The 72,089-nt window shown below is 35.2% G+C and overlaps 2 protein-coding genes and 1 pseudogene across 2 annotated transcripts; 1 reads left to right on the plus strand and 2 right to left on the minus strand.

The window, feature by feature from the left end:
- Positions 1-2,920: 2,920 nt before the first annotated feature.
- On the minus strand, positions 2,921-35,344 carry LOC120092992 (phosphoglucomutase, chloroplastic). The gene is made up of 21 exons (XM_039051278.1): positions 34,894-35,344; positions 34,499-34,564; positions 34,098-34,142; positions 33,910-34,002; positions 33,771-33,823; positions 30,764-30,815; positions 30,597-30,665; positions 30,326-30,394; positions 28,297-28,419; positions 28,127-28,179; positions 15,934-16,012; positions 14,764-14,828; positions 14,607-14,674; positions 7,669-7,787; positions 7,338-7,528; positions 6,572-6,713; positions 6,397-6,478; positions 3,727-3,773; positions 3,536-3,613; positions 3,307-3,412; positions 2,921-3,232 (listed from the first exon to the last, which is right to left on the minus strand). Exons 1-21 carry the CDS (start codon positions 35,305-35,307, stop codon positions 3,165-3,167), a joined length of 2,082 nt encoding a protein of 693 aa, XP_038907206.1. The 5' UTR covers positions 35,308-35,344; the 3' UTR covers positions 2,921-3,164.
- LOC120068694 lies at positions 14,973-15,067 on the minus strand (annotated as a pseudogene).
- Positions 35,345-46,472: 11,128 nt separating the features above from the next.
- On the plus strand, positions 46,473-49,521 carry LOC120092718 (probable fructokinase-7). Its single transcript, XM_039050873.1, has 7 exons — positions 46,473-46,756; positions 47,556-47,773; positions 47,943-48,155; positions 48,244-48,441; positions 48,539-48,679; positions 48,888-49,004; positions 49,101-49,521. Exons 1-7 carry the CDS (start codon positions 46,735-46,737, stop codon positions 49,236-49,238), a joined length of 1,047 nt encoding a protein of 348 aa, XP_038906801.1. The 5' UTR covers positions 46,473-46,734; the 3' UTR covers positions 49,239-49,521.
- Positions 49,522-72,089: the final 22,568 nt, after the last annotated feature.

Raw genomic sequence — 72,089 nt, forward strand, 5'->3', positions numbered from 1 at the left:
AGGGACTTGAACACAAGACATCCTGAGTCAACCTATCTTAATACCATCTTAAATCACTAATTGACTCGAAAGCTTAAGTTCATGAATAAAGATAAATTTAACATAAGTGCTTTGTCGCAAAGTAATTTTGATTATTCCCAAAAAGCACTTGTAAATTAAGTAGAAGATTTCAAGTACAAAATACACTGTAGACCATGCAAGAATGCATTGGGCCATGCCAAAAGCACCCATAAATCATATCCTTCATAGATTATATCATTTCATAACAGGTTAGGCAGAAAATAGTGGAATAACATGTACCCCAACAATGTAGAATAATTCTCAAAGAAAGGCAACAAAAAAATTTCAGGGTAAGTCTTGAAGTTGAAAAGATATTCAAAATGATATATCGTACATACTTTTGCAGACAAAATATATCCATCCAACACCTGTCTTCAAAAAGAAAGGAAAAAACAAAAACAAGGGGCAAATTGCAAAAACCACTCCCAAAGTACGGCGGTTAGTTGCAATTATATCCTCAAACTTTCTATTGTATTTGAATCCCTCAAACTTACACAAGTGTTAAAATTAGACCCTCAAATTTACATCATAGTAGAAATTGAAATTGTAATAATTGCATAAGTTTCAGGGTTTTCTATAACTATTCTAAGTTTAAGAATTCAATTTTAACACTTGTAGAAGTTTGAGGGCCGAACTTTTATAATTAAAAGTTTGTGGGTGTTATTGATACTGCGACCACACTTTAGGAGTGGTTTTTACCCCTAAAATATGTTGATAGTTGCAATTTATCCCAAAAAGAAAAAGGTTGCAAACTTCTAATCAGAAATTCTTGGTCACTAGAAGACAGGGAACATTAGGTGGAAAAGTAAGAGATGGAAGACACATCAAGGTCCATCTGTGAAGGCAACTAACATGATGGAGGAGTTGTCAAACACAATGTCATGCAGATCAAAATCAGTACAAATGAGCTCCCCTCTAAAGAGAAAAAAATCCCATGAAACTGATTGACCCAACAAAGTTGGATGTTAGCTTAGCTTTTCAAATTAGTGACAAATTAGGACAAAAACAGTTGAATTCCTTTTATTATCCACTACAAGATTGCTCTTTAACTTCTTATGCTTTCCTTTCTCATCAAATGCTGGGTGGGGTCTGCCCTAAAGGAAATATACAAATATGCATATTGATTATGTAACAAATGGGGAGCAGAGACAATCCAATTTTGATACTGTTTTTTGCACATAGGGCCAAAGTATTGGTATCAAATCAAAAGTATGTTCCCTTAGCTTAGTTTCAACTTAAACAATGCATTATGTTTGCTGAAAATGGTGTATATCTTACATGAGTATGCTCAAAATGTTGGGACTATTATTCTTCAGTAGTACCCAACCACAATAAGTTCAACAGAAACAGATGGGTCCCCAAACCCTATCATTTTTGGTGCCACTGCTCAGGCTCTCATTTCTAGGGAAGGCTTTCCCTATGAACACACATAGTCAACCTAATAATCAATCTTCTTTCAACAAAATAAAAAAGATAATATTAGTTTAGTTTAAATACTACTTTGGGCCTTTACTTTTGGTTTGAATTCATTTAGCTCAACGGGACCTACACCCTCTTTTTTTCTGATTCGAGGGGGATCCTGTTGAGTTCTTATGCTTAGATCCTATACTTTCCGCTTTTGTTCATTTTGGTCCTTGAATGTTCAAAATATGACCATTTTGATCCCATAAAAATGAGGGATTAAAATGGTCATTTTCTAACAATATAAGGATCCAAATGAACTAAAGTTAAAAGTACAATAATCAAAATAAACATCATGAAAGTATAGGGACCAAAATAAACCAAAGTTGTAAGTAGAAGGATCAAAATGAACCAAAACCAAAAGTACAAGACTAAAATAGTTTTTAACCTAATAGTTTTAGTGAGAAATTATATTCTCATCATGGTATCCTTTTCCAAAATGTGATAGGACAACTATGTAATCATCTCAAATTACTTACTCAAGGCCACTGATGATCCACTTGAGTTAAGACCAATAGGTACTACGACATTCATATTTCCCCCTCAGCAAATAAAACCAAGAATCTACAAGTTTGGAGTCCAGCATTGTGAGAGATCTAGGACTTAATTACACTACAAATCATCCTTTGGTCATAGCTTTCACATTCCAGCTCTAGAATTTACTTTGATTCATAAAGATAGATGAGAGTTCCCTACCTATACGTGTGGGTCCGAAATCATGGCTTCCTTCTATTTGATGATTCTCATAATGCGTTAAAAACAGTCTTAAGCTCAGCCCTAATTGAAGACAGTTAAACTGATGTCTAGTAGTTCATAAGTTGAAACTCTAGTAACCTGAAAGAGAAGGCTAAAACCATGCTTCTAGGTAGGTTTATCATTGCTGCCAAATAGAAAAGTTTGCAATATCAAACAGCTAGAAGAGCCAAGTAAAAGTGCTGGCCCAAATACATCACGGATTAATTTTCAGTTTTTGATGTCTTATGACACAGCATCCCGTCACTGTTAATATAGGCAGAGTACAAGTCATGTTTTAAAATGACAAGAACTTGTTCTTCGTTGTGTTCTCAAGCAATGTTTTTGTTTTAACGTTAAAAGTGAATGTATCAGGAGACGCCTTAGATTATTTCACCTACTTGTATGACATGGAAGTGATGCAAATTGATCTACGTGTTAATAACCTTGTTATTTGTTGGTTTAGGCCAACCAACCACAGGCCTATTCTAATCCCTCTAAATTGTCCGTAATAATGAAGGCAGTCCATGTGAAGACTACAAGCACATCATGTGGTTCAGTTATAAGGTTCGGTAGGTGACAGTTCACTAAAGAAACTACCATGTCAAAAACAGTTCTTTTGTTCTCATAGGAAATGTGGAAAAAGTCCATACAAGACATCTATAACTCAATCAAAGAGATCGTGAAAATTGGAATTGAAATAATGAAAATGGAAAATATTATTTATTTCTAATGTTAATATTATCTATCAAATTTTACAAAAGTAAGCTAATTATTCTGCATAATGAATTAATTAAAATCAACCAAAATTTAAATATAAGCAAGCATGGCCATAGGCAGGGCAAGAGATGGAAGAGCCGACCTCCGTCTAGTGGATCTAGACCAGTCTATAGACTATGAGCTTGTCCCCCTTAGGTGATGACTGTAGGTTTCTCCCTCCCAGTGAACTCCTCCAGCTTGGACAGAGATAATGCCAAATCTACAACATGATGAAAAGTAAGAAAATAAATAAATAATTGAATAAGGTTATTGTTGACGGGGCAATAAACAAACCTATCAATGGTTTTAGAGATGTTTGGGCATCCACATCATGTTTAGAAATGTCCGGTTCAAACTGCTCAATGTATATTCTTACGGTAGCTCCTGCTGAACCAGTTCCCTGTAAAACACGAAGCTTAAAAAGGTTACGCTTAAGATTAAAAAAAATATTTAAGAATTCTTAACAATGGATCACAACGTCCTATGATAAGAAAGAGAGGAAAAGAGGAAAACAAGAACATACAGATAAACGGTATATTATTCTTGATCCATCTGAAAAAACAAAACGAACACCTTGTTTTGACGCCACACTTCCATCAACCTGAACATACTCGACATTGAATTGAATAAATTCAGCAAAGGATAAATTTGAAGCTGTAGAAACAAGAGGGGAGACTGGAAAATACGGTAAATGTTCATATTACAGAGACTTACAGGGTCGGTATATGAAAAATCATCTGCAAATTGGAGGACATAACTTCCTGCAAGGGTTAGCAACACCAATCAGTGCAATGAGAACATGACAAATGATTGTCTATTTTATCCTGGGAGAAAATGAGTGTCAAATTAGGACATTCTTGTAACAGAAAATTTGAAGATTTATTTACACTAATAATCTTTGATTCCTAAAGTGGAGAACTTGTTTAGATTCGTTTGAATTTTTAGCCTTTTTTCACTTGAATTTAATACAAATCATTTTCATAAATCTTAGGTCCAATACTTTAAAAAGTTCCTTTTAGAGTTGTTTCTGTTTAGTTCGTATACTTTCTGAATATTCTAATAAACACTTGAACTTAAACTTTTCTGTCTAACAGATCTATGTCATCAATTCCGTCAGTTAACCACAAAATTCAGGATTCCTGAACTTTCAATCATGTCGAATGGGTTCCTGTCGTTAACTCCATTACTTGAATACTTATCGTCAAATGCCTAAACTTGTCCAAAATCAACCCACCACGTCAATCTTTAAATAATATAGTTAATGTGCCACATAATTGTTAAACTGATGAAGTTAATTGCAAGACCCCATTAGACATAAAATTGAAGTTCAAAAACCTGTTCAAAACATTTTAAAGTATTGTGACTAAATAAAAACTAGGGATTTAGTAAGAACTTCAAGTATACAGACTAAATAGTGTCGATTTATTCCATTCTTTGTCATAATTTTATTTTTATTTAGTTTAGAATTTATTAACTATTTTATCTCATCTTTATTTAGCTTTCCTTTCTGCATCTTTTTTTGTAGTATATGTTCTTGTAATTTGGTGTCGAGGGAATAACATTTTAGCTTTTCCCACAAACCAACCTATTGTCAAAACGCAATCCTAAAACTTGAAAAACCTAACAATCAGAAACCTAACCCCCACACAAAACCCTAAACCTTCATTTTTGACAATGCTTTCTTCCTCCAGTGACAATTCCGACAACATTTGTCCATGTTGTTCACTCGCCTGTCACTCATTCCTTCCATTCACGTCATTCCGATTTGTGAGTTTGTTTGTAGCAGCCAATTGCCACCACTTGTCTGCCACTTGTCTATGTCGTTTGCTCGCCCTCCACCACTCGTTTGCCCGTCGTTGCCCTAGTCCCAAGCCTTTTCCATTTGGTTCTTAGGTCTGTGATTTTGCTCATGTCTCTGTCTCTGGGTTTCTTCATTGGTTTCTGTATTTTTTCAACAATTCGGATTGCTCTGTTTTTGTGGGTTAAGAGTAGTAGAAAATGCCAAATGATGCTGGCGACTAGGTCATTCACTGACCAAACCTTTCAGCCATGGTAACACAATTCATCTCAAAATAACAAAATTCAAGAAAAGAAATCGTCCTAGGTGTGGCCAACTATAAGAAGGTGAGACAACTTCGAGGTACTTGTAGCAAACCAGCAGATTTTAGAGTTGGCTAACCTTCCTATAATATCCTTTGTAATTTTAGATTTTATTTTTCTCACTAATTTCCTAAATAGAGGGCTCTCTTCATGTATTTGACACAACTTTCTTGATTCATTGAGATTTCTCCTTACTCATTCTTAGGCTACACCACAAACTTACTGGTGCCTTAAACTGCATCTCTAATTTTTAATCAAACTTGTGAATTCCAGGAGGTAAATTCAAGAAAGGTGAGTTGCAGTGCTAAGCAGCATAGTGGCCTCTATCTTCTTCAAGAAAGATATTGTTCAAATGCAGTCTTCATTCTAGTCCTGAATCATGTTCTAAATCCATCATTTTACTTCCAAGCCAGAGTCTGTTAATTGAAAGTCATGTTATGTTATAGCATTTTCACTTTGGTAATCACGATTTCTTGTACCTTGAAAAGTTGTTTTCCAATTTATTTATAAACAAAAAACTGTGCTTCTTTCCATGTGAAAATTGCCAATTCTCTTAACACACAAGTATTTATCCTACTGTGCCTTATAAATCCTCAAAACCCTTTCTCTCATTCACAATGATATTTGGGGGCCTTCAGAAGTAAAATAATATATAGATGATCATACCAGGATGACTTGGATCTTGATCTTTCAACCACTAGCTATTGCTCCTATGTTTGGTTAACTTGGTCACTAAGAGAAGAAAAAAAAACAAGTCCTTGTAGAAAGTAGTGCAGAAGCTAAATACAGAGCTCTTCCTCTAATCGGTGAAGGAATGTGGATTCATAAACTTTTGACAAAACTGAAAATTGATATTCTGAATGCAATAAAAATGTTTTGTGACAGTCACTCAGTTGTTATCTTCGCAAAAAAAACACAAAAATTTATTGACATTTCATATTTGAGAAGGTCAACAATAACATTAGACTCTTTTCATTATATCAATAGCATAGTAGAACTACCCTCTATTCCAACTTCTATTCCAACTTCCATCTCAACAATAATTTACTGGCAATCTCACCAAAGCATTGCCAAGGATAATTTTTTAAGAATAAGCTTGACTTGTATTTTATGTATAATCTAGCTTGAGGGAGAGAATAAATCTATACTTTTTTTGTGAAGTAATTTTAGATTCTATAGCAATTAGGTGTTGAGGGAATACCATTTGAATTTTTCTCGCAAAACAACAAATTAATTTACCCTAAAAGTTCAGGACCTAACTTATAATTTTACCAATAAACTTACCGAACTTGTCACCAGGCTTGCTCTTACTGCTGAGATCTCTAAGGTGATTTATCATCTTATTAGCACCTTCAGACTCACATTCCTGAGCAAACATATTTAAAGACATGAAATGAAACAGTGAAAAACTGGCTTATTAAAGTAACACAATCACGACGCCAACTCATGTCAATCTTACTTCATAGTCATATCTTGAAAAGAAGTTCCTTCCATAAATAGCCCAATGTTCCCTCACAACATCTGAAACTGAGATCAACTTCTCCCCAACTTTCTTGTCTTTGTTTCGGAATGCAATAATAGAAAGCCAAGCCAGCACAGCCCTATCATGAGAAGGATCGAATCATTTCATATTGTAATTAGCATGGGTATAAAATGAAACATCTTGCTAGAAAATTTACCATTTTGAAATCCCACCAACAAATGGTATGAACACAAGCAAAACAACAGCACAAAAAGAAAAATAACTAAATGGTGGTTTTTTCCAATTTACTAAGGGTCTATTTGGATTTACTAGAGAAAAAAATGTTTTACAAAAAAGTCATTTTTATTTAAACAATTTTGATAATTAGGGGGTTTACTTTGGAAGTGTTTCAAAGCTATTTTGAATGATTGTCAAACACTTCAATTTTTTCCAAAATGACTTATTTTCAAAATGATACACTTGAAAAGTTAAACCAAACCCACCCAAAAATACACTAGTCGAGGATGTAATATTAGTAATTGAACAAATCTACTACTAAAGCAAGTGATAATTTCATTTAGTAAATAATATATCCTGTCCAGAAAAACATAGAATTAATTGGTTCTGCTGTCCGATATTATTGATATACATTCTTGGTATATCAATGTATCTTTCCTCCTTATTTCAATTCTTTTAACCCCTCCACCAAAAGGAGCATCTGGCACACACTTAACTGTGCCTAAAAGTGAATATAGACTGTTACCATATGCCATCCTTCTCACGGATATGATCGGAACCTGTTCCAAAACTCTCCTCCCCGCATATTGACAATTTCCCAGCATCCATAAGGTTACCAAAGAATTTCCAGCCAGTAGGAACCTCGAAAAATGGCAGATTGAGCTTGTCAGCTACACGATCAAGCGCTCCACTTGTTGGCATCGAACGAGCTAGCCCCTATAAATGAGGAAGGTTATTTCACCTTTTTCTTAAATAAACTCAAAAATCGTCCGAGAATACCATTCATATTGCAAAAACCTTTTAAAAAGTTGTACACAGCTGAAGTTCTTGAAAAATGAAGAACGAGAATTCCATACCTTAGGACCATTCTTGAAATATGGAATCGCTTCCTGCGCATTAGCTGCAATAACTGCAACAGAATCTGAAGGAGTAACAAAGAAACCCTTACCCAATATCATGTTTCTATCACCATCTCCTGCAAAAGGATCAAAAAAATGTTACGATCATCTCTTCTTGCATTTGCAAGCCAAGCATCCACCATAGCATTAACTAGCAAGTGCTAACAGAAAGAATCTGCAAGGCCATTATAACATATTATTCGAGTATTACGAATGGGGGGTACACAATAAATGGACACACAAGATATAGTTTTAGAAAACATTTTCACACACAGATGTTTTGTTTAGGCAGCTGGATTTATGTTCTTGATTTTCAAGCGCGAGAATATTGACAAAGAATTGATTGAAGTATCAGCATGGGACCATAAAATGTACACCTTTGGCTAATTTCACTTGATGGAGAATTAAACAAGTGGCTTAAAACTAGTACAGCACATAAAGGGGGGGAAAAACTAGTCCAACATAAAACGGTATGAGAAACCATTCTATCCCCTGTATCCTATCCCCAGGGAAAATATTTCTTACTGAATGGAAAGCACTTAATTTGGGATGGAAATATTATTATATTCCTTCTCTATATCTGTGAGCAAACACAAGGTCATCTACCAATACAGAAAGAGTCTAACAGAAATAAGTTATAAAGATACACATTATACACATCTAATATCACAAAAACATAAGGGACCGTTTAGCCCACCAACTTCTTTAGTTGGCGTTAAACAACTCAACTTCAATAATAAACACTATTAAGGTTTGCACACCTATCGAGGAACTCCATATTCCCCTCTTTCTCTATTTTGCACATTTATCGATGAACTCCATCTTACAACTCTACAGTCCAAACATAAACTTCCCAACTCCAACATATTAACTCCAAGACTTATTAACTTCACTTAGAGAGCCAAATGCACCCTAAAGGATATCCAGAATTCCAACACTCTCCCTCAAGCTGATTTGTAAATGTCTTCCATAGCCAGCTTATTGAGAAGGTTACCAAATTGTTTTTTCGAAAGGCCTTTAGTTAGCATATTAGTTGTTTGTTCTATGGTTGAGAGATAAGATATACACACCACACATGCATCAATTTTCACCTTTATGAAATACTTGTTGACTTCAATATGCTTTGTCCTATCATGTATGAATTACGAGTTTAGCAATGGCAGCTTTGTTATCCACATTATACCCGTATAAATGCCTTTTGAGACAATTTTAGTACTTCAAGTATCATTTTGATCCATATACCTTCACAACTACATTCTGTTTTTACTACACTATGTAACTAAATTTCCTCCAACAAAAAAACAATAGCCAAAAGTAGATCTTCTATCAATAGTACTTCAACCCAATCTGAATTAGTTTATACTTCAACTTGAAAATGATCATGTTTCTAAAATAATATACCTTTACTTAGAGTTCCCTGAGATATGATTTTGTATGCAGTTTCGAATTGGATGGGCCCAAGTGAGTGTATAAACTGACTGATCATACTCAATACAAATGCTATATCTGGACACTTGTGAGATAAATAGATCGATCTAACTACGAGTCTTTGGTTATGTCTTGACTTTTACTTCTTCTAAACTCGCAGCTTATAACTTCAGATTTGGTTCAATTCAAGTTTTTGCTATCTGACAGTTTAGAGTTTCAAAGGATTCTTTGGACTCGGCAACATGTATACAGCCTCAACCATCATGGGTTGGCCTAGTGGTAAAAAAGAGACAGTCTCAATAAATGGCTAAGAGGTCAAGGGTTCAATCCATGATGGCCACCTACCTAGGAATTAATTTCTTACGAGTTTTCTTGACACCCAAATGTTGTAGGGCTAGGCGGGTTGTCTCGTGCGCGTAAGCTGGTCCGGGCACTCACGGATATCAAAAAAATAAATAAATAAAATAATAATAAAAAATATGTATACAGCCTCTCCACAGAGAAAATCCAAAAGAAAAACTTGACCTTTTTGGGCCACACATNCTTGACCTTTTTGGGCCACACATCTTGCCAAATAATATTCGATCTCCCGTTAACCAAAGTCTTCTGCTTCATAATAAGTATAGGAGAGAAAGATTTGATTCAAAAAGAGTCATCATTTTCCAGCAACCATACTTCCAAGTCTTCCTCATATAAGGTCTAACATTTTGAAGTTTGATTAAGAGAGTAGTCTGTTATAGTATATAAGTAAATATATGGAGCTTATTAGTCTTTTGTCCTTTATTGTAGTTTACTTCTTAGTTTAGGGCTTCCATGTATGTCTATATATATTGAACTCTAATGTATATAATGATGAATGAGTTCTCTCATATTTTGGTCTCACATTATCGTGGTATCAGAGCTTTAGGTATTTCCTAGAGAAATTAGGGTTTTATGAGTGATTCCGGATTTGTGAACCCTTTAGGGTTTGAGGTTTGGAACACCTTGTTGGGGGGTTTGGTCTTACACTTTGGGTTTGGTGTATCACATTTATTGTCAGGATCTATCGCCATCGACATCACCGTCAAGGTCTGTTACTTGCGTGTTTTTTTGTCACCACCTAACTCAAGAGAAAGCCCACTTGCCGATTTGCAGGAACCCAAATTTTGGCTGGAAAATATTCAGCAAGTGAGCCACATGTGCCGTCGGAAACTGTCACCTCTCCATCTCCCACGTCGGTGCATGGATCGTCAAATATTTGACCCATTGCTTTGGTGTCTTGGTTTTTGTTTTTCAACATGTCTGTGTGTTTAGATTCGAAAAAGCACACTCGGATGTAAGGATATTTAGATAAGTAATTGATTTTTCTTCCTCGGTTAAGATCTATTTTTTGCGATTCAGTTTTTGTTTTGAAGCCTTTTCCCTTTAGTAATTTTTTGGTTCTTGCTTCTTTCAACTATTTGTGTGGGTATTACAGTCATAATCCACTCGGGTTCGAAAATTCGTTTGTAAAAGATGACGCAATGATGTCTAACATGGTTCAAACGAGGGTTCCATTCATCCATGGTTCATCTAAGATGCTATTTGTGTAATTTCTTGGTTCTTGCTTCTTTCAACTATTTGTGTGGGTATCGCGGTCATAATCCGCTCGATTCAAAAAAAAAATTTGTAAAAGAGGATGCTATGATGTCTAACATGGTTCAAACGAGGACTCCATTCATCCATAGTTCATCTAAGAAGCTATTTGTTAATTTTATTTTTCCATGGAAAGACATTTGGTTCGATGTATTGTAAGGGACGGTAAGACATTTCGATTGAGCTTCCTACTTTTTCTCATCTAGCTCGATGCATTGTGGGGGATGGTAAGGATACTTATTTCTGGGAAGATCAGTGGGTGGGGGATAGCCCTTTCTCCTCTATTTTAACACATTTCTATTACTTGTCTTCCTTCAAAAATCGTCCGGTCTCGGACTTCTTGGTTTGGTCTAGGATCTCTGTGTCTTTCTTTTGGGTTTTGTCGTCATTTGACCAATAGAGAGACGATGGAGGTTGCCTCTCTTCTTTCGTTATTAGAGTGTAACTTTAGATTTGGGAGGAGGGACATTCGTGTTTGGAGTCCAATTCCTAGTGAAGGATTCTCCTGTAAAACCTATTTCATATTGTTGATGGATCTCTCTCCCATTAGGGAGTCAGTTTTTTATGTGATTCGGAGGATTAAGATACTTAAGAAAATCAGGTTCCTTATTTAGCAAGTTTTGTTTGGCCAAGTGAACACTTTAGGTAGGCATGCTAGGAAGATGACCTCATTAATGGGACCTTTCTGTTGTATTCTTTGCTGGAAGATGGAGGAAGACCTTGATCGTCTCCTTTAGGACTGTCAGTATGCACAAGCTGTGTGGAGTTGCTTTCTGCAAGAGTTTGATGTTCGGATTGCTAGCCATAGGGATGTTCATGCGACGAAATAGGGAGTTCCTCCTCCGTCTGCCTTTCAGAGAGAAAGACCATTTTTTGTGGTTTCCTGGGGTGTGAGCGGTGTTATAGGATAAGGACCCTTCTGAGGTTTGGTTTTTAGTGAGGTTTCATGTGTCCCATTGGGCTTCGGTTTCTAAGCTTTTTTGTAATTATTCTCTTGGCAACATTTAACTTAGCTAGAACCTCTTCCTTTAGTTGGGGCATTTTTGTGGGCTTGGTTTTTTTTGTATGTCCTTGTATTCTTTCAATTTTTTTCTCAATGAAAGAAGTTGATTTTATCAAAAAGAAGCTATTTGTTAACTCTTTCAATTGAGGTCATAACTTCAACCAGACCAGAAATCATCTAAAGAATTCTTTTCATCATCCACACTCACTCCTATTACAACCATTGTTGATTCAAGTAACATGTTGTCTTTTGTCCTCATCTACCAAATGGGTCGTAGACTCCGATGCTATTGATCATATGATAGGTAATAATCACAATTTGTTTTCAACCATTTTGTCATCATCCCTCCCAAATGTTACTTACGCAGATGGATCCAAATCTTCCATTCTTGCAGCTATCACCATTAACCTCACTCCATCTATTTCTTTGCCATGTGTTCTTCATTTACCTCAATTCTCTTCTAACTTGATCTCAGTTAGTAAACTCAATCATGACCTTAATTGTTATGTCCCATCCTATCCTATTGCTCGTTTCACGATCTCATGATGAAGAAGATTATTGGGAGAGGATGTGAATCCAAAGGGCTTTATACAAGATCATCAAGAGCTAATAGTGATAGGTGTTGTTTGTTCTGCAGTTGTTTCTCCTTTTGATGTACATTGTCGTCTCTGTCATCCATCTCTCTCAACATTAAGAAAGCTCTATCCCCAGTTTCATAATGTGTCCACATTGAATTGTGACTCATGTCAATTTGCCAAATTTTATCGTCTTAGCTCCAATCCTAGAGTTGATAAAACAAACAAATTCTCCATTCAAGTTAGTTCATTCTTAAATTTGGGGTCCTTGTCCTATTGTGTCCAAATCTGGATTTTGATATTTTGTTACCTATGTTGATGATCACTCCAGCATGGCTTGGTTATATTTTACGAAAACTCGTTCCAAGTTCCTTTCTCATCTCTGTAATTTTCATGCTAAAATTCAAACTCAATTTAGTGTTCCTATTAAGATTTTTAGAAGTGAATGTTGTCGAAAGAGAAGTAGTATAAAGGTATACTCAACAAAACCAATTTTGCCAATTTAACTTTGTCCCCTCCCAAAAGAGTAAGACATTTTCTCCAAACAAATTTTCTATCAATTTATCCAACCAGCTGCCAAAAAGAAGATTTTCTTGAATTACCACCGAGGGTCGTCTCCAGATACTCAAGAGATCTGACTCCAGTAGTGCAACCCCACTCTAGCGCCACTATTGGAACCTCATTCTCATTAATATTAATACCAACCAAAAAAGATTTTGAAAAATTAATCTTCAAACCCTACATCATCTCAAACACAACCACATTTTTCAAGTTGTTAAGCACATAGTAGTTAGAGAAAAGCATCGTGTCGTCGGCAAACCATAAATGGGAAATACGAGCCAAATCACCTCTGACAGAAAGCCTCTTTAGGAAGCCACTTCTAATTCCTTTACCAATCAATCTATTGAAGACCACTTGAATTGTAAATTGTAAATACCTGAATACGTGATTCAAGATTTGGAACCATTGAGAGATTATGCAGTTGACAATTTCGTGGGGAAAGAGGAAAATTAAACTATTAAAAGAGGGGGGAAAACTATTAATACTTTTTTCCTCCATTGTTCATATCTCTTTGGGCCCGTTTGGATCGCAGACATTGTTTCATAGACATAGATATTATATATCTGGGATTTCAATGTCTGGGCTTTAAATGGCTGGGATAATTAATTAGTGTGATGTCTGGAAGTTAAATATATGTGTTCAGTTTACCAATTTTGTATATAGAAACCAAAATTAAATAAATACTTAAATAAATACAAGAGACCAATTATTGTAGTCATCAAATAAATTTAACATTATTTAAGCAACAAAAATAAAAATAAAAATAAATGAATACTTTCATATTAAACATAATTAATTAATTTAAATTAATATTAAAAATAATTAAATTTTATAAATTAATTAGAATATGGATATTAATCATCATCGTAATAATAATATATACTAAATAGTTAAGATAGTATAAAATATTAATTATAGAGATACTAGTTGAAATTTATCAAGTCTAATTAATATATTTATAATTGATAGTTAATTAAAATTAATAATAACAAATAATAGATATTAGTTTATTAATTAATTAAGCTATATTTTTACTAGTCATCTCACAGGCATAAAAAATCCCACACTTTTAAAGAGTATTAAAAAAAACCCCATGTCGGATGGGTTTTGAAATTCCCTGGATAATAATATCCTAGGTTTTAAAAATTGAATTTCTATAAAGCAAACAAGGATATTAAATGTCTCTCTAAAATCTCATAGGAAAACCTAGGAAAAAAACAGGTCTTTAAAGGAATCATTGATTCAGTACTACTTAGAAAACCACCTTACTGTTTTTCAGATTTTTCTAAATTATTTCATTACCTGACTAAACAAGATGAAGCTTTTCAAAATAATTTCACATATTAAATTAACTTCTCACCTCCTAAAAATCATCAAACTCACACCTAATATAGCGTTACTATCATTTGTAAAAGTGAAAGCATATATATTATATACACCTTATGCATGTGAGTGGCTATGCCTATGTGCACATTATTTTTGTCAATAGTATGTCTAACAGATCCGACTAGCATTTATTTTCTCTTTTCTACTTTTTTATTTTTTTACCACGATTTATCCTTTTTCAAGTTTCAAATTTACTTCTTTTATCATTACAGATGCCATTATATAAGTAAAGAAGAAGAAAAGGCAAGGGGGGAAAACATTTATTAAAAAAAACAAAAAAAACAAACAAACTTGAACTCAAAATATGGATCGTGTATTAGATGAAATACCATCACTAGCAGCACCAAAATCTGGTCCATCTTCACTGAACAAAATGTTGACCAAATCCTTGGCATACCTGTTGAATAGTACAAATAATTGGTAATTACTCCAAGATAATGGCAAATCACGCAGCTGTACCTGCTTATGAAATCTTAAACAACTTACGTAAGATTAGGATCAGGATGTCCATGCCCAAAATCTTCTAGAGGCACTCCATTAGAAATTGAGTCCTATGTAAGGATTGCAAAATTTTAGTCCTTGTTTGGAGCTCTTGTTTGTGTGCTTATTGATTAATTGTCTTCTGTTTGTCTCCTATCGTTGAGTTGTATTGTATTTTTTAATGCCCTTTAGCATTATCTAGTTCTTTTTCCATGAAAGCTTGGTCATGTATGCATGTGAATATGTATATACATTAAACTGATAATAACAGATACTACACATGATCTTAGCCAAAAGGTTAAGAATGTTTCTGTTTTCAATAACAACGTTAATTTTTGTTTCAAAAAAAATTTTAGAAAAAAAAAACTACAAAAAACAAAACATGTTGAACAACGTTATATGTTTTCTGTTTCTAAAATAAGAAAACCCTAATTCATTTATTAATTAATTCTATAATCAACTATACAATATTTATCAAATTATAATTTTATGATTTAACAATAATTGTCAAATAATAAACATAATATACTATTTTTATGGTTAAAGTAGGTTCTAATTTGGGTTTATTCCATTTTGATCACTATACTTTTAAATGTTCAATTTTAGTCCATGTACTTTCCATAAATCTAAATCTAGTTCTACAATCAGTTTATTGCACTATACTTTTAAATGTTCAATTTTAGTCCATGTACTTTCCATAAATCTAAATATAGTCCTGCAATCAGTTTATTGTGGATTTTTCTCAAAACAAAAACTTGAAGAATGTGTTGAATATGATGAATAATAGCTTTCAATTACAAACATTATGGTGAAGTAGTATTTTTCATAATTGTGTCCAAATTTGAAAGAGAAAAATAAGTTAAAAAGGTATGTCAGAGAGAGAACAAGCTAGAAAAATCTGTCAAGAGCGATGTGCCTATCTGTGAGGAATACTTGAAGTATCAAATTAGTGACGGTGTACAAAACAGAAACTTGATTTCAAGAACTAACTTTTTGGCGCGTATAACTCTAAACCATTTTCAATACATAAAAGTTAATTGGATTATCAAACATTTTAGGAACCAAAAAGATAGAGTGAAATTGGAATTGCTATCAACGGTAACTTATTACTAGAATAAAATATATTTGAATTTCCATCTGTCTAAAATAAAGATGCTTGTATATAGCACATCATACCAGACTCGCTCCTAACTTGTCCACAAAAATTGGTTTTGCATACGCACCAGTTACTGCATGCATGGCATCAAATACAAACCTAACGAAGTTAAAATACCAAAAATATGTCAACAAGACATTCATAGAGAAAAATAATGCATAGAAATGGGAAATCGTAGCATACACATAGAAAATAGAAAATAAGTTGCTCCTTGACAATCAAATAAAAAATAAGCATCTAAAATTGGCATCCGTAGCAAATGCAAGGTTATGGCTATCTATCAACAACTATAGGACTTACTAAAAGGAAAAGGAAATGGAAAAGAGGATGCCCTTTCCTGGAGAAATAAAAGTTAAGTTGCTCTCTTCTCTCTCCTTTATCCTTCTCACTCTCGTTTCCTCATTAACTCCCAACCTCCATTAATTCCGATCAATGTTTCAAGCCTTGAGGTAAGACTCTAAGTTTTAGCCTCGAGACTTACCCCTTCGTTGAACCATAAGAGGCTTACGCCTCTCATAGAAGAAGCTTACGCCTTTGTGAAGGGGCACCAAGGCTTAAAATCCATGCGCCTCGCCTACTGATTAGAAAAATAATAGTAAATTGCCTAGCTTCTTCAAAAATATTAAGGTTTGAGTTGTGACTATTTAAATTAGGACTACTTTTACTGTTGTGACTTTAAAAACATTGAAGGCAAAAATTTATAGTATAAATCAATCATATTAATGATAATAGTAGCATTAGTGATGATACATATATCATTTTAGAATCTTTTATTAAGTGAAAAGTGTGGGGGTGAATTTTCTTTTCACACTTTTATATGACAATCATGTTTAGCAATACTTGGTCATACTAATTTAGGATTTTTAAAATGTTTTTTTATTCACTATTTGAGGCTTACACCTCATACTACCTCGAGCCTTAGCCTCGCCTTTTCAGGAGGAAAAGCCTCAAGGCCGCCTTTAACATTTTAAAACAATTGATCTTGATCATCTTTCAGCTTCCTCCATTAATTCCAGTCATTTTATAGTCTTCGAGCTTTTCATTTTACTTACTCCGGACCTCCATTAATTTTGATCATCTTTCCAGCCACCTCCATTAATTCTGGTTATTATATAGTCCCCAAGCTTTTCATTTTACTTACGGAGGGTGGAAGCTAGTCAACAGCTCTTTCTTTTGTATTTGGTTTGAACATGGACTTTTCTTTATAAAAGACCTGCCATGCAAACTTGTTTTGAAAAAAAAAATTACTCTGGTTTGAAAAATCCATTGTTGAACTCTTGGGATTGTCCAGTCTGTCAAGTTTCTCAGAAAACAAGATCGTGATGGTTCAGATTCAAGTTGTTTGTCGAAATTTTGGTCTTTTCTGGTTGGATAATGAGATGTATAGTTTGGCCTTCTTCGGTTGGATAACATTTTTTTCATGTGCCCATGGGAGAAATGAAGAGAGGTCTCCTTTTTTGGGCATGATTGGTAATTTTTACAAGAATTATGAGTCTGTATCTCTTAAGAAACTGTCTTCCCCGTTTATTTCTTCGTTATTAAGTGGAATGTCCAAGAGTTATGTGGGATGTTCTGAAAGCAGAACAGAGTGTTATCCCCGTTCATGGTGGTGTTTCCGTGACAAATTGGACAGGTTTCCTCTTTTTGATTATAAAGTGTTGACTAAACTTGATAAAGGCAATTTAGGTCAGGTAAATGGCAGGCGTATGGCTCTTTTCATCTTCATTTCTTCAAATAGAACAAGCAACTGCATAGTCGTCCAATATTCATATTAGAATGAATTGCCGATGTTCAGATGGTCTCCCTCACCCCAATCCATGCCCTTCCCTAACCCTAGCTTTTAGACCTAATGCTAACCACCGTCTTCGAGAGTCATTCTTCGTATTCATCCGTCCATTGGCTCCCCGCCGGCTCCAACCTCAAGTTTTTTAACTTCTCTCCATCCCTCTCTCATTGTTTTCCAAGCCCATCCCCTTTCGCTAGATTCTTAAACACTCTTTTGTCATCCTTTCTCACCACTACTGTGTCCTATCATTCCTGCTGTCTCTGACCACACTCTCATCGTCACCTCATTTGTTGCTGCACAGTGTAACGGTCATGCTTGTCCAGGGCCGATCATGCTTGTCCAGGACCTGTTGCCCATGGCCGCATGCCCAATCCAACCCCCTTCTAGCTTACTTTCATATCCTGTATTGTATTAGTTTAGTTAGCTTGCTTTCTGTACATTTTCATTGTAAGTGACCACTCGCCCTTTTGCATATGCAATCGCGCCAGTTGGCTTTTTGTTCAGAATGCACTATATGGGGATAAGACTAACCATCATTTCCTCATACCCGGAGTAGTACTCTATAAAGCCGTTGTTGTTGCTTATTGCTTTCTAGTCTACTACAATCTTTCTTTCTTATACACACTCTCAAATCTTCTTACGAAAACCTTTTCTCTAAACCCGTTTTCTAAAACCATTTTCCCTAAAACGGGATTGGAGGTTGCAAGAGGCACTCGGTGTGCCATCGGCAGTCCGTATTCGAGTTGGCTGGCTTGTTCGTGAGCGGGAACAAGTGCCGCACAATCGCTAAGAGAAGCTTCCGAAAGAGCGATTGTGATAGTTGGTATCAGAGCCAAATTGGCCTATAGAGGGAAGATCAGTGATCATGTCGGTGACGAAGAACCTGAAACAAGTCCCATGTAGACAGATTGTAGAGATGGAAGAACAAATGCTCACCTGAGAGAGGTCCCAGATAATGTTCGTTTCCTTGAGACTCGGCTACAAGAAGTTGCGAGAAAGCCGATGGAAATTGATGCGGTGGTTAGGCCGCCTAGACGGATTACCCGTCAGAGAAATTGATGATTGAGGGTAGAGACCTCGAGGCCAAAACAGTACGGTCCCGGCAGCTTTTGAACGAGGCGATAGCTCCTCGGGCTCTGTTGCCCAACATAGAGGAGCGTGTCGAAGAGCTGGACAGCTCCCAAAAAGCAATACTTCAGATGGTAAAACGATTTATCTGAAAGACTTTCGATCGCCCTGGATGTCGTCAGAGCCGACGATAGCGGATTGTGAAGTGCTAGGTGAATCTCACCATCCGAGCTGGTAGGGAACCAAGCACCTGGGGGAGCAATGGCCAGTGGAGCCGAATAAAAATCCCAGAACCGAAAACCCTTCTGTGGGGTGCGAGAAGCGAAAGGCCCTGGAAAATTTTATCTTCGACCTTGAGCAATACTTCAAGGCACGAAACACAGTGACTGAAGAGTCGAAGTCACAATAGCAAGATGCATCTATTGAAGATGCGAAACTGTGGTGGAGATCACGGTTTACAGACATACAGGAAGGACGTTGCACTATTGATACTTGGAATAGATTGAAACAAGAACTTCGTTCGCAGTTCTTCCCTGAAAACGTCGAAATCTTGGCTCGACGAAAACTCCGAGAGCTAAAGCAAACAGGTAACATCAGGGACTATGTAAACAGTTTGCAAGACTCCTGTTGGACATACGAGATATGTCTGAAAAGGACAAGGTCTTTTGCTTTGTGAAGGGCTGAAACCGTGGGCGAAATCAAAACTATACGAACAGAGAGTACAGGATCTCCCCTCTGCCTACGCGGCAGCTGAACGGCTATACGCCTTAGACTGACTCACAAGATGTGAGGAAACAATCAACTTCCTCCAATGGGGAAACAGAAATAGCCGTTCCAGTCCTCCCAGACCTGGGGAGGAGACAAGAACAAGGGGGGGACCGTAAATCATCCCAATCGAGATCAGGAAACAACTGGCGAGGGCCGCCACAACAGCATAACAATTACAATCGGCCCCTGTCTTGTTTCATATGTAGAGGGCCAACAGGGCGGGCGAATGTCCAAATCGAACTGCGTTCAATGCTTTTCAAGCCACATTAGCCTCTACCTCGAAGACCAGGCTGAACTGGAGGAGACGGTAACCGAGCCAGCGGGCTGAAATTGAGAATCCCAGGATAGGGCATTGAAATTCCTATCTGCACTCCAGAAGAATATGGGAAGGCGACGGAGCCACTAGAGAAAGGTCTCATGTATGTAGACGCTTGGGTCAACAAAGATCGGCCAAAACCACTATGGTTGACTCTGGAGCTACCCATAACTTCATGGCTGAAACGGAAGCTCGCCGCCTGAACTTGAATTGGGAAAGAGATGCAGGGAAGATGAAAGCTGTGAATTCCGTAGCCTACCAATTACGGGGATAGCGAAGAGAACTCCGGTGAAGTTAGGAGACTGGAAGGGCTTCGTTGACTTCATAATTGTCAAGATGGATGATTTCGACGTGGTACTGGGGATGGAATTTCTGCTTGAACATAAAGTCATACCAATCCCCTCGCCAAATGCTTGGTCATTACCGGATCTTCACCAACCGTAGTCCAAGCCAGTATCAAGCAGCCAAATGGGGTGAGAATGATCTCAGCCCTCCAATTGAAGAGGGGCCTGCCACGACGAACCCACGTTCATTGGCCATCCGCATAGAGTCAGTTGAGTCCACTGAAGAGGAGATCCCCCAAGACGTTCTATTTGTCTTGGAAAAGTATCGGGACGTCATGCCGAGAAGCTTGCCCAAGTCCTTACCCCCACGAAGGGGGATTGACCATGAGATTGAGTTGTGCCAAGGGCAAAGCCGCCTGCCAAGAATGCATATCGGATGGCCCCGCCAGAATTGGCTGAGCTTCGAAACAGTTAGACGAGTTGTTAGAGGCAGGATTTATTAGACCGGCGAAGGCTCCTTATGGAGCCCCAGTACTGTTCCAGAAGAAGAAGGATGGTAGCCTACGGTTGTGCATCGACTATCGGGCCTTGAATAAGCTCACAGTCCGCAACAAATATCCCTTCCTATCATCACTGACTTATTTGATCAGCTTCACGGTGCTAAGTATTTCTCGAAGCTGGACCTACGGTCTAGATATTATCAGGTTCGAATTGCTGAAGGAGACGAACCTAAGACGACCTGTGTCACGAGATACGGAGCCTTCGAATTCCTCGTGATGCCCTTTGGCCTCACTAATGCTCCAGCAACGTTCTGTACCCTAATGAACCAAGTGTTTCACAAATACCTCGACAAATTCGTCGTAGTGTATCTTGATGACATTGTGGTCTATAGTGCCTCGCTGGAGAACAATCGACATCACCTCCAACTAGTCTTTGAAAAGTTGAGGAGAAATCAGTTGTATGTAAAGAGAGAGAAGTGCTCCTTTGCCCAAGAGCGCATAAATTTCCTCGGCCACGTGATTGAGTGTGGTCGGATTGGTATGGAAGAGGGCAAGGTGGCTGCAATTAGAGACTAGAGGGTACCATCATCCGTGACCGAATTACGATCCTTCCTCGGACTAGCCAACTACTATAGGCGGTTCGTAGAAGGATTCTCGAGAAGAACAGGGCCATTAACCGAACTGTTGAAGAAGGATAGCCAATGGAGCTGGACTCCCGAATGTCAGGCCGCCTTTGAGGGCTTGAAGAAAGTGATGATTGAGGGGCCGGTCCTCGGAATTGCCGACGTGACCAAGCCATTTGAAGTAGAGACTGATGCTTCTGACTTCGCTGTGGCGGGTGTTCTCCTCCAAGACGGACACCCCATCGCGTATGAGAGTAGAAAATTAAATGATGCCGAACGGAGGTATGCCGCCTCCGAGAAAGAGATGTTAGCAGTAGTTCACTGCTTGAGGGCCTGGAGACAGTATCTCTTGGGGGCCAAGTTCGTGGTCAAGACCGACAACAACTCCATTTGTCACTTCTTCAACCAACCGAAGTTGTCGTCGAAACAGGCACGGTGGCAGGAAAAGCAACCAAGCGGCTGATGCTCTTAGCCGAAAGAGCGAACATGGGCCCTGTGCATGTTCGCCCGCCTACAAGCAAGTACGTTGAGTGCAACAGTACGAGAAACTGTCAAAACTCACTTGACAAGTGACACAGCAGCATAGGCCATCTTACAGTTGGCCAGAGAAGGGAAGACACGCCAGTTCTGGGTGGAAGATGATCTACTATACACCAAAGGCAATCGCCTCTACATCCCCAGATCCGGGGAGTTACGAAGGTCGCTGATGAAGGAGTGTCACACACATCGTGGGCAGGACATAATGGTTGGCAGAGGACTTATGCCCTTCTGAAGCAAGGCTACTATTGGCCAAGTCTTCGAGACGGTGTCATGCAATTTACCAAGACTTGCCTTGTCTGCCAACAAGATAAGGTTGAAAGGGCGAAATTAGCGGGTCTGCTGGAACCCCTACCTGTGCCCTCTAGACCGTGGGAGAGTGTGTCTCTTGACTTCATCACCCATTTGCCCAAGGTGGGAGAGTTTGAATCGATCCTTGTTATCATCAACCGGTTCTCGAAATATGCCACGTTCGTTCCAACGCCGAAAATGTGCACAGCCGTGATGACTGCTCAGCTGTTCTTCAAACACATTGTGAAATTATGGGGTGTCCCCATGAGCATTGTTAGCGACCGGGACGGAAGATTCACTGGGACATTCTGGACAGAATTGTTCAGAATATTGGGATCATCACTGAATATCTCTTCTAGCTATCATCCCCAAACTGATGGTCAGACGGAACGCTTCAACAGTATGCTCGAGGAATATCTGCGTCACTTTATCGACGCTAGACAGAAGAACTGGGTCCAGTTGTTAGATGTGGCTCAGTTCAGCTTCAATAGCCAACAGAGTTCTGCAACCGGAAAAACGCCCTTCGAAGTGGTGTGCGGCAGACAGCCACTCATGCCACACTTGGTGGACCACCCTTATGCAGGCAAAAGTCCTCAAACACATAACTTCACTAAAGAGTGGAGCAAAACCTCTGAGATTGCTCGCGCCTACCTAGAAAGAGCATCGAAGAGGATGAAGAAGTGGGCTGATAAGAAGCGGAGGGTCCTTGAGTTTCAAGCTGGGGACAAGGTCCTGATCAAGCTACGACCGGAACAGTTTCGTTTCCGAGGCCAGAGAGACCAACGGTTAGTAAGGAAATATGAAGGTCCAGTGGAGGTAATTGAGAAGGTCGGGAGAACCTCATATAGGGTTCAGTTACCCTCATGGATGAAGATTCATCCTGTCATCCATGTGAGTATCCTGAAGCCCTATATCCCGATCCCGAGGATGAACAGCGAAACGTGCTAAGGCGCCCACCGGTCACGATGAAGAGTTCTGCTGAGAAAGAAGTTGCACAAATCCTGGATAAACGTACGCGCCGTATTGGAAGACCCAGACGAGAACTGACAGAGTTCTTAGTGAAATGGAAGGATCTCCCCGACGAAGAGATCAGTTGGGAGCGGGCCGAAGACTTGAAGAGTGCAGCTCCAGCCATCGCAGATTTTGAACAAGGTCGGTTGACGGGACGTCAACCAATTAAGTGGGGGAGAATGTAACGGTCATGCTTGTCCAGGGCCGGTCATGCTTGTCCAGGGCCTGTTGCCCATGGCCGCATGCCCAATCCAACCCCCTTCTAGCTTACTTTCATATCTTGTATTGTATTAGTTTAGTTAGCTTGCTTTCTGTACATTTTCATTGTAAGTGACCACTTGCCCTTTTGCATATGCAAGGGTGCCAGTTGGCTTTTTTGTTCAGAATGCACTATATGGGGATAAGACTAACCATCATTTCCTCATACCCGAAGTAGTACTCTATAAAGCCGTTGTTGTTGCTTATTGCTTTCTAGTCTACTACAAATCTTTCTTTCTTTATACACACTCTCAAATCTTCTTACGAAAACCTTTTCTCTAAACCCGTTTTCTAAAACCATTTTCCCTAAAACGGGATTGGAGGTTGCAAGAGGCACTCGGTGTGCCATCGGCAGTCCGTATTCGAGTTGGCTGGCTTGTTCGTGAGCGGGAACAAGTGCCGCACAATCGCTAAGAGAAGCTTCCGAAAGAGCGATTGTGACACACAGCACACAATTCTAAACTATTTCTACTTCGGTTTTCATTCTCTTCCCCCCCCCCCCCCCAAGTCCCCCTCCACAAATCCACATCTCAAGCGACATGCAGAACTTCATATGTTATTGTCATTTAGTATAGACATGATGGTTCAGTAAGCGGAGCAAGTATAGATGAAAAGCATGAGTTTTTTTACTGGACTTCTATAAGAATTTGAGATGGCTAAAGCACAAATTCTTTTGAGCTCATAGATCCTTTTACAAAGAACAGAAGGCTTTTAGTCTGGTTCTTCATACAGAAAATTCTCGATCAGGTTCTTCACTCTCTCTAACCAACAATGCTCTTATCAATAAGAATAATGATCACATGTAATAGAGGGATGCGCACACCGATGCTTCGAAAATTTGTTCTAACAAACGAAGACAAGATTCACAAGAGATTGTCTATTACTACTGTCATAAGCAAAGCCATATGAAATGTAATTGCAAGAAACTCTTGAATAAGGGCCAAAGACCTCTATATGCACAAATTGCTTCAAACATGGCACATCTGAGAAGTTGATACCATTTCTGCCAAAGATTTTGCTAAGTTTCAACGGTTCTAGAATTCATTGCAAGCATCATCATCATCTTCTACCCCTATTACACACTTGGTTGAGTGAGGTGTCATATAATATGTCTCATTGACTTCTTTTTCCCTCTACCAAATGAGTCATAAACTTTGGTGCTACTAACTATATGCAACTTATGAGTTTATACTTGAGTTCATTGATTTTTCAAATGACATTAAAACTCTTATCAAATAAACATGACATCAGAGTAAGAAAACTCCTTTTCAGTCATTTTATGGCTGGCCTCTACCCCCCTTAATAAGGTAAAGCCCAACACCTTCTACCATTGCAATCATGGACACCATTGCAAGAACATAAGAAGGCTTTGGATGATTTGAAGTTCCATTTTTTTGGGTATACCAAGCTATGAATGACGAGCCAAGCTGACTCACATCATCGTGATAAGAAGAATGGAAAATAAGCTCACTTTTACAGTGATCCTTGTCTAGTAACGATGAAGATTGGTAAGGTTGCATATCAACTTGACCTCCCCCCGTCCAGCACAATCCATCTTGTTTTCATTTTCCTCAATGGAAGTTGACAAGGAATCAAATAACATACCATGTCCTCTATTACCAAAGCATTGGGAAACTTTGACGGTAAAAATTGATCCCTTAGCCATTTTGGGTGTGAGAGATACATTATATGAGGATTTAGATGCATTCAGCCAATGGGAAAGACAAACAATAGAAGAAGCTACAAAAGAACCTTTAGATATCATCAACCATGGGATTCCTTTCTTCACCTTGTGGACCAAGTGAATGTTCGTGGCAGGGGTATCGATAGAAGTGATAGAATTGATAGGCCCTGATAAGTAAATATGCACTAGAAAGGGGGAAGCACAAAGGCAGGAGTGCACATCCTGAGAATTAGTTATTTGTTTGGCACCAAAGGTAATATCTTCTATGGAGGGGTAGTGTGTCTGTTTCCTAGAGAGTTTGGGAAAAATATGTATTGCCTTTTAGGAGAGCTACAGACCTTTATAAGAGTTTACAGTTTTATGTTTCCTATCCCAATTTTGAATATCCTGGATCAGTGGGGTGGCTCCTCGAATGGAAATCTCCTTCCCCTTCTAAATTGGTGGATAGATTTTCATTGACCGTGAAGGTGGCAGCTTGGAAATTGGTAATTTGAAAAAACAAAATGAATCTCTTATCGCAAAGTGGGTTTAGTGGTACTTGAAAGTTGAAAGAATCTGATCATAAATTGATAACCGATACATATGGGCTAAAGGAGTGGTAAAATTGTGAGGAAAAAGAAAAAGGAGAACATGCATGCAATCCTTGGTGGAATATCTCCAAGATTATACAATTAGTTATTTCTCATTTCCCGATCGAATTCAGAAGGTGACAAGGGGATTGATTTTCTAAGCATGTGGTTGGATTCTCGATGACTTGCTTTTAAACTTCCGAACCAATATGCAATTCCCTAATTTTCAAAAAGAAAACTAATATTTACTAGAGAAAGAGAGAAAATGATGAAACCTAAATGCTAAAAGGAGAGAAATCTCCAAGAATCAAATCAAGAGTCTTTTTATTAATGAGAATGTGACCATACAAGGAGGCTCTCTCTATTTATAGAAAATTACAAGAGTCCCAAAAGGATAACTAAAAGAGATTAAAAACTAAATTGGTAATTAAAATGTAAGTAATCAAGGATTAACCAAGATTAACTTGATTTTACCAAAATATCTTTATCCTATTACATCATATTCTATCCCTCCCAAAAGAAACTCATCCTCGAGTTTCAAAACGGACATGAAGATAAAAAATAAAAAAGTAAGCCACTCAAAAGGAAGCACCTTTGAATAACCGATATCAATATTCTTTTCATTGTTGTTAACCTTATCGCTAGTTTATAAGGTTTCATCAGTTTTGTTGGATATGATGAGGGCACTATGGGGGTGTCAACCTAGAGATGCCCGGATGCGCCTGCTGATCCTTTGGTTTCAATCTTGGTTATTTGTATACACCTTTATTTTCAAGTACACATCTCTTGTACTATACCTTAATGATTAATAAAGGTTGTTTCCTTTTCAAAAAAAAAAAAAGAGAATAACCAATATCAATAACATCCAAATTTCTTGAGCTCAATTAATAGGTGGAATATTAATATTTATATTTTCCCTGCAAATCCAATTAATAGATGATATATTTATGTTTTCCCTGCAAATCCAATTAATATTTATATTTTCCCTGTAAATCCTTTGTAAGATCTCCAACAATAATCTTTCGATGATATGATCATCAATTGGTGAAAATAAATCCTCTGACAATGTGAAACCCTTATCAAAAATTTGAAAATTGTTTATCTTTAGGCGTGGGCGGAAAATGGAAGATGCAAATTTTTTATGTAATTCTTTTGGTATGCTTTGGCGACACATGCGGGTCAGGTCAACTAGATAATGGGTCAAATTTTTTTAATTTTGTCGTGCAACGGATAGGTCACTCTCATCTTCTTCCTCACATGAGTCACCTTCGTCAACTTTCAATTCGACCTCTTGTATGTTGTCGTCTATTCCACTCGAAAACCCAATTTTTTTCAATTTCAAACATATCATCTTCCACGTTGTTTCGTGGTCGACTGCACTTAGGGGTCTCAAACCTTTTCAAAGTAGGACGCCCATGGGTATTGTTTTCTTCTGCTTCTGTCGTGTCTTTGTTTTCAATATCCCCATCATTCTCATTAATCGATTGTTCCTCCTCGTCCGGTTCATGTTGTGCAATCTCAGAGTTAATCTCATTGATTTTTTTAACCTTGTTGTCAACAATTTCTTCAATTTTCTTTTTCTGCAGTTGGTCTTCATCTTTGCAATAGATTTCTTTTCCATTTTTTTCTTACTCGGTTTCACAGTCCCATTGGATGGATACTTGATTTTCTTGCATTGATCATTTTTTAAGTTCTTGCAAAGATTCAGAAAGTTGCTCCACATTTTGAGTCATCACTCCCAACAAACGTTGGATTATCTTGGCTCCCTTCTTCATTTCCTCCCATACTTCGGGACTGATGTATAAATTAGGTGTTCTTGAATAAGTTCCTTCATCAAAATTGTTGTAGGACCGATTCTTGAATTTTCTCAAACATGTTTTGAACCTTCTTGGTCATTCTTCACAGCACGAATAGTAATTTCTACCCCAAAATGCATTAAACCTTCTATAAAATTCCATTCTTGGATGATTCTTCAAGCTTCTTCTTAATTTTCTTGAATTTAAAGGGTTCCCCCTAGTTAGGTGTGTGTTGTTTGGCAATGAGCACAACTCACGAAGCTCCCTCTTGCGATTGACATCACCAAGAGTTTCCCAGAATTCCACCAACGGCAGTCAGCTTGGCCCAGATCGAACACTCTCATACCAATTTGATGTAGCCTAAATGTTAAAAGGAGAGAAATCTCCCAAGAATCAAATCAAGAATCTTTTTATTAATGAGAATATGACCTAATACAAGGAGGCTCTCTCTATTTATAGAAAATACAAGAGTCACAAAAGGATAACTTAAAGAGATTAAAACTAAATTGGTAATTAAAATGTAATTAATCAAGGATTAACCAAGATTAACTAGATTTTACCAAAATATCCCTGTCCTATTACATCAAAAAATCCATCATTTTCTATCTTATTACACCCAATGAAGCAAATAGGAAGAAACCAAGGGAGATGGAGAATGGTTTGATTTCAAAAAGATAACCAAAGCACCCAAAACACATAAGGCATGAAAAAAAACCTCTTACCTGAAATCTGAACGTGAAAGCAGACTTCTTATGAGTGGAAAATCAAATACATTCTGCAGCAGATCCGTAAATGTTCTGTCAGTCCTCGAGAATAATCATATTCAGTTTTCAAAATTTTTATATTTTCTTCTTCCTTTTCATTTTTGTGATGTGTGCGCAGTTTTTATCACCTCCATCAGCTCCAAATAGTCAGAAACAGGATCTACAACTTCAACACTGAAGTTCCCATACTTGATTTCTCCAATGCGAGAGAGGTCAACATCAGGAATATCGGCAGATTTTATTTCAGAGATCTGCAAAATACTTGCACAATTAGTCTTGTAACATAGCGAAGGGGGTCATGAATTGAAGACATTACTGATGCTAAAGCAGAGATACATGAAATCAAAGAGGGCCATAGGCTAGCATGCAATGATCTTTTCTTTCTTTTTTGGGGAAAGGGTATGAAACTTGAATGAAAAGAGACTGATGCTCAAAATATAGGAGGAAATTAGGAAAAAAGGAAGCAAAGAAAGAGAGAACACCAAGGGGGCAATCCCTTAACTTTCATGTTGAAGTAACGATTCAAACACTTAACTTTCATGTATAAGCTAGGCTAAGTTTAGAATTGTGGTAGCTTTTAAAATAATTGTTGTTGACAATGCTTTCAGAAAAATCAGTTGTCATATGAAGTAGAGTAGTGTTTGGTAAATTCCAATTCTAAACCTAAAAAAAAGCAGGTCATAGTGTTGTGTAAGTTGTTACGTAATTGTTGTGGTTTAGCTATAATGACCAAAATAGACATATTATTAAAATTTATACATTCATATTTAGTACATAAATTTTCATTACTTAATCGTTTAGAATTTTTCTAGTTTCAACTACATATAATGTTTTCTAATTACTTTAATTTATATGGGAGAAAAGGCTCAGAGAGTGAAATAATCGAAGTAGAAAAAAAATAAAAGAGTTTAACCCCATTTTCACATTAAGATCTTTCTTAATGAAGATTTCTTTTCAATTTTATTTTCGATTCATATACTATTTGAAAACTTGTATCCTTATTTTTCTCTCTATTAACTCCTCAAAAGTGATGTTTTCTTTATTTCATAGATTTACTTTGAATTTCTATGGTAAAGAACAGTGGTAAAGAAGATAACGAGGTCTAAACAAAGAAAAAATAGATAAATTGAGGATTATGAGGTCCAACACAGGAAAAAATTTTAAAAAAATAAAATTAAACAACAGAAAAATAAAATAAAATCACAGGAGGAAGCTTGATGTTTGTGCTTGAACATGTAGTTTAGCAATTCCATAATTGTACAGAAGATACCTGACTGCAGGAGGGTTTGCATGAAAAAGGAAAATAACGGAAAGAAGTTGTTTTTTATTATTCGGGAAGCTAAAATCAAAAGCTACAGTTCAGGAGATTTGAAAATCAAAGAAATTGATCTAGTATAAATTTTAAAAAAAAATTACATTACCAAACACCTTTGAGATTTTTTTCAAATTTACTTTTTCCTACTCTCACTGCAATCCTAAATGAGGCCTTAGTCCCTTGGAGTTTAAAATTTGTATTGATACAATCACTACTGTGAAAATTCTTGTCAAGGTAGAGTAATAATTTTTAATATGTATTTTTTAAATGAAAAGAGATATTAGGTCTCCAAGCAAATGTAAAATTTTGTCTACTTTAAAGCCACATTTGGTCTTCAAGCAATTAATCAGTTTGCATACAGAAATGCCTCCACCAACATCTGACAAAAACCCAACCTTAGTAATAAGAAAAGGCTTACAAATCCCAACCACAACACCTCCAGACTCTAGCGGAAAAGGACAACCATGACCTCGGCTATGCTCCACAAAACACACCACTTTGGTCCTAAGTCATCATAGAAGGCTTTTTGCAAGATGTGGAAGGCATTACTCTTTCCCAAAGAAACAACCGAGAAAATAAGTAAATTTTCTATGGAAATTTTAGTTTCCACCAGGAAGTGAAGAATGTACGAGATGGGCAGAAGGCCAAAGAGTAGCAAAACAAATAAGTAGGGACTTACAAGAGGACCCAGATGGCTCAAGGGGAACTTTAATATAAACAAGAAAAGAATCTAAAATGTATAAAACATTGAATGCAATATAACAGGAAAAGTGACCAATTAGAAAGTAAACAAGAAACTGAACGAAAAAATAATTAAATGAACCAATCACAAAGATACTTACGGAAAGAGTGTTTCCATATATTTTGTCTGTAATTGATTCAGGTGCAGGCTGCCCACTGCTATAATTAAACTGAAAAGTCAATGCATTCAAGTCAGATAAACATAGATACATCATTGTTGTAGTTGTCATGGATAATAAGGTAAGGTCATAATTTTCAACTTACATTTTGCAACAAATTTTGCTTCATCGAAAGGTTGCATTTTTACCAACAATTTTATTTAATTGAATATAAAGGAAAGTGCAAAATAAATTTAAAAAAAAAAAAAATCACCTTAATACCCCAGTCATATTCAGGCCCACCTGGATTGTGACTTGCACTCATTATAAATCCTCCATTGGCCTGCGTAGAACAAGAAAAATTATGCAGACAGCAAAGGAAGTAATCAAATGTCACTCCAAAATGTTTGATCATATAATAAACCCATAGAGCAAACTTGCCTTCCTCTTTCGTATAACAGCAGAGACAGCTGGTGTGGACAAAATACCTTCCCTGTATCATATAAATTTTGTTATATTTTACACAATTCTCCTTAAAATTGTTTTTCAGCAAAGATTAACATTTGTAATCCCCAAATAAGATTGACATTACTCATTACCATCACAATGCATCCATCAGGCTACCACTATTAGTCAAAAATAATAGTTTTCTGAATTTCAGATTTATCAATAATAATCCTAGAGAATCACAGGCTATAAAAGAAATCAAACACTGGCTCTTATTCTTACATTGGCTATTTCTTGCCATATATTTTATTTCCCTGAACAAATTATAGTCTCAATGATTTCAAAACAAATTGGAGAAGCATTCTTGTGACTCTTCTTTGATAGGACCACTTACATAGAGCTTCCAAAACGTATTTTTGGGAAGATATGTGGGTGGGGATAGACCCCTTCACATTATTTTAATTGTGTATTCTACTTTTCCTCTATGAAATCGTTGTGTGTCTGATGTTTTGGTTCCTTTCAAGAGCTCTCCTTTTTTCTTTTTTTTTTTTTTGGTTTTTATCATCCTTTGTCCAATAGGGAAACGACGGATGTCATTGCTCTCCTTTCCTTTATTGGGGAGTTTGAGATTAATCCTTGCAAAAGGATGTTCGTCATTAGAGCCATTGCCAACTTAGGGAGTTTTTCTTTGCATTATTCTCCTTGTTTATTCCATTTCTCCTCTATGAAAAATTGATGTGTCTGATGTTTTAGTTTCTTTCGAGAGCTCTCCTTTTTTTTTTTTTGGTCTTTGTCATCTTTTGTCCAATAGGAAAATGACGGATGTCATGGTTCTCCTTTCCTTGATTGGGGAGTTTGGGTTCGATCCTTGGGAAAAGGATGCATCATTGGAGCCCTCACCCTTTGGAGAGTTTTTTGGAAGTTATGTTTTCATTTTTGTTAAATCTTTCTCGTTTTAGAGAATTTGTTTCTTCTACTATACGGAAGGTCAAAATTACAAAGAAGGTGAAGTATTTTGTCTTGTCGGTTATACATGGAAGAGTGAATACTCTTGATCAACTTTCAAGAAGGTTACCCTCTGAGATTGGGTTGTTTTGTTTTGTTCCTTTCTTTGTCAGATAGTAGAGAAAGACCTAGATCATATTCTCTAGAGTTGACGGTCTATTTGAGGCTACTTATTTGAAATGTTTGGCTTTCATTTAGCCCATTGCAAAGACCTAAGTGAGATGTTTAAGGAGTTCCTTCTCCATTTTCCATTTAGAGAGAATGGGGAGTTTTGTGTCAAACTAGGGTGTCTACTTTATTAAAGGGTTTTTGGGGTGAGAAAAATAATAGAGTTCTTATAGGTGTGGAGAGGGATCCGAGCAAAGTTTGGTCCCTCCCTAGATACCACAATTCTCTCAAGGCTTCGATCATTAAGTCTTATAGCAATTATTCGTTAGGTATTGTTTTGCTTGACTGAAGCCCTTTCCTTTAGTGGTGTTCCCTTTTATGGGTTGTTCTTTTTAAATGCTTGTGTATTCTTTCACTTTTCTTTTTTCCAATTAACTGTTAGTTTTCCATTAAAAAAATTAAAAAAAAAAAAAAATAGAGCTTCCTTTTTAGTATTTCCTAAAAATAGAAAAACTTATTGAGAGAGAGACACCAGTGAGTAGGAGTTGAGAAGTCTTCCAGAGAGACGATTCGAGAAGAGGTGGTGGAGGCTTCTGAGGCAAATGAAGTTGTAGGGGCCAAACACTTGGCAGTTTATTCCATTCAGTACTGTTATAGTAAATATCTATACATATGTTATTATGTACATTTGTCCTTTTTTGTAATTGGACATTCCAAGCTAGAGTTACCTTGTACACCTATAGATATGTGTAATTCTAATCTAAATAATGTAGAGTATTTTCCCAAAACTGAGTACAAAAAATGAACAACGACCTTAGTTGTGTTGGAATATAGAGCCATAACTCAACACTCGTACATGTGACTGTTGAATCAAAATATAGAGTTAGGGAAAAATCCATGTGAAACAGTGTGGAAACATCAACTTTTATCTAAGTTAGCCTTCAGTTTTACCGTATCAGCTAAATTATAGTGTGATAATCAAGTTGTACTTCACATTGCATCCAACCCAGTGTTTCATGATCAGACTAAATATATTGAAGTGGATTGTCATTTTATTTGTGAGAAAATAAGGGGGGTTTGTGTCCATAGGATATGTGAAGCCTGGAGAACAATTGGGAGACATCATCACCAAACCAAAGCTGTGAACGGAGTAAAGAATAAACTACGTTGATGAGTTACATGGTCAATATTGTCAACAAAGCTCAACTTGAGGTCTAATTACCATCAGATACGAATGAATGAAAAAGATATATTATATATTCGATGTTCAAGACACACTAGGTTCACTACAAATTCAAGGTGATGCCATTTGGTTTAACCACACCCCCACCACCTTCCAGTCATTGATGAACTAGATCTTCAAATATTTTCTCAGACCATTTATCTTAGTTTTCTTCGGCGACATTGTGGTATTTAGTCCTAACCTAGATAAGCATTTTGGTATGGATTCAAGGTGATGACTTTGCTTACTACTGATTGGAGGAATTTTTGTAATCCATAACCTTCACAAGCTATTCACTCACAGTCTTTTAAAACATTTCTGCAAATATACATTACGAAATAAATTACTAGATAGCTCCGTGGGGTTTGGTTAAGGAGGATATCTTCCTTTAGTTCTTGATTATCTTTTCATGATTAATGAAATCTTTTCTTATTTAAAAAGTAAAATACGAAATAAGCATCCATGATTCTAGCCAAGATTCAAGAATCAAAAAGCATACACATTCAAGTTAACTGTGAACTATATCATCAAATGATACTCGGTAGTTGGTACATCATACATGCATGACCAAAAGAGAAGACGTAGATTAACTTTTCAATAAATAACTTTAAAGTATGAGGGAAAGGCCAGAGTATTTGAAAATTAGTCCAGGGTAAACCAACTTACTGTCCGACCAATATTTTCCCAACACCATTTCCAGCAGCAATTTTGATGATAATCTGCAAAACATCTGCAAAAATTCGTTGAAGAGTTCTAAGGAAACTAGACTACTGAATTAAGCAAAAATAAAAGCTCTAGAAGAGACCTGTGCGGCTTCTTTATTAAAATAGCGACCATCGCCTCCTAAAACCAACAGCCCATTTTTGTAATCCTCTGGTGGCAAGGAATTGAACAATGCCTGCAGATACAAAATGCTCATGTAACACAAGCTTCAAACTCATGCTGAGATCACATAGATTATTAACATTGCCCATAGAATGCAAACAACCAAACCTGGATCCAATTGGCAAGGTAATTCTCCTGCTGAAATACTTTCACCTAGAAAGCCATGTCGATTAACAAAAAGTGAGTTGCAAAGGCATCGGTGCCACCAAAATCCCAAGAAAAATGATAAAGAACGGGGATAAATTTAATAAGCACTTCAAGACTTAATTTTAAAACAAGAACAGCAATGGCTCGTTTAAAGCAGTTTTCCCAATGTTGAACAACCACACCAGATGCCAGAAGTTCATCCACATTATCAATCCATTAGCGAACTAGCTTCATATTAGAAACTTCCTATGCTCATACATAAATACATTATATAGAATGCCATTATCCCCTAATCACTAATTACTCGAAATTCAAATATGAATATCCCAAAAAATATCAGAACAATATAAAATGAAAAGCACCTTCTTCCGGAGACCACTGGTTCCAGTTTTCTGGCCTTCAATCAGCTTGGTCGGAATCAAATCAATCTGAAATTCCAATATACACATAATGTATCAAATCAATCTAAAAATCCAATATACACATAATGTATCAAATCAATCTGAAAATCCAATATACACATAATGTATCAAATCAATCTGAAAATCCAATATACACATAATGTAATCAACATAAACAACAATGCGAAACACAAACACAGTACACAATCGATGAAAAAAAAGAAATTCTGCTCATCCAGCAACCTAAAAATGAGAATGATAACAATCCAAATCACAGAATTCGGTAATGAAAACAAAAACAAAGAATAAGCGCAGAATCAGAAAGAGAAGGAATAAGAGGGCAGCGGCATAGTTACCTTGAGACCTTGAGACTCTGCAACAAGTGAAGGAGAGGAAGAGGAGGAAGAAGACGAAGCGGCCTTGACGGCGAGAGAGTGAGAGGGAATTGTAGGGGAGGAGAGGAGAAGCGGAGGGGAAATGAAAGGCGTAGAAGAAGGAATTGGTGGAAACGAAGCTCCACCGGAAGAAAGTGGGAACGATGATCGCGGTCTGAGCGGGGAAGAGAGGAGGAGATTGTGGAGACGAAGAGAGGGAGAAGCCATTGAAGAGGATAATGGCTGAGAATGAGAGAGAGATTTGGAAGAAGAAGAAGAAGAAGAAGAAGAAGAACCGTTGAGAGAAGAGAAATGGTGAATCCGAGAAATGGAAAGGGAAATAAGTGGGGCCTTGGAGGAGTTGGGACTTGAACAGATCCGTGTTCTGCCACACATGCACTTTCTCTTTTTGGATACGCTTACCGATACTGTTGCCGGCTGAAACTTTCTACTCTTTTGCACCATTTAACCAAATATACCCTTCCTTAACTTATTTCAATTTACTCCTTCAAACTTTAAAATATTACAATTTTATCTTTAAAATTTAAATTTTGTCTTCATTTCATTCCTATATTTCAATATTTATATTTTTAACATCGATTTAATTTTTTATTAAATACTTAATTTCAAGTTTATTAATTAATTTAAAATAATTATAAGATGAAAATTTAAATTTAATTTTAAAATTGATGAAAAATAATGAAACTTAAGTAATTAAATTTCTTAAGATACATTAACAATAAAGATGGAAAGTGAGTGTTTAGTAAAAAACAAAATCATTGTTCAAAATATAAATCTTGAAATCTATGGATCAAATTGAAACGAGACTTTATGGGTAAAACTGTAATATTTTGAAACTTAAAGACTAAATTGAAACCTCAAAATTTAATAACTAAATGTGTAATATTTTGAAACCTAAAGACCAAATAAAAATTAGATCCAAAACCTAGGGATCAAAAAATTATTTTTTTTCCTATATATAAATAACTTAGCTAAAATGCCAACGAGAGTTTAGCTCGACTCACACCTATATGTGTTGAGGATCCATAAATCTGTGGTTTAAATCCCTCAACCCCCAATTTGTACTAAAAATAACTCGACTAAAACAGTGGTAAGAGTATCAGCAAATATCACACAATATAAATAAAATTGTAAATATAGTAAAAAATTAAATATAGCTCTTAATGTCTAACCATGATAGACTAAATAGATTAGATTGTGGAGTATATCAATAATAGATTTTGTTACACACTTAATTATCTACCCTAAAAGTGTTACTCTTGTAATTATCGTAAAATTAAAATATCATCCTTTACTTTGGATTATTTTTTTATATAAAAAGATTTTGTTTTATTTTAATTGGCATACTTTCAGATAAACTTTAAATTATTAAAATTAGTTAAATAATAATAATAACAATTTGTAAATAAGGAATGAGACTATGTGTTGGGAACAAAATAAAATATTTGAAAGTACGATAATTAAAATGAAACAAAATCTAAAGTATAAGGACCAAAATATTAAAATCCTGTTAAGAATAAAAGATAATATCTCAAATTTGTAGTGAATAATTGATTAAATCCTCCCATTTTTTTAACTTACATCCTACAATTATTTGAGGTAGTCATGTTACTTTCTTAGAATAAATATTCCTCGTAGTTGAGGACAAATTTTGAATAAAAATTATTGGTATTCAAAATGCAAAGTAAGTCATTAATCTTAATGATACTAATTTATATATAACTCGAACTTTTTTAGAAAGTTACATATCTCAACTCATTGATATAAATATTTTTGATCAAAATCTCAAAATTTATGATCTCTATTCTTATATGATGGAACTTTTAAAAAATCAAGTTAGATCACCTTTATATGTATATATAAATAGAGATTTTTAATTCCATTTTTCTTGTTAACCTACGCTACATCAATCTACTCCTTATAATTAAAAAAAAAACATATGAATCATTATAAAAACTAAGTAAATCCTATATTGTTAGAGGTTCAAATTTCTTATTTTACATTCAACTAAAAAAAAAATAATTGTTAGAAGAGGATTTTTATACGTCTATTTTACCCTTTACTTTTTAATTTATACTTATTTTATCCCCGATTCTTTTAACCTTCATTTTTTAATGGATTATAGTTAAGAGTAAAAATCACTGAATAACATTTTTCTTAATCATCTTGAAGACCGTAAAGGTCAAGTAGATTTTTTTTTAAGGTAAAAAAATTAAATTAATTCAATTAAAATAAAAAATGAATTGCAATTTTTCAAACCATCTTAAAAAGTGTAAAAGTTCTATAGATTTTCAAAAAGTGATTGTAACGATTTAATTAGTTAAAGTAATTAATTAACAAAAATAAACGAGAAAATACAGTTATATAATTATAATTTTAAAGTACGACTGTACGAGTACTTATTTTAAATATTTATAATAATTAAAAATGTTCATTTTTTTAAAGTGAAATATTGAATGCTCTGGGATGAAATTTTTTTTATACCACGAAGAAGTTCTCAGAGTCAACAATACATAAGTATCTCAATTAAACTCTATTATTTTAATTAATTTTTTTTAAATATTAAAATAAATACTAAAAGTAAGAGTAATTATTTTAAATGACAAAGAGTAATTATTTTAAATGACAAAACTATATAAAATATTTTTAAATATAGTAAAATGTCACTGTCAATCACCGATAAATAGTAATATTTTACTATATTTATAAATAAGTTAGTTTATTTTCTTATATTTGAAAATAATCCTAAAAAAATATATCATAACAAAAATATTTTAATTTTAATTATTATACTTAAAAAATATATGAAATAATTAAAAAAGTTAGATGACTTACGTAGAATGCACATAGTTTAAACTATTTGAATACTATTTTTGCCTAAGTAAACAGTTGAATTCTTAATTAGTTTCCAAAAACAAAAACACATGTTTTTGAAAACTATTTTTTATTTAGTTTTCAAATGTGGCAAACACTTCTATAATGTTGATAACAAAACATAAAAACTAAAAGATGAAAATAGTATCTATATGCTTTATTTTCAAAATCCAAAGATAAAAAACAAAACGGTTAACAAACGGAGTCAAATATTTGACTCCATCATATCATCTCCACTTGTTAAACTCTAAGAAAACCGCGTAGAGCAAGAAGTTTAAATCTCTAATCTCTTGAACTAGAGAGCCTACATCTTAAATTAATTGAATTATGTTCAAAATTGATAATATTTCATACTTTATCTTAAAGATCTATTAATTTCACAAATCATTAAAGTTCACAGATTACGTCACATGAATTATCTATATCATTATTGTGTGTTTAGATATATGTTTATGTCATGAGTCTAGTGAAAAGGGTAGGATTTATTTTTTCTTTTTCTGGATACTGATTAAAAACAATTAAATTTCAATGGTTTCAAAAGAAGGAATATGTTGGCTCAAAAAGAAGAAGAAAAAAAAGGAATATGGGTGTGATTGTGAATATTGTTTGATTAGGAAAAAGTTCCAGTCACAAACCGTTTTTTTTTTCCCCTTAAATTAAAGAATCTGGACATTAAATTTTAAAAAATAAGTCTGGAAATTCATAATTACCTTACCGTGATCAAGATTTTTCTTTATATATGATCGCATTTAATTATTGTATAAATTGTGGTTTTGTTTTACTCAAAGAGAAATTGTTGTTTTATTTGGTTATGGAAAGCCACATAAAGATCAAATAAAATTTTATTAAATGTGGAAAAAAATTTCAGCCATTTTTATAGAAAGTAGATTAATTTATAACCCTATCAAAATATTAAAAGTATATAAAACATCGTAGCTAAGTACCTTAAATAAAAATTTTTAAAAAAAGGCAGTTTTTCTTTTAGAGTTTAAAAAAAAAGTAGTTAATTACCTTAGTTCTTTAGAACAAAACTTACAAAACAAACCTACATTTAATTCATTTGATTAAAAAAACATGCATTTAATTCCCAAGGATTAGTTCCCCATTTAACCAATTTCAAATATTTATTACCTATAGGTATTTAAATCTATACATTAAATATTTATTCTCGTCCAATACAACTCACGTTGAAATGGCATGTAAAAGGTTGTATTCTCCATATATGATGAAAAAATTACAAAGTTTTAAATTTTAAAAATACACGTTGAAAAAATATATAATTACCATCAAATTGAAGTTTTTTTTCTTTTTCCTTTTTTTTTTTCAAAAAAAACCAAATTTTAGAATTGAAATCACTAGAGATGTGTTTGGTGGGTGCTAAGTTGTTAGCAATTGTATGTGTTTGAGGTAGGGTTGCACATCGGTCGATCAATATCGGTTTTGGGAGAAAACTGGCACCAAAAAGCGTTCCAGAAAATGTGAAATTCGCCCGTACATCGGTCGGTCGGTTTGGTTTTTTTTAAGAGGAGTTAAGGTGAATGAAAAGAAATATGAATTGATAATGTGTTGTTGTTGTGTTAATAAAATTAGTAACTTTTTAAATTTTAAATCAATCATTTTTTTATGAAAAAATTTAAATAAATCATGTAATGGTTTAAAATTAGACAACATAAAAAATAATAATAGATCAATATTAAAATAGCAGGCTTGAGCTTGGGTTGGTGGTAATGGACTTGCTTTTATACTTATTTTTTTAAAAAAATAAAATAAAAAATATATATATATATTATATACACACACATGTCAGTCAATCTGTCGGTTTTCAAATTTTTTTTTTTAAGAAAAATTGAAAACCAACCAATCAACCCCCTAGGCCCGGCCGACCGACCTTAACTGGGTCGGGTTTCGGTGCTTTTATGTACACCCCTAGTTTAAGGTGTAGAATTGAGTTAAGTTGGTTTATGAAATCTATGTTTGAAATACATAGTTGAATTTGTTTAGTTATAGATATTTGGTTAAATTTTTTAACCTTAAAAAGCATGCATTTTTATGGGTTTTTTTTGTTATCATTTTTGTTTTTGCTTTTTTATCCTTAACTTTTTGTTTCATTATTCAACTACATACATATTTTTTAAATTCTTAACACTCATTTGAAATATTATCTCAATAAATAAAAAAATATATTTTACAGATTTCTACATTTAATTATTACACTTAATGTTAATAAAATACTTATAAACAACCCTACAACAAAATTTATATTTGAATTGAATATGTATAAAAGAAAAGGAAAAAAGAAATAGAGTCATCATCAGTGATCTATTTTCACAAAATAAAAATGGTTAGGCTTAAAAGCCCAAAAGACATCAAACCTAAAGCCCACACAGTGTTATGGAAAGCTCTATAGATGGAACAATTTTTCCTCCGCTTTCAAAATATTATATGAAACTTTTGAAGATCGAATACTCTTTGATATTTTTAAGGGACATTTGGGATAAGGAGTTGAACTGTTCGGAGTGAGGTTGGGAGGTCTTGGTGCTTGAGGGTTATCCTACGAAGTAGAGACAGATTCAAGCATCTAGTTCGTTTGATGGTTGGCGATGGTCGGTCTTATTTTGTTTGGTGGGATCCTTGGCTATCGGGGGCATGATTTTGGATTCATACGGGTTTCGTGTGGTTTATGATGTAGGGAGTAGTTTGGAGGCGCGATTGTCAGAATTCATGGATGGTAAGGGAGTTGGAGGTGGGCCACAATGTCTTTGGAGCTGCTTGAGATTTGGGGTCTTATTCAGGCAGTGGAGCCTAGCCGTAGAGATGTTCACAGGGCAGAGTCAGACTGGGGATGCTATTTCCATCCCCGTCTCCGCTCCCATTTCATTCCCATCCCGTGAAATTTTCCACGGCGGGGATTCCCTGCAGGGAATTTTTCCCGTTACCTTTTTTTTTTTTTTTTTTTTGTAAAAAACCAATTAATTTAAATAATTAATGTGAACAAATTTTAATTAAATAATTAATTTTATCACTAAATTGTTTATTATGTTTAGTTTTATATGAAAATTTGAATTTAAAGATAAATTACTCAAATTTTGACCTAAAATCTAATTAATTTTTTAGTAGAAAGAAATAAATATAAATCAAATTATTCACATATATAATCTAAATTTAAACATTCAATTTAAACAATATTCATTATATTTCCCAATAAATAATCAAATTTGAATTTAAATGTATATTTTATATATAATAATAATAACATAACATTAGATAATTATACTAAATATATATGTAAAAGCTATCGGGGCGAGCGGGGCTGAGGGCGGGGATGGGGAATGCATTCCCTTCCCGTCCTCGTTTTAGTTCACGAGAAATTTTTCCCCCCACTTCCTCCCCCATTCCCCGCCCTGTTCGGGGTGGGGTCTCGTCCCCGTGGTGAAATTGGACATCTCTAAACCCAAGGTGAGGGGCGAGGATTATTGGGTTTGGGTGTCGGATGCTAGTGGTCGGTTTTCTATCGCTAGTGCGTGGGAGAATTTGTGTCCTCGTCATCTTAAGGTGTCTTAGGCTGGTATTTTGTGGGTGAGAGGTGGTATTCCGCGCCACTCCTTCTGTGCATGGTTAGCTGTGAGGGGCAAGTTTGGTACACGAGATTGGTTGAGGAGTTGGGGTGTGTTGTCAGAGGAGGGGGTTTCTTATGTGTGGGGGAAGTGTGGAGTCACGAGAGCATTTATTTTTTTAGTATGGGTTTGGGAGAGAGGTGTGGTATGAGGTGTTGCGTCAGTTGGGTTCGTCGCATCGAGTGGTAGGTTGGGATGTAGAGTTGAGTTAGTTGTGTCGAGTGGGGTCGGGTAAGGGGGTGCGTAGTAAGTTGTTTTGTGTTTTCTGATATGCTTTCATATACTACATCTGGCAGGAGCATAATCGACGGCTTCATGGAGGTCGATTAAGGTCGGTGTCATCTCTGGTTCACCGATCTCTATAGTTCGTACTCGTGCTACTTCTTGATGGGTTGACCTTTTTGGTCTTATCTAATATGGTTACAAATGTTTTTTCTTTTTGAACTTTACGTTGTTCTTTGTTTTGCTGTTATCCCTAGTTTGTGGGGTTTTGGATTCATTTCTCTGGCTTTCTCCCTGGTGATTTGCAAGTTTGTGTTTATATGTTGGTTTTGTTATGGTCTTATCTTGTTGACTTTGTTTTGGTTTTGTTGCACTGTCTTTGCTTGTGCTTTGTTGCTTTGATGCCTTGATCTCGAGCTATGGGATCCCCCTTGTTGTTGTATAATAATATCGCCTATTCTAAAAAATATATATATATTTTGTGTTTGGGGTATAGATTATTTTAGTTTGGTTATAATAGTATGTGTTTGAAGTGTAAACTTTTTTAGTTCGAGAAAGAAATAGTAAACACTGTAGCAAAAAAATAAATGATGAATGAAAAATAGTAAAAACGGTAGCAAATGAGAGTTTTGAAATAGTGTTAATTGTAGCTAATTGAAGAATACAAAATAGTATTTACTGTAGCAAGAGAAGATTATTATAGTCTTAGGATAGTCATTGCCTTAAACACATCTTTAAAGATTTAAGTCTTCTTGAAGACTAAAGACGCTTTGAAGATAAGAAAACTCAAAGGCTAATCACTTTCAACTTTGAAGATCAAGCCAAAAGAATTGACCAAAATAATGCAAAAACAAAATTTTTTTAGGGATATTTTCAAATATAGAAAAATGAAGCAAAATACTTATAAATATAGTAAGATATCACAACCTATCTGCGATTGACAAAGATAGATTGTGACATCTTGCCATTATTTGTAAATATTTTCAGCAGTTTTTCCCTGTCCATCCATCATTGTTTAAGTTATTTCTCACTTACCACACATTTTCCTTGGTTACCTTAGTTTTATTGGTCCATAGTCATAATAAATTTAAAAGTTGACCTAGTCATGTGGGATTTGATACGTGGAGTACCGAGATTACTACTCATCGATAGTGTATGCTTACAATTAGACCTCTGATAACGGCACATTAATGCGATGATGCCATACAACGCTTAAGATGCGGTGATTCTAAATAGGCATTTGGATTGTGATGAATGATGGATCATATGAGCTCATGTTACCATAAACTCAATGACTTGGAATGGGAATGGAATGTGGATGCTGTGTTATACTTATTCAGACACACTTGATTTATGCGATACTACTTCTAGACATGAGTTATTCGTGAGAATCTTATAGTATACTATGCATTGTCACAAGTTTCCTTGTGTTGAAACCAATTATAATTTCCCCGCAAGTTTCTCGGTGTGATTCGAGGTCGAACACAGGGATTGTTTTAGGTTAATTGTGTTATATTTGTGATATATGCGACTAGGGGTTTTTCAATTTATAAAAAGGTGTTGTTTGTATATGTGATAAAATAAATTGTGCAATAAAGTAAAGATAACCAATAAAAATGCGATAATAAAGTAAATTGCGGTAAAAGTAAAGTATGATAAAATAAACCTAAGCTAAGATGATACAAGATACAGGTTTCATGATACAAGATACCGAGGTTGAGACTGACTGTGAAGGATATACAAAGATCGTGTTAGGCAGTGGCAAGGCTTATGTGTGAAATAGAAAGAGAAAAGATAATTAATATAAACAACGTAAGTTTCTTAATTGCGTTAAAGATATAAGTATGACCACTTTCCTTTGGCGTACACCTCTCGGTGATCGACCTCATTTCCCACATCTCTGTGGTAAAAATAGGGATTAACGTAATGAACGCAAGGTTACTTCCATCTCTGGAAGTACTTCTTATTTTAGTTAACGCATTATTCTAACCTTCTCTCGACAGATCAGAATGACATCTTCATTTCTACTCTCATAGGTGAAGATGCCGTCTAGCATGCTTTAGCTAAACATCTTTATTTCTTTAGCACAGATTAAGTACTTGTTTAAGTCATATCAATCACCAAGGGATTAAGAAAATATCGTGGAGGAAACGATTAATGGAGGAACGGAAATAGACAGAAATGTGGAATGAGAATGATCATGACAATTAATTATAAAATCAAGTGTCCGATACATGGTTGTGAATGATTTAGACTAATAAGATGAAATACAATGGATAAATAAGAGTTAGAAACAGATACAGAAGAGTGCCAATGTTTTGACACTGATCTGGATGGAGAGATTGCTTGCCAGCGTAGATGGAGTGAATGGACGGATGAGCTTCCCTCTCAGGCTTGCTCAACCGGTAGAGGGGATCTAAGTACAGAGCTTCTCGACGGGGATTTGGAATGATTCGTCCTGAGACTCACCTCTCAGCTTCGTCTCTTTTCTTCCCGGATCTTCTTCGATCAGCACTCAGATTAGTATCTCTCTCAATAGCCTTGTATCAATTGTCCCCCGTATCAAGTATATTTTTCAGTGAATTCTTTAAGGGTATTTATAGGTTGAAGGCTTTGAATCTCTGACTTGTGTGGTCCCCACTTTATTGTTATGGAAAGTCTGAAAATGGTGGAATAAATATTCCTTATGTTATGCAATCAGTCCGTTGAATATGCAAAACAGTTAATTGTACACGTGTCACAATCCTCCGTGTTTGCCTTGCTCATTTGCACCTTTCGATTATATGCTCGCATGTGGTGTTGTTTTTATTATCGCATGCAGTTGAAGTTCAGCTCTGGATCGACTGTCGTATGCGCAGTCATTGCGTTGATCGTCCATTCATTCCTGAATGATGGGCCCAAAGCGACGTAGATGTGTTAAATCTTTTTCTCTTGAGCTATGAACACATACGGTGATTGGATTTCCTGCAAAACAGACTCGAAATATCCTTTTCTACCATCTCAATGGTGTTAGTGGGTGTATTGACGATAATTTAGAATTATTGTATTTCTTAGCTAATTTTCATACTATCGACGCATATTTTCTCTCTTTTGGCTGCAATATCTGAATGAGGCAGTATAAATAACTCGTATTTCTACAAGTTATCAACCTCCTCTATATATAATTTTAGAATGTGACATCTTGCTATTATTTGTAAATATTTTCAGCAGTTTGCCCCTGTCCATCCATCATTGTTTACTGCTTTAAAGTTACTTTCTCACTTATCACAACGTTTCCTTGGTTACCTTAGTTTTATTGGTCCATAGTCATAATCAATTTAAAAGTCGACCTAGTCTTGTGGGATTTGATACTTGGAGTACTCTGAGATTATTACTCATCGATAGTGTATGCTTGCAATTAGACCTCCTTTATCTATAATTTTGCCACTCATATATTTGGTTGACCATGAGCCTCGAACACTCCCTCAAAGTATATTAGCAATAGCTTAGATTAGGATTATGAGGTTGTGACCACTAAGTTTAGGGTTTGTGATCGATGACCACTCTGCTTGCGTTGATTTGAGATTGATCACTCTGTTTTTACTTTAGTTTATGATTTATTAATCATTTTATAAAGAGATTTGCAAAAAGTTGAGCTTTTTACGTTATTGGTTCTCTTAATTTGTATGTTTGCTTGATTACCAAAAATGGCAAACATCTCTTCAAAACAAATATTTCCCTCTGATTGTATCCGCTTTGGTCCATATTGGCTGAGCAAACACTTGACCTCTTTGATCCAAAATATTTGCATTAATGTTAAGTTCAAGTTGAATTCATATAAGTCATTAAACTTTTAGTGTTTTATCTAATCTAATGTTTTTTTTTAAAAAAAAAAATTCAAGCTTTATTATTAAACACATTTTAAATTCAATATTAAAATTGATAATTTATTCTCAACACATCATATATTTTATCAATATTTATTAGACACTTTTTACTCTTGAAAAGCCTATTAAACACAATTTTTTTTTGGAAGTTTATAACAAAATCATCTAGACTTTTCGGTCAAGAGTTGATTATCTTATACAAGTTGAGTACATTCAAGTTGACAATCAAACTTTAATTACAACATTAATTTTGTGTAAATAGTAACATTTCTATATATTCATGAAGTTAATATTAGTTTAAAAGGTGAATTGACTAAACTAATGAAAAATAATGAAAATATTATCAAAATATTACATACTACTAAAAAAAAAAAATTTTTTTTTTTTGAAAAATTTGCTATGTATTTATTTATTTATTGTTAATTTGAATATTTTTTATCCTTTTGTCAATATGGATTATTTTTTGAACTTTTATAAAAAAATAATTTAGTCCATAAATTTGAATATATTACATTTTAGCCTTTATATTTCATACTTTATAACAGTTTAGTTTATAAACTTTGGTATATAATAATTTCATTACTAGTCTATACCGTGAATTTGTAACAATTTAATAATTTTCACGAGAAATTCAAGAATAAAATTTTTTTATTGAATAAAAAAATGTACCAAAATTGAGCCTTCATAGTTTATAACCACAAAGATATAGAGTCCAAGCTGCAACTAAAATTTAGATACAAAATTGTCATCTATATTAAATTTTTTTTTTATAAATCTTTCATAAATTTAAACATAAGACATAAAAATTATTTCAAAAGTTTGGATTATTCTTTAATATCGATCGATGGCATTGTAATAATCAGAAGAAAAGAAACAAAAAAACAAAAGGAAGGAAGCAACATAGAAAGCCCGTGTAGCTACATGAAAAGAAAAGAAAAGAAAAGAAAAGAAAAATGAAGAAGAAAGTAAATGAAGAAGAATTCTGGGGGTTAAATTTTATCTGTGGGTGCCCAATGATTCTTCTACTTCTGTCAAGATTTCAGTCATCACCTTCCCCCTTCTTAACCATTTCCCTTAATCTTCTCCCATTTCTCCTTTTTCCAAATTTCACACCCACATCCCACCAAACCAAAATCTCTCTCTTTCTCTGTATTACTTCTTGGTGCAATTCTTGTTGCACTCTTCTTTTCATTCTCCTTCCATCAATCTCTCAATAAACAATCACAATGGCCATTTCTCTAACTCCTGGTACGTTTTTTCGATTTCATCCCTTTTCATTAGTTTTCTGGGTCTTTTGTTTCCCACTCTTCACTTCTACTTTAATACTTTAATACTTCATTTCTCGATTCACTCTTTTGGTTACAGCTCAAAACGGTGTCGTTTTCCCTATTCTTTGATCCCTCATTGCACTCTGTTTCTCGACTTGATTTGGGTCTGCATCATTTCTCATTTTCGTTTGGGATTCAATCTTTGAATCTTTGTTGTGGGTTCTTTTGTGAGCCGTTTTTTTGTTTTGTTCCTCCTCATTGGATTTCTCGACATTGTGTTCGTTCTACTTGTCTGATTCTTAGTGGGTTTTCTTTGATTTGTTTTTTTAAGGTTTGAAGATATAATAAGATTAGTTTGCTGTTGATTATTTCATGGTTATGATTTTTTAACAATCTTTTTCTTTTCCTCTTTGCTTTTTGTGTTGTTGCTTTTGATTCTCTCTGTTCTCAAATTCAATGTTTTGTGTCCTTGTCGGTGGTGGAGATTACAAATAGTTGTGGAAAGAAGAAGATAATGGGAGAATTTCTGATTCGTATTCTGGGAGATTGTTTTGAGTTTGATTTCATAATTGTTGGTTGGCATAAAAAGAAAAATTACTCTGACTATCTATGTTCTGTTTTATGACTTGTGAACCAAAAGATTTGAGGAAAATATGAGATGTTGAACAAATGATGAAGGAATATATGAAGTTGTTTTAAACATGAGATGATTTATGCTCCAAATTCTGAAATTTCTTTTTGACCGTTGATCTCAAGGAGATTGGATTGGGCTTTTACAGGTGATATTAAGGATCTTTCCTCAGGATTTGAAGGAAAATTGCAGGTTAATAATTCCCCTGTGGTTTGTTTTGGGGAAGTTTTGATAGATTTTGTGCCAACAGTTGGTGGAGTTTCCCTTGCTGAAGCTCCTGCTTTCAAGAAAGCCCCTGGTGGTGCTCCTGCTAATGTGGCTGTTGGCATTTCAAGGCTTGGTGGCTCCTCAGCTTTCATTGGCAAGGTTCATTTTCACTAACTTAAATCTTCCCATTTAATCAGACTGTTGAATCATTGAATGTTTTTTATTGTTAGAAGAGGGGTTGGCTCCATTTTTTATTTGTGTCAAGAAAACATCTTCTTTCCATCAGTATTGGGAAGAAGAAATGTCAACTTTTCCCCTTGTGTTATAGGTAGGTGATGATGAGTTTGGATATATGTTGGTAGACATTTTGAAACAAAACAATGTAGACTGTTCTGGAGTGCGGTTTGACCCAAATGCAAGGACAGCTCTGGCGTTCGTCACGCTTCGAGCAGATGGCGAACGGGAATTTCTTTTCTTCCGCCATCCAAGCGCTGATATGCTTCTCACTGAACGAGAACTTGAGGTTAAAGTTATTGAGCAGGCAAGTCTCATTTTCTTATCAAGAGATCAAACATGTTCTATGCTTCTTTGCTGATACTTTTTGCCATTTGGAATTCGCTTCGGTTCAGGCAAAGATCTTTCATTATGGATCAATTAGTTTGATTGATGAACCAAGCAAATCAGCACATCTAGCTGCACTGAAACTTGCAAAAAACTCTGGCTGCCTCCTCTCTTATGATCCCAACTTGAGGTTGCCATTGTGGCCTTCACCGGAAGCTGCTCGGGATGGCATAATGAGCATCTGGGATCAAGCTGACATTGTTAAGGTATAGTGTCTGATCACGAAGCATTTTGGTGCCTTCACAGTTAGAAGTGTGAAAATTGTGTAGCGTTCTTTTCATTTTCTCTTTTAAATCTATGCAGATAAGTGAGGATGAAATTACTTTCTTGACTGGTGGAGATGATCCCTATGATGATAATGTGGTGTTGAAAAAGCTTTTTCGTCCGAATTTCAAGCTTTTAATTGTGACCGAAGGGTCGCAAGGCTGTAGATATTACACTCGAGTAAGCATCGTGTTGTCGATACTCATTGTTAAATCATCAATAAACTGATAGCACGTGGTCTTTACTATATTTCCAACACTTTTCTTTTCTTGTGGGATCATAAGTACAAGAAAGTGAAAGGGAACTAATATTGTACAAGCTTGAACTCAGAACCTTCTACGAAGACTCTATTTCTTTGAGTAACATCATATGACAATGTCCTATACAGAAATTCCGAGGCAGGGTTGCTGGTATCAAAGCTAAACCTGTTGACACGACCGGAGCTGGCGATGCATTTGTAAGTGGGATATTGTTCAGGATAGCTTCGGACTTGAGCATTTTTCAGGTTCCATATGTTCCTTCCTAATGCAACAACATGATCTCTGTTACTCCTGTATATATACTGTTTCTTAATTTACATGGAAGAATTTCCTTTTGGCAGGACGAGCAACGGCTACAAGATGCACTACGCTTTGCAAATGCCTGCGGTGCCATCACCGTGATGGAGAGAGGAGCCATTCCTGCTCTACCGACGAAAGAAGCCGTCCAAAAAATGTTGTCCAATGTCACCACTGTATGATAAAAAAAAAAAATCTTTTTAGCTGCCTTTGTTGCAATTAGGATTTAGGCTAATGTAATATGAGTTTCCTTTCTGGCTGGTTGAGAGAGCTTTGAGCTCAATTTTATATAGTGTTATGCCCACAGCAACCTTGTCTTCTAATAAATGCTATATCTTTCCTGTTTCTCTAACAGTGATCTTAAGAGAGCATAGGTTCACTGTTTGGGTTGTAAGTGTTATAAATGTATATTGTTGGACACAAATTGTAGTTATTAGAACAATCTCTCAATTCACTATTGATTCATTTCAGTTTTACTGCAACAAAATCTCTCCATATATTTCAGTTTTAAATACCACTTTTTTGGCTAAATTATAAATTTGGTTCTTATACTTTGGTGAAAGTTATAATTTAGTCCCTATGGTTTGATAAAATCTCATAAATAGTTCCTATGTTTTGATAAAATTCTCATCAATGGTCCATAATTTTATCAAACCATAAGCGGTGAAATTCTAATTTTAAACTATATGGACTAAATTCTAACTTTGTCCAAATTATGGGGACCGAATTTGTGATTTAACCCACTTTTTTTCTCCCTTAAGAACATAAGTTGTTCATTATTTGGGTTGAAGCTGTTTCTTTCTAACATTTCTTGTTTTCTCTCTTTAACAACTCTTTTAATTTTTTTTTCCTCTAACAGCTTTTTCTGTCTAGCTACTTTCTTGTTATAACTCTCCATTCTAATTGTTGTTGTTTAAATAAGATAAATTTATCATATTTGATCAGTGTTGTATGGTTCATTAAAAACATCTGGTTAAATTACAAGTTTTAGTCACTGTACTTTAGGTTCGTGTCTATTAAAATCAATCCTTTTTTTCTCTTTGATGGAATGTGAAAGTAAACATACGGTTCGAACATGTTTTTATGAAAGTGAAAAGTATTTGTAGTTAGTAATTTGGTAGTTTTTTTTCCTCGAATGAAATTTTAATTCAGTGGATTCAAATATTATGTAATAGATATAAGACATCGTCAAAGTAAATATAGCTTCATTAACTTATAATATGTGATAGTGATCAAAAGATTGGTGGGTGGAATTCTACTTCTTTTTGTACTTAAAATAAAAAGACAATGATTAGATGTAGTCAATGATCTCCATTTTTTAACATAGTAAAAATAAAATATAAAAAATTCAATTTAAAAAAATTATCACATAATACATTTTTATTAGGTACAACTCGAGTTGTACACAACAGCAAACAGGCTGCACCAAATTATAATAAATAAATAAATGAAGATATAAAAATAAATAAAGATATCAAAAGTATTCGTTCCATTCTCCACACATAACTTAAAGTGAGAAACGAAAAAGGCAATTCTAATTCGTATATTCTCTATAACAGCCATCTGTATATATAAAGTATTAGATTCCAAGTGAATCCACTATTTTTATTATTATAATAATTAATAAATTATTAGTATATTCTCCATCAACTTTGTAGCCAATCCACCATATTTACTATTATTATCATTAAGTTATCGGGTCTAGAAAATTGTTATAAATAAATTTTTTAAAAAATATTTACATTTTATAACCCGAGTTTCAAAAATATTTTGGAACTTTTGGTTATAAAATATAGATATTTTTTAAATATTTTTTTTATATTTAAAAAGGTTGCTTATTTTTATCGCAATGTATTTTATTATTATTATTTTTAAGTTAGAAACTAAAAAAAAGAAAAAAGAAGGAAGGAAAGGGAATGATGAGCAATATATGGTGAGCAGTAGGGCGGATCTACCTATGAACTTTTTTGTTCTATTCAACAAAATACAGCACATTTTTCATCCAAAGAAGTTAATTTTATTTATCTAGAAAATAGACTACAAAATACTTTATACTTTACAATATTACAAGTTTAATTTCACTCTTAAACTTAAATTTATTTGGACATAGCCATTTCGTCAATACCTTTTTGTTAAATTGAAGACAGCTGGCGTGGTAGGTGGAATAAATTTTTTTAAAGAGGTATTGTACTTAAAATGCGAGGTCGGGAAATCAAACCTCAAACCACAAGGTTGATAGTATAAACATTATACCAGTTGAGCTATGCTAGGTGGAATAATTTTTGTACACATAGAACATAAGTGATCGGTTTCAATTGGTTAAGTTTCAATTATATTTCAAAAGTTTCATCCTAACATTTAATCTTTAGAATTGTATTAAAACGATTTTATTAGCTTTCCTGTTAAAATGAAGACGAAAATATAGTAGGATCATTAGTTGAAAAATAAAAATTCCACATAGGTATATTTTGGCGATCAATTATTAAAATATTTAAGGGTCTTAATCACATTTAAAATGGACTTGGTTAGAGATGGAAACAATCTTAGGAGATAGAGTTACTACTACCAATCGAGGATTTCATGTTATTGAAAAATTGCTATAAATACATTTCTTGACCGTTTTTAGCCTTTGAAGCACTCTTCAAATCTAATAATTACTTCTCCACGATAGAATTATAGTTATTTACCTTATGAATCCATATTTAAATAGTTAATTCTTGGTGAAAAATTCTCACATTAAATTAATTATTTAATTATCTACAAATAAGAATTTAAGATTGTTTAAACCTATCGAATATCCAAATAAGAAGAACAATATTTATTTTAACAATGTTCATGAGGTATCTCTTTTAAATGTCAACAAATTAAGAAAGATCATTACGAACAGTTTTCTTTTGATTTGGTTGATTAACTTCCTCTTTATTTAGATCAAACTCAAGCATTAGTATTATTACATCATGCATAATATTTTTAGAGGATAAAATTAATCAAAAGTGAGGAAAAGAATAACAAATATTCAAATGAAAATTATCTTTTTAGGCCACGAATTCTAAAGAATAAACAAGTGTGTTTGATCTCTGAGTTTTTAAAAGATAATTTTTTAGTTTCAAAGTTTTTAGGAATATAAGTGATGGTTAATGAATTTTCAAAATATACATTTTTAGTTCTTAAGTTCTTAAGAATAGTTATGAAAGGTCCAAAGGTAATTTAAGAAAATATACTTTTAAAACTATTGTTCTTATTTAAAATGCCATATAACTTATTTAAATTAATAAAAAAAGTTCAAGAACCTTTTAAACTTGCTTAAAAACTTCGAGATTAAAAGATTACATTTTGAAAATTCAAGCATCAAACGTACCCATATTTAAACCAAATTGGTGGAACATGATTAAAAAACAAGTTAGTGACCCTATGATTAAAAAACATCAATTTCAACTTTATTAACTCTTACTCTCGAGGCTCCACAATTGGATAACCTCTGAGATTTCTTTTTTTAAAAAAATGACAATGAAAATTGACAAAAAAATTTAAATTTGAATTAATAAATAAATATTTTGTACCTTTTAAAATACGTTAAAAGGTTTATTATTTATATTATAATTCACATGAGCATCATTTTATTGTTTATTTTTTTTAATTTTTATTCTTTTTTATATTTCATAATTTCAATTTAATAAAAATATTGATTAATCTCTGAGGTTGATATCGTATTTATGAAAATATAAAAATTTCGATAGAAATATTAATAATACAAAGATTTCAATTACCAATGTGCTGTGATGTTGATGATAGTGAGGTGAATGGAGACCCAAAATCAACAAAAGAATAGCCAACAAAGATGATGGAAGAAGTGTAAGTAAAATCTGATGGACACGATTGCTTTTGCCACTAGGATATGATATATGTGTCAAATTTGGAGAAAATCTAATTCAAATGCTAGAAGATTCTTTATCTTAAAAATTAATTGAAAACCTAATTTAAATGCAAGGGATATTTCATCTCAAAAATAAAACGTTTCTCAAATATGATTTCTTAATTCATTTTATATCTTTTTTTGGTTTCAAAAAACATATTTCAAAGATTAAATTGGTCTCTCTCTATTTGACTAATGCCCAATTTAGAATATACTTTTTTTTTTTTTTTAAATTATCATTATTATTTTTGCTGTTGAAGATATACTTAGTTATTATTATATCTCTAAATTCTTAATCAAACACATATGCTTCAACAACTATCATTCAATGTTAATAATACATGTGATTTATACAAGTTGAACTATGCAATTTCAATAATTAAATATATATGATGATATGTAATTGATTATAGTAACCCAATGAATGAAAATCTATTACAACTCTCCACTTGCATATGCATGAGTAATAGCAGTACAAAATTATTTTGTGATTTGTTAGAAGACCCTCGGCTTGCATCTGTTTTACAACTCATCAATTTATCACACCTTAGCTCTGATGAATGAGTGCAATGTTTACTAAAGAAAATAACAAAATTTTCCGTTCGTTTTTCTGCATTTTCTTCTTCAGCTTCAGGTTCCACTATTTGATGGTTAATTGCGTATTTTCTCTTTTATAGTTGTTATGTTGGACCATTGATACTTTGCCATGTGGCTTTTTAATAAATAGCGCTACACGACGAGTGATACCGGTCGTGAAGACCGATCGTCTTAATCCATTTTCTCTATCGTTTATTCTCTCTACCTATCGTATAGCAAATTTCTTCTATCGTCTACATCCTATCGTGTACACTTTCAACCCGATCATCTACATCCTATCGTGTATTTTCCATCGTCTACATGCTCAATCCAATTGTGCAATCTCCTACCCCACAGTCTACACTCTCACCTCTATCGTGTAGACGCTTGTCCTATCGTTTACCTTTTTTTCAACGATCGTTTAGATATTTGACAACGATCATCTAGCCTTCTATCAATGATCGTCTAGCCTTTTCTCAACGATCGTTTAGCCTTCACCTCTCAACAATCGTTTAGTCTTTGATAACGATCGTTTAGCCTTCTTTCCTTCCTTTCTCTTACAAGCCCTTGTTGTAACATTCAGATAAAGGAAGAGTATATGAATGAAAACGTACACACAATATTGAAATGTTGTAGAAGAAATTTTATGAGGTTATACAAACTCATGATTACGAGAAACTTTAAAGAGGTTTTTTTTCCTAAGATAAATAGAGCATTCACTCAATGAATCTACGTATCATGTGTGAATGTAAATTCTCTAGGAAAATTTGGACTTGATATCTCTCTCCAAACCATTTCTCATATTTGTTGGGCGGGGAAAGATGTTCTGGCCATTGGATTTAGAATCCTAAATCTCGTTTATCTTTGTAGTTTGTAATTTTGTAAATACAAATTATTTATTTAATAAAATAAGAAGTATTTTATTTGACTTTTAGATAGCATTAACTCAATCTAATAAACTAAGATCCAAGGTCGTTTTATGAAACTTGAACAGTATGTGATAAACATACAAGTAGATTGTGTTCAAGTAATGACCTAAAAGGTCTGCAGTATATAGTTAAGATTGGGTGCCTTATCCTGGTGACACTACAGATACAATCCACTTTGTAATTGTTATATGAGTTGTAAGTGTTATAAACAATATGATCCATGTGGAGACATGTGATTGGGATTATCCATATAAAGAGTTTATATAAGATCGGATCGCGAAATGATTGGTTTCTCAGTATAACACTGTTGCTTGAAGAAACTAGCTTTTCATAAGGATGACCATAGGTAACTTGACTTTGATCCTGAGTGAGTTGTGAACTCCTGTCAATAAGGAAAAACTTATGAATTGTATGGGTGAGAGTGGCCTGTTTTGCCATTTCAATATGTCTACCATTTTGGAGATTTGTCCGAATAGGGAGCTGGGAATACAACTACACAAGATGAAATTCACTCCTTCCCATAGAAAGGGAAAAAAGATAAATTGCTCCCTTAATAGTTGATTCTGGATCTTGAACAATGAGGTCCCACCCTCTCTTTGACCCGAGAGGGGTTAGTTTATAGTTGGACCATAAATTGTTTATTCATTAGAGAAATTAGTGGTATTTAAGGAATTAGATGTAACTATAGGTGTAAAACGGTAATTTTGACCCAACTGTAGTTACGAGCAATTTGTGAAGGGTCAACTAACTGTTGATTGATTATATTTGATGGACATAGAAATATATCTACAGTGAAAAGAATGTAACTATCGATTTTTAGTGGAGTGATTGACAATTAATGAATGTTGATTAATTAATTAATCTCGAATCATTAAAGTTTCTAATCTGTAGGTCCAATAGGTCTATTTGTTAACTCACTAAAGATAGAAACAAGAAATAATTGTTTTGGAATAATTTGAATTGTTCAAATTATTTATGGGAATTTAAGTAATTAATTATATTAATATGATTAATATAATGTATAATGCATGTTGATGCATTATAATACATAGATAATTATAGATATGATTTATAATTAATACGTGAGAGAAATATTTGAATAAGATTCAAATATTTTAAATAGGTTTTATATTATAGATTAATATTTAATATGAATTTGATTCATATTAAAACTATAGGTTAAAAGAGGAGGTTGCATCATAATATGATTATAAATGCATGAAATATGGTTATTAATGGTTAGTTAACTATATTATAAACATTATATTAATATCATTTGCTATTATTTTTATATTAATATAATATAATATAATATAATATAAATAAATAAATAATTCCCCATTAAGGGAGTTATTTCAGCAGACGTGGGGAGAGGGAAAGTCAACGTAACTCCCTCCTCCTCCCCCTCTTATTCCTCCTTTGCGTAAAACACAGTACAGAAGATAGAAAAGAAAACCCCCTGCACTTGTACTCTCTCTCTCCTCTCACAAAAGTCTAGAGAAAATTCTCTCTCTACCAGAATTCTTTTAAAACCCACTTCTTTTCTTTATGTCCTGAGTATATCGAGGATTTTGATTGGTGATACAATTCTTGGGTTTTTACAGTAGCATTGATCGTAACCTTGGAGGGAATTGCTTGAAGATTTACTGGTTCTTCAAAGGTAACATTCTTCATCCTTGATTTTTCTGGATTGAAAAATCAGTATGCTTGGCCTATTTTTGTTTCTGTAAAAAAAATTAATTTTGATTTTCCCAATCTCAATTCAAAGACAGTACGATCAATCGCGTCCGCTTTGGAATTTAATCCCTTTACTGACCAATATTGGGATTTTTTGAGATCAAATTGTTTAAGATGGGAGTTGAAAATAGTTGTTATCATCATGTGGTCTATTTGAAATTTCGAACAGTTTATTAAAGCCATTTAGATTTTACCTTTATTAGAATATTAATTGATAAGAAGTTAAGTGATTTAAATAGTAATATTATCTCTCTTTCTCTATCCAAGACGCACATAACCTTAGAAGTCTCTCCCAAATCGTAGTCTTTGCTGGAAAGTCATGGTCTACTGAGCAAGGCAAGGGGGGCTGAGTTCGCTGATCCGAGATTCTCTAGATAACCCAATCGTAAGTGGTTATAAGTTTACAAAAAAGAATTGGTCTATTCCTTTTCTTGAAGCTGAAAAAACTACAACTTTTGCCAAATTTATTGTCTTCACCGACAATCATAATTCTCAATTCAAAGAATTATGCTCACTCCATCATGAAGAATAGACTACTTAGAATACCACATTCCAAGATTTTCCCTTTTTCATCACATGATGATAAACCTTGCTGAAATTTATGATGTAATTTCCACTTACTTGGCTTACCTGGAAGTTCTTCAACCATCAACATAACTTCCACCACACATCATGCATAACCGCCAAGTCAATGTCCGCGTGCAAACTTGTGGACCACTAACATCACATTCTTTATCAGGTAAAGTGGACATACACATAAGAATAAATTCCATCTTCTTCAAAGAAAGTCACCATCTGTCTTGACGAGAAAGACAATGTCACAATTCGATCCAGAGCTTTCTTTAACTAACCTGCTCTGTTTTTCATGTGCAAAAACTGTTTGCATTCCAGTAGTCTATCTTCTATTAAAAAACTCTCTTCTTTAAACCCCTGCTAGAATCACCCCTTCACTTCATTGGATTGCCATTGATGACATGCAGAAATGTATGTCATCTTAGGCCTTTTACTTAGAATTATGAAGGTTGTTAGACAGAATATGCAGCAATTATGCTAGGAATTCATGAGAAAGTGAGCTTGCGTCGTTCAACATGATACATCTCGGCTAACCCATTATTATGCGATATTATGCGTTCAATGTTCTATTTTTGTAGCTAATACAGGAAGTGGACGCAAACACGAAAACCGGACCACCGTATAGACGACTGCATACGGAGAAACTCTCTATCGCAAAGGCGAACGAGTCGATCAACGCATGGATGTTGCGATAATCAGCCGTATGCGTCTATCGCATGAGAGTTGTGCTCGTCAAGCGATCGCGGTCATCGTGTAGAGTTATGATATTAAGCGAATGCGGTCATTGAATGATTACGGCTATGTGATAACACATACTAATGGGATCAACGCAAGGTTGGTGGAATGAACACATCAACGCATTTACCTCGAGAAAATCACAAGTTGATGCTGACATTTCACCTACCATACCGTTAGCGGCAGAGGTTCAGAAAAGGACTAACGCGCCGAATGTCAGAATTAGAACAATCCATTAACACTGTCGGCGATCCAAGCTTTATAAATAGAAGCTGTTGAGTAGAATTCCAACTTATTCGGGGATTATCCTTGTGGTCCGGGGATTACCCCTGCAACCCAGGGTTTTCCATGCGATCCAGACAAAATGCATGAGAGGAAGCTTGAGAGTTCTTCACCTCCTTCATCCATTGCGAGTGATGACTGGAGCCTTTGACCGGAGCTAGATCTCGAGAGAGTCAGCTCCACCGCCTATCCATTGCACCACCGGTAGCCTTGATGCACATCCGCTGGAAGCAATCCGGTCATTTCATTTTCCTTTCTTTTCTTATAATGTATTATTCGACATTTTGTGGTTAAGGAATTAATACAATTTGTTTTCAATGCATTTCTCTATTTCTTTCAACTCCATCTCCATCTTATTTGCTTAGCATCTTTACTTTCATTGCAACACTTAGTGAGATTGCTTGGGTATCCCATACTTAGTCATGTAGATTTGGGATATGAAGCATCTAGCAACCCACCGAGATGTGTGCGTTGCGTGAGTGTGAGAGTAACCTTATTTGCTTAGTGTGAAGTTGTGACAATGCCTGTCTATAGACTAACGCAATGCTTATCTACGAGTGAAGACAACAATAACTAATTGTCCGAGAGGGTAAGTGGTTGGTCGCATTAAGCAATGTATGCATTATTCACTAGAGATAGGAACAATCGTAGGTCAGCAGAGTTCATGCAGTTACCTTGTCTTATGAGCACTTCATTCATCATTTAGGCATACTTGGGAGAGTAGTCTAAAACCAAAATCTAAGACTCTAGAGAGCGGATTGGAATGCATAGGCAAGACTGGGAAACTTAGGGATAAGGTCCATTTGCTATCACACAGCGTATGTGCCCTACAAATAGGATATTGCATACGTCCAGGAAGTAAGATAAGGGGTTATGCGGAAGCCACACTCATGCGGCGAGAGCTAGTGAGCTGGTTATAGAGGTCTAGGCAGGCATAGGCTTCTCGGCAATATAGCAGATACACCGCATACGTCGTAGAGTTAGGTTCACATGTGTGTAGCATGATTGCATGGCTTGTGTTGACTAAGGTTGTCCTTGCGGTCACTCTTAAGGGTTGCAATGAAAACATCTCCGCATTTTATCTATCATTTCCATTCATTTGTTTCATGTCAAGAGTTGTTGTGTTTCTACCTCTCATGCATATTCTCATTGCGTTGTCTGTTAGATAGGAGTAGGAGTAGGATTAATTTAGCAACCCCTCCAACATTCTTTTATTTAAACTGCCGCATACACAGCACCACATTCATTTTGCTACAAGTCCCCGTGTTCGATCTCGGATCACCCGAGAAACTTGCGTTTGCGTTATACTTGGCGTAAGTGCAAGAAAACTTGTGATAGATGCATGGTCATCGCATACATTTGTTAACGCATAATATTACAACGCATGACCATCGATGCATGACTATCAACGCATATCTTAACAACATGCATCGCATATTGTGTCCAAGGGATTTTAGTTGTTGAATAATTTGACTTCTAATTTCCCATCATCAGCCATCACCTCTCATCTCTTTAGAAATAACACTGTTTGGTCTTCCTTTTAAGGCCTTGTGTAACCTAGATTGTATCAACACATCTATGACTTGCACTTGCTACAAGCCGGAGTTGGTCATTCCATCAAATCTTTGCACATCAAACTTTACTAAACTCAAACTTGACATACCTGCTTCATTCTTAACAAATCAACAAATAGTGAACAATCCACAAAACTCACAATACCGAAACATGTTTCAAGAATTCTTTTTTGACGTGAAAGTTCAGACAATTCTGCAACTACAAAGCATACTAAAAAAAATTCAAGAAACTACAAACCTAAAGCTCTGATACCATTAGTTAGAAAAAACCTCCCATTTCTATCGTAAAAATAAGCAGAAAATAACACAAGATTTTAGTTTTTCTTAAACTAATAATTTATCTCTTTTTAAAATAAAAAATTTAGCTTTTGATAACAAAGTACTAAAATTTGAAATTTAGCTTACTAACAAATTTACAACAAAATTAGTTTTTCTTTAAATTATTAATTTACTTTTTTTTTTGCCATGAAATGAATTTTACCCATGAGATTTGTATTTAATAGCATCCTTAGTTCATCCATTAGTTTTTTCGTTAATTACTGATAGAAAACTGATGTGACACATATTTGTTTTTATTAAAATGATTTTTTCTAGTGTTTAATTATTAAATTAGAAAAATATTCTTATTACTATTTCTTTCTTTCTTTCTCTCTCTTGCTCACCCCTTTTTTTCCCTCTCCTCCTCCCATCTTCTTCCTTCAACACCGATGACACCGTCACCACTAGACATTGTTTCCCTCCTCATTTTATATTTTTACTTTTCCTTTTCTTTATTCTCCTTCCCATTTCCTTCTCTCTTTCCCCTTCTCATTTATCCCATTCTTCCATGCACTTCCAGTAAAAGAAAATCACACGAACGAATGGAAAACTCCATTAGTTTCTCTTTTTGTTTAACTCTAACGACTGAACTCACGACCAACCCAATCAATGCCACATTTCAGCGTTGGAGCTCTTAGAACGAAGGAGTTCATTTTTGCTTTTTTTTTTTGCTTCTTCTTCTTCCTTTTGTGAAATGGAAGAAGAAGATGAAATGAACATGAGATATTGAAGGGAAGGGGAAGGAATAAGGGGAGATGGAGGAAGAAGGAAAAAATAATCAATCGCTGATGATTAGCAGTGGGTGAGCAACGATGGTTGGTCGACATGTTGGGATTGATACCCTAAATCTCGTAAGGTCCTGTAATTTGTAAACACCTGTACGAATAAACGCTTGCGATGTAATAATATGAGATATTTTCTTCACTATTGTCTATAAAATATGAGATCTTTTAGTTGCATTAACCACAAACCAATAAAATAAGTGTTGGGATTGGTGTCCTAATTCTCCCGAGATCTTATAATTTGTAAACTATACACATTGTTATGAATAAAATAAGAGTTATTTTATTTTGCATTTACTCATATCCAATAAACAAAGCTCCATGGTTATTTTTTGAAAACTTAAGCATGTATATGAGATATACAAGTGGATCATGCCTTAAGTGATAACCTAAAAAGGTCTGTAGTATAAGGATTAAGGAGGGATACCTGATCTTGGTGACACTACGGATGAGCCCCATTTTGTAGAGATTTATAAGCGTTGTGAACTATTGTAAATGGTTGATCTTGACCATTCATGTGGAGACATGCGAGTAGGGGTGTCCTATACAAAGAGCTTGTATAAGATCAGACCACGAGATGAATAGTCTCTTTATATAACACTGTTGATACTTGATACTTACATCTTACCTAAACGACCATAGGTGACATGATCTTAATCCCGAGTGTTTTGGGAACTCCTGCCTTTAAGGGTGGTCCTTTGATTAGTATGGGTGAGAATGGCCAGATTGCCAACTCAACAAGCTTACCTTTTGGGGTTTTTTCTAATTTGGGAGTTGGGAACTCAGCTACATAAGATGAAATTCACTCATTCCCTGAAGCAAGGGTAAGTAGATAGATTACTTCCTAAGGGCTGATTCTAGGTCTTGAACATAGTGGCCACAACTTCTCCTTGGAAGAGATGACTCAGTCATAGTAGGACTATGACTTATGTTCATTAGAGGGATTGGTGGTACTTAAGGAGTAAGATGTAACTATAGGGGCATAACGATAAATTGACCCAACTATACTTACGAGCGATCTGTGAAGGGTTATCGCTATATATCTATAGTAAAGAGAGTGCAACTGTCAGTCTTTAGTGAAGGGTTCGACAGTTAACTGATGGTGGATCTCGTGACTAAAGAGTTTAGTCAGTTATTCTCGTACCATTGGAGCTTTAAGCTACAGGTCCATGAGGTTCCCTTGGTAGCTCAATGAACTCAAGTTGAGAATCAGTTCTTGGGGTTGATTGACAAGAGGAAATTCGATTATATATGATATAATCGGTGTGATGTATGAGATACATTAAGTGGGGGATTAATGTAAATATGATTTACATTAAGTATCATAAAATAGAAAAATAACTGTGGTTTATATGTTTCATGAGATGAAATATTAAAACTATAGGTTATAAATATAATAAGTTGGTTATCATATTTATTTATAATAATATTAATTATTGGATAATTGTCTCTTTTTCTCTAATAACCAATTGAGTGGGAGGTTATTGGTGGTTTTATGGTAACCGTGAGATAAAAGGAAAAATATTTTTCTAAAATTAGAGAGTTGTTACTTTCAGAAAGGAACTCACGGAATGCTATCAAGTGAAAACGTTTCACTAAATGATAGCTCATAGAGAGACTAAATGATCGTGAAGTGTCACTATACGATAGTTCACGTAGCTGGTTGTAGCTAAATGATCACAGGGCTTGTCTATATGATAGACTACCTTTTTCTGCACGATTGTGTTAAACGATTGGGCATCATCTATACGATAGACCTTTGTTATTTCCCACTTGCTCAATCGTTTATACGATTGTCCTTCCTCCGATCTCTTCCTCTAACCAAGTCCACATAGAGCCTACACTTCTGGATTCTCACACCGAGAATACCAAGGTAGCCATTATGGTGGTGTCGTACTCAACTCGACATAGTTCGAGGTTTTTGGAGGTCGTTCGCTGTGTTCGTGGTTGCTGTGATCGTGCTGTGTTGCGGTCGTAGTGTTTGAGCATTTGTGATTGCTGACTTGTTAATTGTATGAGCATTTGAGTTCAAGGTTGTTTGAAGATGAGTTTTCAAAGGCATGTATAATTCTATCCCTCGATCTTATGTAAAGCATGCTGTAATTTCGTTTTGTGCATAGCCTGTATGTTTCTGTTTCTTGATTGTAATTGTGTATGTTCAAATATGAATGGAATTTGGAACGATTATTCCACTGCTCATGGAAATCCTCATATCCGATTTCCTTTAATTGGTATCAGAGCTAGGTGGTTCTGATATTCCAAATTTCACTTCTGTTTCGAACTTCTTTTACAATCGTGGTGGGTTTTCTGCATTGCGTTTAATTGTTAAATGCGTTTGTGGATGGTATTGATGAATGTTTATGGGTTTAATTGCCTCTATTTAAAGCTTTCTTTAAATTACAAAGTGTTAATTTGTAAGGGCCCCTGTGTTTTTTGGGCATAATTAACATGTAATCGAGTTTGTAATTCAAAGTGTTTGAGTTAGTCGAGTTGTTCGTGATGAAGTTTCGAAGCATGGAGATGCGGTTCTCAGCGAAGAAGAAGACCAAGAGTTTTTCGTGTCCTGTAGGCTTAGGTAAACAATTGTTGGGATTTGGTTAAACGATCGTGTAGTATTTACTAAACGATCATTGAGCTAACGCTAAAGGATGAGGTAAAGTGTTTGCTCTATCGTGTAGCATTAGTTGCCTGATCGCGTAAATGCTAGAGGTAAACAATCGAGTGGGAGCATTTGATGCTCATTGTTTATAAAACCTGCGCGCTGAACGATCGTGTAGCTAGCATGCTCATCGCATAGTCACTGACTACACGATCACGCGGTATATGATAAGAAGGCGCTCGCTCAACAATAATTTAGACGATAGTGGTTCACTGCATCGTTTTCGTTTAGATGATCATATAAGGCTTGCGTTGTGCAGCGCGCTGCACGATCGCGTACCTCATACTTTATCGCATAGTGAAAGGTACACGATTGTTGCTAAACGATTGTCTTGCTCTGGAAGTGTAGGTAAACGATTGAGTAAAGCGTTTACTCTTTCGTGTAGACGATTGCTTGGGTTTTTGTACACGATCAGCGGAGACGCAAACTTTGATGGTTCAAGACCTCGTTCGCCTGTTTGAACTGGAGACTCTTTGTTTTTGTAATAGTTAGCTTTTTTTTTAGGCAATTTTTTCGGTTCATCAACTTTTGATTTATATACATGAGATGTATGTGGTCTATATGGCAAAGTGTTTGACATATAGATTTGAAACCCACCTTAGGTTGTGCAATTATTCTTGCATCATGTATTATAAGTTTTATAATATGGCATGATAAAATTACAAGAGAACATGTGCATGTATCTTGAAAATATAAGAGTTATACTTGTGCATGTCGTAAGCATAATTATGCATCATCTTTATATTATAAGTGTTATAGTATAAAGGTGTATGGAAGCATGTTTGCTTGGTTCGTTGCTATTTTGTATAAGTGTTATATAAAAAGTAGCAATGAATGAACAATGCATGGAACATGAAACTTAGGCTTTTTGTAAAAGTTATGAATGCCTTGTATGTGTTTACTTTGCGTTGTGCTTGGTTTTGATTGTTTCTGTTATAAGAGTTATAATAGAAATTATAACTAAAATCGATAAGAGAGAGTTGCATGCGGACTTAGGGTGAACTCATGTTTTAAAGGGTTTTAAAATTGGATTGAGATAGACCTAAATTCAAAGGTTCTAATGGGATTAGCAACCTGGTTTAATCTTTTTAAATAAGTTTAATAGGATCAAATTGATTGGCATAAAAGATTAAAATTGTATTAAATCTATCTAGAAGGGACCTTTTGCCTAAGGTGGGTTTTATCTAGGCTGGGATACTTAAGCTGACAAAAACAGAACACCCCTACCTGGGAACCTACCTGGAAAGGTGAATTAGATAGATTTTATGCAAGCATGCAACAGTTGGTCAAAGATTCAGTTAAGAAGTTTAATAGATGATGATCAAAAGTTCTTTCAACTATCCAAGGTAAAAGTTAATCTTGGGAAAACCTAAAAAGTCACTTAGTTAAAGTTCTTAGTCGTGTTTTTCTAAGTAAACTAAACCCTAGGTTATAAAATACTCAGTGGAAGGAAGAGACGTATTTGACATGTCAATGATTCCACTCCCATTTCTTCCTAAATGTTCACGTCGTGAGATTCATGCTTGGCCTCGTGGTGCCCTGGTAGCATTCCCTTTCGGATGGTGTTTGCATGAGTCAATATCAAGGTGGACGAAGAGAGTATTTATAGTAAGTGGGTGAAGGGTATGTGTCAACACGTCCTACGGTCTCTGTCATTGGTCCGCACCGTGAGATCATTATGTACTCCCTCGGGGTGCCTTGGGAACGTCCCCCTTCGGATGGGCTTTGTATAGTCGGTCAATATCAAGGTGAACTCCAGAAATGGATAGGGTCACTTTAGTTTTTGCCCCAATTAGAATTTTTCCCTTCGAATTGGCTGCTTGGGGTGAAACTCTAGGGCCTAAAATGACGGGTCACACTTATGGGAAATTGTTTAGTAAGTTAATGATTTCTTGACCAAATCAATGATGGCTAGTCATTATAGGAGCAAGAGTTGTTCTGGTATTAATGGCTGGTTGAGAATGTCTCAATTCAGAGGAAGGATGAATTGACCACCCTTCAGCGGCTTTTGTTTTAAACCTTTGAAGCGTCATTGTGAAACTAGATGTTACATAGGGTTCATGTTAGTTTTGCTAAACCGTATTGGATGTTGTATGTTTTCTCAACGGGTATTTGCTTAAAACCTAACGTAGGTCAATGTGTTTTTGTTTTCAGCAACATGTTTATATTTCTGTGTAATGCCTCTAATTTGACCGGTTACATACAGTGGAAAGAGTCTTGTAAAACGTATTTTGCGGCAAACGACTGTTATTGTTGGGTTTTATGTCTAAAAATTCGCAGTTTGTAAAATAAATAACATTTTCTATTATCAGTATACTTATTATTGATGTCATAAGTTGTATGAAAGTCTAAATCCAATAAACTAAGACCCATGACTATTGTATGAGTACTTAAACTTTATGTGGAGATATAAGAGTGGATCGGGTTCGAGTAAATAGTCCAAATGATCTATGGTACATGAATGAGGTTGGGTACCTTATTCTGGTAACACCATTGGATGCGGCCTACTCTGTAGTTGTTATAAAGAGTTGTAAAGTGCTACACACGATGTGATCCTAATTCGTACATGTTATGACATGAGGAGTGGGGACGTCCTATGCAATGAATTTGCATAAGATCAGGACCAAGAAATAAGTCACTCTTACTTTATAACGCTGTTTACTGTTTAAGACTGACTATTTCACCTAGATGACCTAGGTAACTTGATCTTAATCCTAAGCTAACTATGAACTCCTGTTTATTCGGGATTGCCCTTAGATTTGCATAGTTGAGGGTTGGCTCAACAACATCGGCTCAATAAGACTCCCATTTCAAGGGTAAGACTGGATAGATAACTGGGGACATAGGGTGCAAGATGGAGTTCACGCCTACCCAATTTAGGGATAGGAGAAAGGTTATTCTCTCAAGTACTGGATCCAAGTCTTGAACAAGGGGCCCCATCCTCTCACTGGGCTGAGAGAGTTTGGTTTAGTGATTGGATCACAAACCAGTTGTTCATTAGAGGATTAGTAGGGACTTAAGGAATAAGACGTAATCTCGAGGGTAAAACAGATATTTGACCCAGCCGTTATTACGAACAACCTGTAAAGGGTTGACTTGCTGATTATGGTTAAATCATGTGGACATAATATATCTACAGTGAGGGGAGTACAACTATGGGCTTTAGTGGAGTAACCCTTAGTTAACGAATGAGGATTAATTTGGTCTAATGAGTTTAGCCAATTAATCTCGGATCGTTGGAGCCCATGATCTGTAGATCCGCGAGTCCCCCCCTACAGCTCGTAACGGACTAGCTCGAGAATAACGTGATAAGTTAATTTAGAAACGTTCAAATTACAATAAGGAAATAATATATTATATGAGATATAATTACATGTTTAATTTTTAGAATTAAACGAAATAGGAGAATTTATATATTTAAATATGATTTAAATATATAAAGATGGATATGTGTTAAATTAATTTAATATTTGATATTAAATTAATTAGTTTTATTTAATAATTAATTTATGAAATTAATTAAAAATTTTCATTTTAAAATCAAAATAGATTTAATAAAATAAAATTTTGATTTTTTGAGATAAAATTGAAAAAGGAAAAGAAAACAAAACACTTAAATGGAAAATGAGGATTTTCCATTATCCATCTTTTGAAGTAGCTCACACAAGAAGCAATATCTTTGCCTTGTCTTCTCCAAGCATGAGCTGCAACTCATGCAACTCTTTTCTTTGCATGCTGATCTGCAATATAATGAAGAGATTGGAGTGAAAATCAGGCATGCAATCTATAGAGATTTTGAGAGAAAAACTGGTTTGAAGAAAGAGTTCTTCAGCTATTTTTCTGTAGTGAGCATTTCTCCTTCTACCTTTGATTCAAGCTTGTTTTGAGTCCCACAACTCAATCTAGAGCACCAAGAGAATAGTGGGGAAGATCTTGCGGTGGTCTACAACAAGATTTGGAGAAGATAGCAGCTGGTGAAAGAGCTTTGAAAAAGTTCTACAAGAGGTATGTCTTGAAACTCATTTTTTTTCTACAAAAGTATGCTTTATATTTTGCCAAAATTAGTGAATTTAAGTGCTTAGATGATTCTTGTGCTTTCGCTGCTATTGATACATTCCTACAACGACCTCGAATTTGTCATGGTTGAGGAATGTCTTCAAGTCCCAACCTTTAATGCACCGTGAATTGTTCGTAATGCATATGAGTTGTGGATGAAGGCTAATTCATTGGCTCGACTTCACATTTTGGCTAGCATACCTGATGTCTTGGCCAAAAAGGTTGAGAACATGGTCATTATACGTGAGACCATGGAATCGTTGCAAGATTTATTTGAACACCATTTCTTACTTTTCGAGCATAGAGGGATGGATGACAAAACTAGTAGTGTCAGTTCCCAAGTTAAACTCCAAAAAAAGGAAGCAAATGTTGCTAACTCTATTGAAGTTCATTGAAGAGAAGTGTTCTGTGACATGGAACTTGGAGCTTATTTAAGTTTTGATACTAATCCCATTACTCTCCAAAAGAAGAGGATGTCTAAAGACAGTAAATGTGATTTATTGTGTCTTACAGTCGTGTTTGGTAGAGTCCTTTTGAAGGTTAAATGTGATTTATTGGTCTTAAAATCGTGTTTGGTAAATGTGATTTGTCATTTGCCTTTGGAGCATGACACGGTGCATGCGATGTTCCGGAATTTAGTAAAGTCCTAAGGTTAAACTTGTGGTCCCTAGGTCTTAGAAATATTTTTAGAGGAGACTTGAATAAGACTTAAGAAAATTTTGGTGTATAGGATTTGAATGAAGTATCCTTGAAAAATCTATGAAAAGAGAATTGCGGTCGACTTGCTAAAAGAAATCTTTAGCTTATGCTCGAGGACAAGCATTGTTTAAATTTGAGGGTGTGATAATGGGCAGAAATGCACGTTATTACATTGCTAAGTTATTAAACAACAAGGGTTTGTGTTGATGGAATATGTTAGATTGCGTCCAAAAAGCATTAAATTTATAACATTGCGGTCGCATGCGTTCATCGCATAGAAACAGTTGATTTTTGTGTTTTTATGCAGAATATGCGTTGATGCAAGGCGGAAAGAGAGATCACAAGAAATCAATGGACGAACGCAGCATTACCGCAAGGCTTTGCGGTGATTTGTGTTCGCCAACATCTGCTTGACGCTGAATTTTATTGAAGTAGAAATATGGATGATATGTGTTGATGCATTGTGCACTCAAGTTTTCCCAGCGAAACTCAAGTGTAAATTCCTCTGAGTTTCCTGGTAAGTCTAGGGTCGAACACAGGGACTTGTGAAAATAGAATGCGTTGGTAATTTTGTTGAAAACTTTGCGGTAACCGGGAAAATAACTCAAGTGTTTGGTTTGTCGATTGCATTGATTAAAAATAAATAATGTGGCAGAGTTTGAAAAGAGTTGGTAAACGGGAAATGCGATGAACATGCGTAGAACGGGTTGAGAAAGGTTTCGGCTAACACTCCCTAGAATGCGTTCATGCTTGCGATCATGCAACATGCATACAACAGTAAACCACCTCTCGGTGCGAACACCACCGCTTCTAAGGCTAGAACACATGCGATATATATGCGATAAGTCTACAGGGTTTACACATAAACCTCTATTCCTATTTATGCGATGACAAAATGACATCCACACAAATATGCGACCACATAATATCATTCCTATTCCTAGGATGCATGCGATGCAAGTTGACAAACAGAGTTTATCTCTAAGTCCCTATCTCTTGTTTATGCAAGCCTAATTTTGCTCTTTCGAGTCCAGATTCTAACCTAGCCATCTCGAGACATTAGGTTCTTTCTTTAGACTCTCTCTCTCGAGTAACTCTAAAGGGTATTTTGCACAGCATAAAACAAGACAATCACAAGCAATGAACTTCCAACTTCCTAGGTCATGTTAGCTTAGTTCTTCTCAACCCATTCAACTAGTTAGCTATTCATGCGTATTAAGAGAGTGAGCAGATGTAGAAATAGAACTATCATTGAATAAATATGAAGATGAAGTACAAAATAACAATGCAAGTATAGTAAAGAGCCTGGTAGTAATTTCTTGCTGCCAGGCGTTTACACTGTTTCTACTCGTGCTCTAAAGATATTCTCGCTCTCGCGATAGTCGGCCTGCTCTCTGCTCTTACGGCCCAAGGTTCTCTCTCAAGTTACCCTGAGCAATCTCCGACGCCACCACTCTTCTCTTGCTTCGCCTTAAAATGGAAAGGAAAATTATGAACAAAAGCAACTGGTTTTCTCGTCAACTGGTTATATATCGTGAACCCCTTTTCTTAAGAATGCACTTGGTATTTATAGGGCATCCATAGTGAAAGATGGCTTCTTTCTCCCGATTGTGCAAATGGGACAACTTTAATTCCTGATTGATGATAACTTGTAGAAATTCAAGTTATTTATGCCACCTTACCTTGATATTACGGCCGAAAGTTAGTAAATATGCGCCGATTGTATGAAAATTAGCCTAGTATTACAATAATTATAAATGTTTGCAATTACACCCACTAACACCATAAAGATGGAATACAAGCCGAATTTTACTCTGTTTTGCAGGAGACCAAGTCACTGCTTGCGCTTAAGGCTCACGAGAAACTGATCAACGCATCTCTGTCATATTGTGCCCGTCAACCAAGTTTGAGGAAACGATTACCGCAATGGCGGTAATGCAATAGTCGATCCAGAGCTGTGTTTCAACCGCATGCGGTAATAAAAAAAACACCGCATGCGGTAATAAAAAAAACACCGTATGCGAATCCATGGTCGAAAGATGTAGCTGAGCAATGCAAAAGCGGAGGATTGAGACACGTGTACAACTAACGGTTGTGTGAATTGACGATCTGATTGCATAACAGAAGGAATAATATCCCTCCACTTTGGAATTACCATGACAATCAAGTAGGGACCACAAGGTCGGAGTCAAAGACCTACACCTATAAATACCCCATTGATTTCAGAGAAAAAGTATGCTACGGGATACGGGGTAAATGCTGCAAAACTTTGAGAGAAAGCGCTGAGCTGAGTGCTTGAGTGAAGAAATCCGGGAAGAAGATGAGATAAGGTCGAGAGGTGAATCTCAGATCTAACCTGCCAAACACCTGATTGAAAGCTCTGTGTAAAGAACCCTGCTACTGGTAGAGCAAGCCTGAGAGGGAAGCTCTTCCTACCATCAAATCCATCATATCCGGCAACAGATCTCCATCGAATCAGTGCCAAGACATTGGCACTTGTTTGTATCTGTTCTATCTCTTTCATCGTTGTATTTCATGTTTCCTTTATCTTTTCATTCACACACCATGTATCAAACACTTAATAGACGTATTAAATGTTTCGATAGCTTTCATTTACCATGTTTTGTCTATGTCCGTTCACCCATTAATCACTTTCTTCATGATGTCTTCTTAATTCCCTGATAAGCAATATGAATTAACTAAGTACTTAATCTGTGTTAAAGATATAAAATGCGTTTAGCTAAGGCATGCTAGACGACATCTTCACCTGTGAGAGCAGAAGTGAAGATGCCATTCTGATTTATCGAGAGAAGATCAGAAGAATGCGTTAACTAAAGCGAGTAGTACTTCCAGACATGGAAGCAAACTTGCATTCATTATGTTAGTCTCTGTTTCACCACAGACATGTGGGAGCGCGACCGATCACTGAAAGGTGTATGCCAAGAGAAGAGTGGAACATCATTTGTAGCTTTGACAAAAATGAGAACTTGCATTGTTTATATTATTTGTCTTTCACTTTCTATCCTATTCATAAGACTTGCCGCCGCATTCCACGTCTTTGCACACCTTTCATAGCCAGCCTTGACCCCAGCATTTTGTGCATGAAGCTTGTATCTTGTATCATCTATCTTAGGTTTATTGTATTTCATTTTACTATCGCATCTTTACCGCTTTACTTTATTTTATCGCAATTTATATATCTATACAAACACATTTTTAAAGATTGAAAACCTGGTCGCATATATCATAAACATACCATAATAACCTAAACCAGTCCCCGTATTCGACCTTGGATCACACTGAGAAACTTTCAAGGGAATTACACTTCGTTCCATCGTAAGGAAACTTGTGACAACGCATGGCATATGCAACTCTCCAAATTCGTTTAATTTCAACAAATTAAACGTTAATTAATCATATTGAATATAATTATACAAAACCCTATTTTGAATGAGAAATTATTCAAATTCAAACCCTAATCCAATTTGAACATTTTCAAATTCAAATTCATTTTGAACAACTTAAATTGATATCATTCCAAATTCACTCAATTTATTAATTCAAGGTGTTCATGTTTTACGAGCTAGTAGAGGGACCTTATGGACTTACAGGTCATGAGCTCCAACAATTTAGGATTAATTGGCTAACACTATTTAGACCAAATTAATCAGTATTTGTTAACTATCAAGTCACACCACTATAGCTCGACAGTTGCACTTTCCTCATTGTAGATATATTTGTGTCTGCATGATTTAACCATAACTAGTAAGTTGACATGATTTAACCATAACTAGTAAGTTGACATGATTTAACCATAACTAGTAAGTCGACCCTTCACAGGTTGTTCGTAATAATGGTTGGGTCAATATGTTGTTTTACCCTCGATATTACATCTTGCTCCTTAAGTTCCATTGATCCTCTAATGAATAATTTGTTTGCGATCCAATCACTAAACCGGATCCCTCTCGGGCCAATGAAAGGGTGAGACTCCTTGTTCAAGACCTGGATTCAGTACTTAAGAGAACAACCTTTCTTCTATCCCTAAATTGGGTAGGCATGAACTTCTTATTGCACCCTATGTCCCCAGTTATCTACTCGGTCTTACCCTTGAAATGGGAGGCTTATTGAGCTGGCGATGTTGAGCTAACTCTCATCTATGTAAATCTATGGATAATTCCGAATAAATAGGAGTTCATAGTT

The sequence above is a fragment of the Benincasa hispida genome, chromosome 12 (genome assembly GCF_009727055.1).
Source record: "Benincasa hispida cultivar B227 chromosome 12, ASM972705v1, whole genome shotgun sequence".
Lineage (NCBI taxonomy): Eukaryota > Viridiplantae > Streptophyta > Magnoliopsida > Cucurbitales > Cucurbitaceae > Benincasa > Benincasa hispida.

Coding starts and splice junctions, on each gene's coding strand:
- LOC120092992 (XM_039051278.1), bottom strand. CDS start 35,307: ATGTGTGGCAGAACACGGATCTGTTCAAGTCCCAACTCCTCCAAGGCC. Junction 14,675..14,763: donor CATCCTGATCCTAATCTTAC/GTAAGTTGTTTA, acceptor ACTATTCAACAG/GTATGCCAAGGATTTGGTCA. Junction 6,714..7,337: donor CGTGAGAAGGATGGCATATG/GTAACAGTCTAT, acceptor TTCTCATGATAG/GGCTGTGCTGGCTTGGCTTT.
- LOC120092718 (XM_039050873.1), top strand. CDS start 46,735: ATGGCCATTTCTCTAACTCCTG. Junction 47,774..47,942: donor CCTCAGCTTTCATTGGCAAG/GTTCATTTTCAC, acceptor CTTGTGTTATAG/GTAGGTGATGATGAGTTTGG. Junction 49,005..49,100: donor CGGACTTGAGCATTTTTCAG/GTTCCATATGTT, acceptor TCCTTTTGGCAG/GACGAGCAACGGCTACAAGA.